The following is a 72,089-nucleotide window of genomic DNA, read 5'->3' as shown; positions in this document are numbered from 1 at the left end:
GTTGGCTGTTTGAGTGTTTTCTTGTGGGATGTCGATTATAACTGCAGTTAGTTCGTCATCACTGTTGCACATGTCTGGTGTGCTTGGTTTGGTTTTGTGCAAATCGACAATGTAATTATTGTCTGTGAATGAGATTGTCAGTGGACTGTTGCATATCAAGTACTCTTCAATGTCTTGACTGTCCATACTACTTATGTTGTTTTTTTGGTTGATGAATTTAGTTAGCAGTGAATTTGTTATGGTTAAGGTTACTTCCTCGTTTTGTTGGTTAATCGTAAGAAATCCATTACATTTAGTAATGTAACTGGTCCCTTTTCTCAATATCTTGCACGTGGTGCATCAATGGAAATTGTCATCTTTTGTCAAGGAATATTGGGCGGTGTGACATTTGGGGCATTGTTTCTTTATGTTAACTGATGCGCCAGTGACATCTGTTGTTAATGTGTGTAGTGTGGGTGGAGGAATTTGGGCGATATCAGTAGTGGTAGGTGTAGCAATTTTTCTGTGGATTGGTGTAAGCACAGGATTCTAGTATTGGATTCTAATATCGTACAGACATGTTTGTTGGCTCGTATGCAATCATGTACCACACCCTAGCATCCGAGCGGCGAGCTTTGCCACTGCAAGCACCACTTCACATTTTCTTCTGGAAATGTACATTCTAGTGTTGTGATTACTATTCACCTAGACAAAGCTTCGGCACGCTACTCCTCCCGCATCTTTTGTCGTAGACCCATGAATGAGGTGTCAAATCGACCGGTTCATTGATGAGAGGTGTGCTATGTCTTTTCTAAGCGATCGGTTGTACGATGTTCGTTTGGCGGGCGAAAAATTAGCCGAAAAAAGTCCCATAGACTTAACATTGTCACAAAATTTGTGAGATCATATCTTTTCACTAGAAGGTCATAGAGACTTGGGGTTGGGCTCTTTTGACTCGACCTATCAAGCAGCCAATAAGTAGTGACATAATAAATTCATATTCCCGCCCTAGCAACCACTTAGGGCAGCCTAGCAACCATAAAACAACATATTCAAGCCATATCTCAGCTCCAGAAAATAGAAGAAACATGGAGTTTGCCTTTTTTGACTCAGATTGTCAACTGGTCTTTAAATATCATCTCATAAACTGTATAAGCACACCATAGCAACCATATAGGGTACCCTAGTAACCATACAAACACATGAATAAGCCATATCTCAGCTCCACAATATCGTACAGACATGTTTGTTGGCTCGTATGCAATCATGTACCACACCCTAGCATCCGAGCGGCGAGCTTTGCCACTGCAAGCACCACTTCACATTTTCTTCTGGAAATGTACATTCTAGTTCTTATTCTTATTCTTATTAGTGGTGCTTGCTGAAAGCAAGGCAACACTATTGTTATCTCACATACTTATTATTATTCTTCTTCTTATTATTATTATTCCACACACATTTTGACGCGCTACTCCTCCCGCAGCTTTTGTCACAGACCCACGAATGAGGCGTCAAATCGTGCGGATTATTCGGGAATGGTGTGCTATGACTTTTCTAAGGGATCGGGGGTACGATGTTCGCCCCAGGGGCGAAAAACCGGCCGAAAAAACCCATAGACTTAACATTGCGTCAAACTTTGACGAGTCGTAGCTCGGAACGAGGATGTCGCAGAAACGTGTAATTTACCACATTTGAAGAGGCTGACAGGCTCTGTAAGAACACACCACACAATGGGGTAAAAGTTGCACCCCTGCGGGGCAGGAGGGGCCCAAAGTTGCCCCATTGACTTACTATGGTGTAGGACGGCCCATGAAATGCATGTGTTTTTCCTACTATGGTAAATTGCATAGGGATTTTGTATTGAACATAACTCTGGATCACAGTGTCATAGAGACAAAGGGGCGGGCTCATTTTACTCAGACAGCCAATCAGTCTCTCAGGATCATTGTGAAGCTATCAAGCCACGCCCTAGCAACCATTTCGAGCTCCTTAGCAACAAGTTCCATAGACTTCCATTGAAACAGATCAAAGGGATATCTCAGGATATAAGTGTCATAGAAACATGAGGGTGGGCTCGTTTCACTCGGGCCAGCAAACAGCCAATCCTGAATCACCTCAACACTTACTGGCCACGCCCTAGCAACCATTGTCGAGCACCTTAGCAACCAAAATCCAAACAGGGATATCTTCCATTCTGAATGTCACAGAGGCATGTGAGTTGGTTTATATCCTTTATACTGACAAGCAGCCTTTGGAGCTTCATGATTGGCAGCTGCCAAGCCACTCCCTAGCAACCAAACAGAGTACCCTAGCAACCATTTTGCAAGACCTATATGTCTGCTTTAAAACATCGTATAGAGATGGGGGTTGGTTTATACATTCACATTCACTTTGGAGCTTCATGATTGGCAGCTGCCAAGCCACTCCCTAGCAACCAAACAGAGTACCCTAGCAACCGTTTTGCAAGACCTATATCTCTGTATCAGAACATCGTATAGAGATGGGGGTTGGCTCTTTTGACTCATGCTAGCAAACAGGACTTGCTACATCCTACACATGCTAGCAGTGAATAGCTACATGCTAATATTGATTAGCTAAGGGCTAAATCATGCCAATAAAATGCTACAAACTCAACAGTAACCATCTTTGACAACTACCAACCACCTAGTAACACCATAGCAACCACCCAGATTACCCTAGCAACACCCTAGCAACTGTCTAGCAACGCCCTAGCAACCACCAGAACACCCTAGCAACCGCCTAGCAACCACCCAGGACACCATAGCAACGCCCTAGCAACCAACCACATTACCTTAGCAACCGCCTAGCAACGCCCTAGCAACCGCATAGCAACCCCCCAGAACACCCTAGCAACTACCTAGCAACGCCCTAGCAACCACCCAAAACACCCTAGCAACCACCCAAAACACCCTAGCAACCACCCAGAATACCCTAGCAACCGCCTAGCAACACCATAGCAACCACCCAGAACACCATAGCAACCGCCTAGCAACGCCCTAGCAACCACCCATAATACCCTAGCAACCACCTAGTAACACCTTAGCAACCATGCTAGCAACATGCTAAACATGCTAGCATGATGCTAGCAATATGCTAATCATGCTAGCATCTAGCTAAAACATGTTTGCAACATGCTTATTTTTGCTAGCATCATGCTAGCAACATGCTAATCATGCTAGCATGTTGGTAGCATGATGCTAACAACATGCTAATCATGCTAGCATCATGCTAGCAACATGCTAGCAATATGCTAATCATGCTAGCATCATGCTAATCATGCTAGCATGATGCTAGCAACATGCTAATCATGCTAGCAACATGCTAATAATGCTAGCATAATGCTAACAACATGCTAATCATGCTAGCATGATACTAGCAACATGCTAATCATGCTAGCATCTTGGTAAAAACTAGGTCACCGCACCCTAGCAACCGAGCGGCGAGTTTTGCCACTGCAAGCACCACTTCACATTTTCTTCTGGAAATGTACATTCTAGTGTTGTGATTACTATTCACCTAGACAAAAATTCGGCACGCTACTCCTCCCGCACGTTTTCTCGTAGACCCATGAATGAGGTATCAAATCGACCGGTTCATTGATGAGAGGTGTGCTATGTCTTTTCTAAGCGATCGGTTGTACGATGTTCCTTTGGCGGGCGATAAATTAGCTGAAAAAAGTCCCATAGACTTAACATTGGCACAAAATTTGTGAGATCATATCTTTTGACCAGAAGGTCATAGAGACTTGGGGTTGGCCTCTTTTGACTCGGCCTATCAAGCAGCCAATAAGTAGTGACACAATAACTTCATATTCGCGCCCTAGCAACCACTTAGGGCAGCCTAGCAACCATAAAACAACATATTCAAGCCATATCTCAGCTCCAGAAAATAGTAGAAACATGGAGTTTGCCTTTTTTGACTCAGACTGTCAACTAGTCTTTAAATATCATCTCATAAACTTTATAAGCACACCATAGCAACCATATAAGGTACCCTAGTAACCATACAAACACATGAATGAGCCATATCTCAGCACTAGAACATCGCACAGACATGGTTCTTGGCTCGTATGCAATAATGTACCACACTCTAGCAACCGACCTGCGAATTTTGCCACTGCAAGCACCACTTCACATTTTCTTCTGGAAATGTACATTCTAGTTCTTATTCTTATTCTTCTGGCCACTTTTTGACGCGCTACTCCTCCCGCAGTTTTTGTCACAGACCCACGAATGAGGCGTCAAATCGTGCGGATTATTCGGGAATGGTGTGCTATGACTTTTATAAGGGATCGGGGGTACGATGTTCGCCCCAGGGGCGAAAAACCGGCCGAAAAATCCCATAGACTTAACATTGCGTCAAACTTTGACGAGTCGTAGGTCGGAACGAGGATGTCGCAGAAACGTGTAATTTACCACATTTGAAGAGGCTGACAGGCTCTGTAAGAACATACCACACAATGGGGTAAAAGTTGCACCCCTGGGGGGCAGGAGGGGCCCAAAGTTGCCCCATTGACTTACTATGGTGTAGGACGGCCCATGAAATGCATGTGTTTTTCCTACTATGGTAAATTGCATAGGGATTTTGTATTGAACATAGCTGTGGATCACAGTGTCATAGAGACAAGGGGGCGGGCTCATTTTACTCAGACAACCAATCAGTCTCTCAGGATCATTGTGAAGCTATCAAGCCACGCCCTAGCAACCATTTAGAGCACCTTAGCAACAACTCCCATAGACTTCCATTGAAAGAGATCGAAGGGATATCTCTGGACTGAATTGTCATAAAAACATGAGGGTGGGCTCGTTTGACTCGGGGCAGCAAACAGCCAATCATGAATCACCTCAACACTTCCTAGCCCAGCCCTAGCAACCATTGTCGAGCACCTTAGCAACCAAAATCCAAACAGGAATATCTTCCATTCTGAATGTCACAGAGGCATGGGAGTTGGTTTATATAATTTATACTGACAAGCAGCCTTTGGAGTTTCATGATTGGCAGCTGCCAAGCCACTCCCTAGCAACCAAACAGAGTACCCTAGCAACCATTTTGCAAGACCTATATCTCTGCATCAAAACATCGTATAGAGATGGGGGTTGGTTTATACATTCACATTGACTTTGGAGCTTCATGATTGGCAGCTGCCAAGCCACTCCCTAGCAACCAAACAGAGTACCCTAGCAACCGTTTTGCAAGACCTATATCTCTGTATCAGAACATCGTATAGAGATGGGGGTTGGCTCTTTTGACTCATGCTAGCAAACAGGACTTGCTACATGCTACACATGCTAGCAGTGAATAGCTACATGCTAATATCGATTAGCTAAGCGCTAAATCATGCCAATAAAATGCTACAAACTCAACAGTAACCATCTGTGACAACTACCAACCACCTAGTAACACCATAGCAACCACCCAGATTACCCTAGCAATGCCCTAGCAACCACCCAGAACACCCTAGCAACTGCCTAGCAACGCCCTAGCAACCACCCAGAACACCCTTGCAACCGCCTAGCAACCACCCAGGACACCCTAGCAACCACCTAGCAACGCCCTAGCAACCACCCAGATTACCCTAGCAACCGCCTAGCAACGCCCTAGCAACCACCCCGAATACCATAGCAACCGACTAGTGACACCCTAGCAACCACTTAGAACACCCTAGCAACCGCCTAGCAACCACCCAGAACACCATAGCAACCACCCACAATACCCTAGCAACCAACCAGAACACCCTAGCAACCGCCTAGCAACACCCTAGCAAACACCAAGAACACCCTAGCAACCGCCTAGCAACCACCCAAAACACCCTAGCAACCACCCAGAATACCCTAGCAACCGCCTAGCAACGCCCTAGCATGATGCTAGCATGATGCTAGAAACATGCTAATCATGCTAGCAACTAGCTACAAACATGCTAGCAACAGGCCAATCATGCTAGCATCAAGCTAGCAACATGCTAATCATGCTAGTAACATGCTAGCAACATGCTAATCATGTTAGCATGATGCTAGAAACATGCTAATCATGCTAGGAACTAGCTACAAACATACTAGCAACAGGCTAATCATGCTAGCTTCATGCTAGCAACATGCTAATAATGCTAGCAACATGCTAATCATGCTAGTAACATTCTAGCAACATGCTAATCATACTAGCAAAATGCTAGCAACATGCTAATCATGCTAGCATCATGCTAGCAACATGCTAATCATGCTAGCAACATGCTAGCAATATGCTAGCAACATGCTAATCATGCTAGCATCATGTTAGCAACATGCTAATCATGCTAGCATCATGCTAGCATCATGCTAACAACATGCTAAACGTGCTAGCATCATGTTAGCAACATGCTAAACATGCTAGCATGATGCTAGCAATATGCTAATCATGCTAGCATGATGCTAGCAATATGCTAATAATGCTATTATGATGCAAATAATGCTAGCATCTAGCTAAAACATGTTTGCAACATGCTTATTTTTGCTAGCATCATGCTAGCAACATGCTAGCATAATGGGAGAATCTAACTAAAACATGCTAGTAACATGCTTATAATGCTGGCATGATGCTAGCAACATGCTTATAATGCTAGCATGATGCTAGCAACATGCTAATCATGCTAGCATTATGCTAGCAACATGCTAATCATGTTAATCATGCTAATCATGCTAGCATCTTGGTAAAAACTAGCTAACCGCACGCTAGCAACCGAGCGGCGAGTTTTGCCACTGCAAGCACCACTTCACATTTTCTTCTGGAAATGTACATTCTAGTTAGTGGTGCTTGCCTATGGCAAAGCAACACTAGTGTTATTGTGCATACTTATTATTCTTATTCTTATTCTTATTCTTATTCTTATTCTTCTGGCCACTTTTTGACGCGCTACTCCTCCCGCAGTTTTTGTCACAGACCCACGAATGAGGCGTCAAATCGTGCGGATTATTCGGGAATGGTGTGCTATGACTTTTATAAGGGATCGGGGGTACGATGTTCGCCCCAGGGGCGAAAAACCGGCCGAAAAATCCCATAGACTTAACATTGCGTCAAACTTTGACGAGTCGTAGCTCGGAACGAGGATGTCGCAGAAACATGTAATTTACCACATTTGAAGAGGCTGACAGGCTCTGTAAGAACATACCACACAATGGGGTAAAAGTTGCACCCCTGGGGTGCAGGAGGGGCCCAAAGTTGCCCCATTGACTTACTATGCCGGTCGGAGGATATTAAGGCCCGGGTATTTTATTCCGTGCTCCCCTCCGTCTTTCAAACTATAGCCTTTCAAACTACTCCGTGAGCGCGGAAAGACGCGTTCGGCGCGTGCGCGTGCATGCACTATTGTGTATTGGATTTTGTTTTCAAGCGCTCAAGTCACTACTTTGGGCAGATTATAGCCCTCGTTTGCACATGGCCAGACATTGAAAATACGGCTAATAATTTCTGGATATCTGGATTCTGGACAAGTTAACTGAACAAAACAAACGAACGAAAACAGGTAAGGGAGGGGGCCCCCTACTGGGCGGGGCCCATGGGCTGCAGCCCAGTCAAGCCCAATGGTAAGTCCGGCCTTGTCAATAAGTATGTGTGTGTGTGTTGTTTAAAGCCTAGTTCACACTGCATGATTTTAAGCCCGATTTAAGCCCGATTTGCAAATCGTTGAGCTCGCCGACAGGTCAGGGTGTGATCGCGTGCAAATCGCGGGAGATTAGCGGACGATGAACGCTCGCCAATCTGTTAGTTTAAAAGAGCCAACAACGCATCAAAGCAACGCATCATAGCGTGCTAGATATCCAGAGCTGTCGCGCGACTCAATCTCAGTGATGTCATGAGCTACAGCCAATCAGAGCACGGCATGGGTTGAGGTCACCGGGTAAATACAAAAATATTATTCCATTCAATTTTATTTTTTTATAGTAGTGCAGTACTTGATATTTAAACTTGTTTGTATTGTGTTCCTTTTTTCTTTAATGTAAACATCCTTTTTTTATTAATAAATACACATTCTAAAACAGGCTGGCTGTCCATTTCTGAAAGCTTTTATATTCTAAAGTGAAGTGATTTAATTGACTGTTCAATGCTCAAATTGTCGATGAATGAATTACAGAGTATCCTTCCCATTATAATATAATTAATAAAAATTAAAAAAAAAATAAAGTAATAAAATGAAAAATAACTATTTACAACGTGAAGACCTGTTTTTTTGTATGTACACTCTTATGGGTTATGGTGTATATCTATATATTTAACATATATATTTTAGCTTATTGTTAGAACACGTATTGCTGTGCACAAACACAATCATTGAGAAGCTGCCTATTAAGTGCTGGGCGATACACAAAGTATCATAATATAATAGTGTGCGATTGGGTGTTAGATTAATCCATATTGAATAAAAATAGCCAGTGCTTCTCATCGTAATCGACAATTATCACAATGACTTTGCAACATATAGATTGCCTTTAATTGTTACATACCTGCACCGTTGGATTTGTATGCAATTGAAATAACAAATTGAATAATAACACTACAAACAATCATATCAAAACAATATTCTTTATTAATACAGGACTTTTGACCACACAAAAGATTAAAAAAATGTCCTAAACTGACTTTAACCTGCTGTTTGCAGGGATAACTCTATGGCAGTTCCTTTTTAAATGTGTTGATCCTGCCAAGAAACACTTCCTGCACACCGTTTGGACCACTAGCTTTTGTCTAACGTCCATACTTGTGTGTTGTGTTATTCTTCGTCTTCTTCGCTGGGTATTGTCGCGCATGCTGTTTCGCGTCATTTCCGGTTCGTTTTATCGCGTGATTTTTCGTGACAAAACGTGGTTTGTAGACGAGATAGAATCGTTGGGTGACAGAGTTGTTGTCAACTCCTGTAGTGAGTTACCTCCAGTTGCGGATCAATCAAGTTGTGTCGTGTGGTGTGAACAGCTCAACAGCTGGAACACTCCTGATTTCACAGAGAGCAAGTCATGTAGTGTGAACCACACAGTTCAGCCCAACGTTTTACAATCATGTAGTGTGAACTAGGCTTAAGTTACGCTCAGCGCACCTTCTAGGTCTAACTTAGGTCTCTAGGTGCAGCTTCTAGGTCTTTCTAGGTCTCTCTAGGTCTCAGCTTCTATCTGTAATATGTGAAATGTTTGTCGTTGTTATTGGAGTTGTCATAAAGAATAGAGCAATACATCGTAGTACTGCAGTGCTTTATCAATATGTTTATGCGTTGGGCTAACGCAAACAATAACTGACTGAGTCATCTGACCAATCACCGTTATTTGCGTCACGTAAAGGAGGGGTTTGTCGGTGAGCAAATCAGGTAAAAATAAATGCATATTATAAGACAACAAAAGTGTTTTTTGTCATTGCATGCATGTAAAACTGTTGTTGGGGACTCCCAGAACAATATTAGGAACATTTTAAATGCCATAATAGGTGCCCTTTAAGGCCTTAATTTAGGAACATGAAATTTAAGACCTTTTTAGAAATTTAAGAGGGATACTCCACCGGTTTTTCATATTAAACTATGTTATTCCCTTAAATAAAACGAGTTGATGCATACCTCACTCGTCTCAGGCGCGCGAGACACTTTGATCGCACTTAATGATCGCAGTTCATTCAATACGGGCCAAGCAGAGAAGCGACCAAACACCTCCATATTTTCCCTATTTAAATACAGTTACACGAGTAGTGTAACTCGACCTAGGACGGTGACAACATAAAACGTTGCACTTTTCTAAGCGTGTAAAGTGGATAACTAATGTATGGCGGAATACCACAGCAAGTGCTTGGGAGAACTTCGACTCGGCGCATATATATATGGACTCTTCACGAGTGATGATATTACTGCGCAAAGTCCTCTCCCCTCTCACTCTCCGGAGTGATGATATTACTGTGCCGAGTCCATATATATATATATATATATATATATATATATATATATATATATATGCACCGAGTCGAAGTGCTTCCAAGCACTTGCTGTGGTATTCCACCATACATTATAGTTATCCCCTTTACACGCTTAGAAAAGTGCAACGTTTTATTTTGTGTCACTGTCCTAGGTCAAGTTACTCTACTTGTGTAACTGTATTTAAATGGTGAAAACGTGGAGGTGTTTGGTCGCTTCTCTTCTTGGCCCGTATTGAATGAACTGGGCTAGTTAAGTGCGATCAAAGTGTCTCGCATGCCGCGCACGCACAGACGAGACGAGAGAGGTGTGTATCAACTCGTCTTAGTTAAGGAAATAACATAGTTTAATATGAAAAACCGGTGGAGTATCCCTTTAAGACTTTTAAGATCCCGCAGCTACCCTGTTTGTAGCTGTAAAAACAATGGAAAATTCACCTCAGATCTTGAAATTAAACAAATGGAAACAAGAACCTTCAAACTGTGAACAAACAAGTCTATTCTTTGACAAAGATTGTTTTAGTTACTCAGCCTATGTATTTTTAATAATGTTTAAATTGTGAATTTGATTATGTTGCCGCAAGTTCTGTCAAGATTACTCCCTGGTGCTGTGCACTTGCCGTGGCTATGCGTGGGCTGACAAACGCGGTCTTTTCACGCAAGATAATTGTGTTAAATAAGCATGTGCAATTACAAGCTGAGGTCTTGCTTTTGAGGGTTCAAATTATAGGCTATAAGACATTTGCAATACAATTGGGAGTCTGCAGAGGGTGTTTATTTTGAAATTGACGTTTACTCTTATTTATACGGTGTGGTGTGGCTTGGACGCGGTGTCCGTCGAAAATAGACTAGGCTCCTATCTTTAGGGAAGCGGCGTGGAGAGACACTTCTGAAACGCGCCGCGTCATGGCTGATGTAAACACATTAATTGACTTGATTGGGCGCAATCCGCTCCGGTAGCCGAGCGTCGCAGCTGTTACGCCCCGCAGAGTGTAAATATTTGGTTACAGTCAATAGCCAACGAATTGAATGTTATTATGCGTCAAGGAACATTGCAACAACTCTCGAAAGGTCGGATTTGCTCAATCTTTTGATAAGTTTTGTGTAGAAAACTTTGAATCCATGTAAGACACAGTCATTAGACACAGTCCATGTCATTAGACAACATTAACGCGTGTAAAGGCCAAAGTTTTTTTTTTTTTTTTTTTTTTTTTTTTTTTTGCGGTGATGACGGTGACGAGCTCAGACCTGTGGTAGGCATCATGTGACGTCATGATCAAAGTGAAAATTATATGTACAAAAAGGAAATAGTTCTCTTTGTAGTTTGTTTCAGAAAGATGAGTGATAAATATGGACAATTGATAACAGTCAGTAAATCAAAACAGACATCACCGACTAGTCGTTTCTTTTGGGATGAAAGATTCAACAGCCTAAAAGCTTCAATTCAATTTGGTGAAGTTCTGCTGCTTTCATACAATTTGTGAAAAAACAACAACTCTCAAACCCAATACTGCGTTGCGTCTGTATCTTTCACCTTGACTCAAATAACTTTCAATAATAAAACAAAATACACATTCTATAACACAAATGTACGAAAAGAAATGTAATCAGATATTGGATTTGACTCAAAACACAATGATTCAGAATTCCTTCAAATAAACCACCTTTACTTTCAATAGTAAACAGTATGTTCAACAATATGAACTGGAAAAGCTGTAAAGATGAATAGATTCAGTTGAACAAAGTTCATGAATAAAACGACTCAGATAATCAAAGTTTGTGAATCAAAGGATTCAGTTTAAAGAGTTGTTCAAACTTCTCTCGAACAGTTCAAATACAAAAAATTCAGAAGCAAAAAAATAAAAATCAATCAATCAATCAGTTAACTTAATCCCATGAATCAAACAAAAGAAAATTGGAAACATCCTACCAGTTGATAGTTTCAAATGGGAAACTGGTCCATGGGTCAGCTCGGCATTTGTGCACATTTAATAGCATCCACTAGGCAGATGATTCATCTCCAATGGATTATTTATGGCACAAAACAGGATAGGCTACACTTGCGGATCACGCAAAACCCAGCCTCGCAAAACACAAGACAAAAGTACAAGAATTAATTATGCGCATCTCAAATTACACATTAAACCAACTTTCGACATTTATAGAACACATCAACACTCACAAATCACTCATTGTTTCAACTAATGATACAATAAGCATTCGTTACACGTGGTAGCTTTAGCTTTGGCTAACTAGTTCAGCACGCGCTGTGAGTGCGGCCTAGCTAACTTACTCAATTTAACTCATATCAAATCATTTTTAAAATCTCTTTCACATTTTTTTTTTTTTATATTCAGATTTTTTTTTATCACTTACCAAAACGAGATTGCATCACATTCACTTAAAGAACATTAACGTTATTTAATACAGATTTTCACTCTGGGATGCTTCGATTTCCACTCCACTTTTCTCTCTCTGACAACACACCAGCCTGACGCATCCAAAGTTCCCTTTCGTTGTCACTACGAGTTCCGTCGTGGCGACGAATGGGATTTTCGCTTAGAAAGCCTATCAGCTTCAAACAATACAAAACGAGCCAATGGCAAAGAAATGCCATGGGTCTGCGGAATTTGCATTGCGTATCTCCGCCTCACCTGTGAGTATAAAAGGAGGACGCTGGCAGCAAATCAGGCATGTTTTCGCTTCGGAGCCAAGAGCATCTCTTCACTCCACAGCCATTTCTGACTTCACTCTACGAGACGAGCCACTCTCTCCGGTGTTGGTGTGACGGCGATCTGCAGCGAGTTCACATTGCCTGCTGATCTGTGCCGTGATCTGCCAATGAGTGTGTTTCTCCCTGCTCGCTTCAACATCGCAGAGTTTTCTCTCCTCTCACAAAAGAGCTCGCACGCGGCATGTCTTTTTAAAGACGGCTCGCCCGTGCATTTCTGGTTGTGGTCGACTTATTTTCGATTTTGATGGGCACATTCACTGCTCTGCGTGCTTGGGCTTGATCACGCTAGAGCAGCGTTTGTGGATACTCACGTTCTCCCCGCGGGAACGTGAGGATCGCGTCAATCCGGTCGAGACTCAATGATCTCGTTAGAGAGAGAGTCCCCTCATCCACACCCCGATCTAACACTCTCCACGTGAGGTGCTACTTCGGCTGGTGGCCAGGGTGACCTGAGAGTGTGAGTGTGGTACTAACCGCCCGGGTCTATTTTCGGATGGCCCGCGGGTTTCCCTTGACGCTCCAGAATCTGTTGTCCATCGCAGCATCACAGGGTGGGCTAGAATCTTCAGGAAGTGAAGATTTGACAGTGCTGCCACTTTCGGGTGTGCTTATGGCATTTGTCGAGTCAGATCCTGAGATGATGGCCATGCTTTCCCGGGCCACTGCGAGCATCAGACTAGAGTGGAGCCTTTCACCCTGTCCTGGGCGCTCGCTGTTGGATGATTGGTTCTTGGGGTGGCTCTGACTCCTGTCAGCATCCACTCCAATACCTTTTTTCCTGGATGTGCATCAGGAGATCTTGATATCCTCGAAGACCCCGTGTCTTCCTGTGATCACTCTTTGATCTTCTCCACCCTTCCTTCCCTCGATGGGGCCGCTGCCCACGGGTACACTGGGGTCCCCCTGGTTGAACGCTCTGTTGTGATGCTACTGTGTCCTCAGAGTGCTTCTTCTTGGCGCGATCCTAAGCACCCGTCCAGAGCCTGTAGTTTTTCGTCTACACTTGTGGCGAGATCCTATAGCGCTTCAGGACAGGCAGCCACCTCACTGCATGCCATGACCATTCTGCTGGTCTTCCAGACCCAGGTGCTCACGGACATGCACGGGGGCGGGACTGACCCGGGGCTCTTCAATGAGCTGCGCGCCGCCACTGACCTTGCTCTCCGGGCAACGAAAGTGGCCGTACGCTCCCTGGGTCAGGTGATGTTCACCATTCTGTGGCTGAACCTGGCTGATGTGTGGGATGTCAGGCGGTTCCATCTGCTTGACACCCCCATATCCCAGGTCGGCTTTTTCGGCGGTGCGGTTGAGGGCTTTTGCCCAACAGTTCTCAACCGCCCACGGGCAGACTGACGCTTTCTGCCCCGACGGCCCTCCGTCCGCTCAGATCCCTCAGTCTGCCCACTGCCGAAGGCGCCCTCCTGCGCTTCCCACCCCGCCCGTTCACACGGGCTGGCTCTGGAGGCCGCAGGGGGGCGCCACAGCCCTCTCTGAGCCCCGCCCCCGCTATACGCCAGGTTAAGCGGCACTCTTGAGTTGGGCTGCTCAGAGATGGGACTTTCTAGGAGCTGGTAGCAGGGCCACTCCTTCCCCTGGTGGAGGGCCAGGGGAGAATCCTAATTTTCCGAAAGAACTGACTCTCCCGTCTCTGAGCACACAGAGTTCTTGGACGACACGGTGCGCCGCCCCCGAGCCGTGCATTCCTCGTCCTCCTCTGTTCCAGAGTCGGATGACAGTGCGTGCCGTCCCCGGACCACACCACTCTCGTCCCCCTCTCGCCCCCCGCGGAACGCTGGTCCTTCCCTGGTCTCCTCTGTCAGGACGCGGAGTATGACCGCGCACACGCACAGGGCCGCTTTGCCACCCGTGCCTGAGCCGGTCACTCCGCTTCGCTGCCCCTCCGGGGGGACGTCTGTGGTTCGGATGATTCCTCTGGATCGGTTTCTGGGAGCCTGGCTAGAGCTCCCCGGACTGTCCCGCTGGGTCGCCCGAACTATCAGACTCGGCTATGCGATTCAGTTCGCACGGTCTCCTCCCCGTTTCAGGGGAGTCCGCTTACTATGGTCGGTGGCAATGGCCCGATCATGAGAGCGGAGGTTGCCACCCTGCTGGCGAAGGGTGCAATCGAGACAGTCCCTCCAGCCGAGATGAGGTCCGGGTTTTACAGCCCCTACTTCATTGTCCCCAAGAAAACCGGTGGGTTACGGCCAATCCTGGACCTTCGCGTTTTGAACCGCACCCTTCACAGGCTGCCGTTCGAGATGCTCACGGCCAAGCGCATTTTCGAATGTGTTCGGCCCCAGGATTGGTTTGCAGCGATAGACCTGAAGGACGCCTACTTTCATGTCTCCATTTTACCTCGACACAGACCGTTCTGCGGTTTGCTTTCGAGGGGAAGGCATATCAGTATGCGGTTCTCCCATTCGGGCTGGCTCTTTCTCCTCGCGTCTTTACGAAGGTCGTCGAGGCAGCCCTTGTTCCCATACACAAACAAGGGGTTCGCATCCTGAATCACCTCGACGACTGGCTAATATTAGCTCACTCTCGAGATCAGGTTTGCGAACACAGAGACCTAGTGCTTCTGCACCTAGCCCGTCTGGGCCTTCGGGTCAACTGGGAGAAGAGCAAACTTTGCCCAGTGCAGAGGATCTCTTTTCTCGGTATGGAGATAGACTCGGTCGCCATGTCCGCGCAGCTTACGAGCGAGCGCGCACACTCACTGCTGACTTGTCTTCGAAAGTTCGAGGGCAAGAGTGCGGTTCCACTGAATTATTTCAGAGGCTCCTGGGGCATATGGCATCCGCAGCTGCGGCAACGCCACTCGGATTGCTTCATATGAGACCGCTTCAGCTGTGGCTTCGCGATCGAGTCCCGAGGTGGGCATGGCATCATGGCACGTTCCGAGTTCCAGTAACTCCGACCTGCCGTCAGACCTCCACCCCGTGGCGGAACCTCAGTTTTCTATGGGCCGGAGTTCCCCTAGAACGAGTTTCCAGGCATGTTGTTGTCTCCACGGATGCCTCTGCCGCGGGCTGGGGCGCCATGTGCAATGGTCATGCTGCCGTGGGCTCCTGGACAGGACCCCAGCGCCTTCTGCATGTCAATTGCCTCGAGTTGCTGGCAGTACGCCTTGCCCTGCACCATTTCCGAACATTGCTCACGGGTCAACACGTACTAGTCCGATCAGACAATACCGCGACTGTAGCGTACATCAACCGACAAGGTGGTCTATGCTCCCGCCGTATGTCGCAACTCGCACGCCACCTCCTCTTATGGAGTCAGAAGCACCTGAGGTCCCTTCGTGCTATTTACATTCCGGGAGTTCGGAACTTTGCAGCCGACGAGCTGTCACGGTTTCGGCCCATCTCCGGCGAATGGCGACTCCAACCCCAGTCGGTCCAGCTGATTTGGGACCAGTTCGGGGACGCACAGGTAGACCTGTTTGCCTCCCACAACTCATCCCACTGCGCCCTGTATTACTCCCTGTCCGAGGGCACGCTCGGCACGGATGCACTGGCGCACAGCTGGCACCTCCGCTTATATGCGTTTCCCCCAGTGAGCCTTCTCGCACGAACCCTGTGCAAGATCAAGGAGGACGAGGAGCAGGTCATTCAGGTTGCGCCGTATTGGCCCACCCGGACCTGGTTCTCCGAACTGATACTCCTCGCGACAGCACCTCCTTGGCCGATTCCTCTGTGGAAGGACCTCCTTTCTCAGAGACGGGGCACCCTATGGCACCCTCGTCCCGATCTTTGGAACCTCCACGTGTGGCTCCTGGACGGGACGAGGCTTCGTCAACTGGTGCTCTTCTCGCCGAGAAGACCTCAGGAGTTGCCCGATCAGTGTCGTGCTTTCCTTCCTGCAAGACGGGTTGGAGCGAAGGCTGTCTCCCTCCACCCTGAAGGTGTATGTGGCCGCTATCGCCGCATATCACGAAGCAGTTGAAGGTAAGTCTCTGGGAAAGCACGACCTGATCATCAGGTTCCTGAGAGGAGCGAGGAGACTACATCCTCCTCGCCCTCCTCTCGTTCCCTCTAGGGACCTCTCAGTGGTCTTAAATGCCCTGCAGATGGCTCCCTTTGAGCCTCTGCAATCAGTTGAGCTTAAGTTTCTGTCTCTTAAGACGGCGCTCCTGGTTGCACTGGCCTCCATCAAGAGGGTAGGGGACCTGCAGGCATTCCTCCGTTGACGAAGCGTGCCTGGAATTCGGGACGGCCTACTCTCACGTGATCCTGAGACCCCGGCCTGGATATGTGCCCAAGGTTCCTACCACTCCCTTTCGGGACCAGGTGGTGAACCTGCAAGCGCTGCCCCTGGAGGAGGCAGACCCAGCCTTGGCACTGTTCTGTCCAGTACGCGCACTCCGTGCTTACGTAGACAGAACGCGGTGTTTCAGGACCTCAGACCAGCTCTTTGTCTGTTATGGTGGGAGACTGAAGGGAAAGGCTCTCTCAAAGCAGAGGTTGTCCCACTGGATAGTGGACGCCATTGCTTTGGCTTACCAACAGCAAGGCCGACCATGCCCCCTTGGGGTGACAGCACACTCCACCCGGAGTGTGGCTTCCTCTTGGGCTCTAGCGCATGGCGCCTCGCTGGCAGACATCTGTAGAGCTGCAGGCTGGGCGACACCCAACACATTCGCCAGATTCTATAATCTCAGAGTGGAGCCGGTTTCCTCTCATGTACTCGCTTCTACGGCAGCTAGTACTGGAACCGCTCAGGTGTCTTCGCTTGCTCGCCATTCCACTCCACGGACTGGATAAGTGCGATATTTCCTCAGGTGAGCCTTCCTCTTAGAAGCCCTGAGTTCCTCCAGTACTGTTGACGCTGACGCCAGTGTCTATTGCCTGGGCGTCGGCTAGGTGCCTCCGTGTGCATGGTTCCTCCTCTGAGCAACCCCCACATGTGTATTTCCACTGTAAGCCTCTCTGAGCATGTGTCTTTCCCTCGGCAAGCCACCTTGCCACCCCTGGGGTTGAAATATTCCACCTGCGGCTGGACACCCCAGTGATTCCCCATATGCATCTTTTGGGTCATATGTGCATTCTCTAAGTCCCCCCCCCTCCCCCCCCCCCCCCCCCCCCCTCTGGGTTGGCAATAATTGCATATCTACCTCTAAAACTAGTGGATATGCTCCCCAGTGTACTTTGGTATTCCTGTGCTAAATTGGAGTCCTTCGTCCGTCCTAAGTCGACAGGGATCTCAGATTTACGCAGGGCACTGGAAGACAGCTGTGAAGGTGGCGTGATTAGACTGGTAATCCCATTCGTCGTCACGACGGAACTCGTAGTGACAACGAAAGGGAACGTCTCGGTTACGTATGTAACCCTCGTTCCCTGAGTAGGGAACGGAGACGTTCCGTCTTCCTGCCACCTTCCGCTGTGCCGCGGGGATCGCCTGAGCTCAGTCTTGACTCCTCAGCGTAGAAACATGCCTGATTTGCTGCCAGCGTCCTCCTTTTATACTCACAGGTGAGGCGGAGATACGCAATGCAAATTCCGCAGACCCATGGCATTTCTTTGCCATTGGCTCGTTTTGTATTGTTTGAAGCTGATAGGCTTTCTAAGTGAAAATCCCATTCGTCGTCACGACGGAACGTCTCCGTTCCCTACTCAGGGAACGAGGGTTACTCTGAAAAATACATTTGCAGATTCACTGGAAGTCCGTAAGCACCCACAGTCCGTAAGCGGTTCCTCTAACCAAGTCCGTCTTGCACCGAACAGCGGCGTTTACGCAGCAGCCCACCTGTCACTCACTCGTGCACATCAACACATCACTCACACAAACAGAAAAAGAGCCACCAGTATCTCCACAGTAGATAAACACACAGCATAACAGTGTCAGGTTAGATGGTGATCCAATCAGCCTGATTGGATCCCCATACCTTCACATTATCATAGTGACAAAGGCCCAGCTAGGGGACGTGACAAAAGGTTAATGTCCAACACCTAGAATGCTTGACTTAATCTTCTTGGCCTCAAAATGGTAAGCAATGTGTGCACTTTCTCAGTTAAAATACTGTTGAAACTAAACTTAAATTAAACATTTAATAAATTTGTAATCCTTCATTTGCCTCATCGCAGGCGTCGAGTCGTCTCATCGCAGGTGTTTGGGACTCTGAAGTCTCCGTGAGAGGCTGGATACAAACTGGAGCTGACGAACGCCATTTACCTCGAGACTAGCGTCCCGAGATAACAGCAGAAAAGCAAATGGGAAATAATTAGCATAGCTGCTGTTCATAAAATTAATGCATTCGATCTGATTCAACAGTGGTATAAAAGGTAAGCATTATGTGAATGCTTGGCTAAAGAGATGCGTCTTTAATCTAGTTTTAAACTGGGACAGCGAGTCTGAACCTCGAACAATATCAGGAAGGCTATTCCAGAGTTTAGGAGCTAAATGCGAGAACGCCCTCCCTCCTTTAGTGGACTTGGATATCCTAGGAATGACCAGAAGCCTCGAATTTAGTGATCTTAAAGAACGCGATGGACTGTAGGGCGATATAAGGTCCATTAAATACACAGGAGCTAGACCATTTAGGGCTTTATAGGTCAGTAGTAGTACTTTGTAATTTATACGGAACTTAATAGGTAACCAGTGTAGAGATGATAAAATTGGTGTTATATGATCATATTTTCTTGACCTAGTAAGAACTGTAGCAGCTGCATTTTGCACTAACTGTAGCTTGTTTATTGAGGATGCAGGACAACCAGCTAATAAAGCATTACAGTAATCTAGTCTTGAGGTCATGAATGCATGAACTGACTTTTCTGCATCAGAAACAGATAGCATGTTACGTAGCTTAGCAATGTTTCTAAGGTGGAAAAAGGCTGTTCTTGTAACACATGAAATATGATGTTCGAAAGACAAGTTGCGGTCTAGTATAACACCCAGGTCTTTTACTGTAGTGGATAAAGTTACAGGACATCCTTCTATATTAAAGTTGTATTGTCAGAGGTTTTGTGGGTAGGTTTTTGGACCAATAAGTAATACCTCCATTTTATCTGAATTTAATAGCAGGAAATTACTAGGGATGCACCGAATATTCGGCCACCGAAAATTTTCGGCCGAAAATGGCCAAAAAGTGCATTTTCGGTTTTCGGCCGAAATACTTTTATCACCGAAACAATGCGGCCGAAATGTTGTGATGACGCAAACAGAAACCGCGACCCGCACGTGCTTGTCTGAAGCAACATGTCTGCTGTGTGGACGTATTTCACTGTATCTGACAAAGACCCACGGACAGCGATTTGTAAAACGTGTAACGCCGAAATTTCCAGAGGGGGTGCATCTGCAAAGACGTTCTCCACGTCGGGTTTAATTTATCACCTGAGATCGAAACATTTCGATCGCTACAGTGAATTTGAGAGGAACGCGGCACAGAAAAGAAAAACTCCTCTGAGCACACCCGGAGTGAGTGTGTCTGTGGCGGACGTTTTTGAAAAGGCTAGGAAGTTTCCCAGTGATGGTGGCAAGGCAAAGGGCATTACACAAAAGCTTATGGAATTTATTGCCTTAGATGATCAGCCATTCTCTGTCGTAGAAGAAGAAGGATTTCGTAGGCTGATCGAGCACATTGAGCCCCGTTATGTCATGCCGAACAGACGACATTTCTCAGAGGTGTGTTTACCTGAGCTGTTTAATGTGGTTGCAACTCACGTCCGTGAGCATATAGCTGCAGATAATTCAGTAATCAGTTTCACGACATATGGAGCTCAGACGTCAGCATTACCAGTATGCTCAGTCTAATTGCACAATGGATCAATGCTGATTTCCAGCTGCAAAAGATTCTGCTCCATTCACAAGAGTTTCGAGGGTCACATACAGCAGCAGCCATTTCTGATGCATTCGCCAATATGTTCGACACCTGGCATATTGACCAAGCTAAAGTGCATGTCATTGTCAGTGACAATGCAAGAAATATGACAAAAGCGATAGAAGACAGCCAGTTGAAGGGAATACGGTGCATGGCCCACACACTACATCTGGCTGTGAATGAGGGAGTGTTGTCTCAACGCAGCGTAAAAGACGTACTGGCTATAGGCAGAAGAATTGTGGGCCACTTTAAACATTCTCAGCTGGCCTATTCCCGCTTGCAGTCTATGCAAGATCAGTTTGGAGCACCAATAAAACGGTTCCAGCAAGACGTGAGTACGCGTTGGAATAGCACTTTTTACATGTTGCAAAGCCTCTTTGCGCAAAAGCGAGTCTTAGCTGCATATAGCGCAGACCACGAGCTCCCCGCGACATTCACTTCACACCAGTGGGTCTTAATAGAGAACATTATCTCTCTACTTGCCCCCTTTGAGCAGCTAACCAAAGAGATCAGCTCCTCTGATGCATCTGTAGCGGACGTCATTCCTCTAATCGCAGCACTAAAGCGTCTCCTAAGCAAAGAGGTTGAGACGGACCACGGAGTGAAAACAATGAAAAGTACACTCTTAGAGTCTGTCAGCACACGTTTCACTGAGATCTATTCGGATCCTCTGCACTTCATCGCGACTGTACTTGATCCGCGTTATAAAGACCATTACTTGGATGTGGAAATAAAGCAGCGCGCACGAGAAATTATCCAGGCAATGATGGATGCGGAGATCCCGCGTGAAGACGGAGCAGCGCACGGAGCGGCGGCCAGCGCAGAAGGCGATCAGAGCGCAGAAAAAAAGACTCGTCTCTCTGCACCAGATGAGGGGCATGCACCCTCGTTGTCTGATATGTTCAGTGAAATCCTGCAAGAAAGTGCCTCAAATAATAATAATATGTAGGTTGTTCTGTTCGTAGGCAAAATATGTGATTGTATATCTGTATCAGATTGTAGCCATATTTTTGCTAGATATTTTTTTTTTATTTGATAAAAAAATATATATTTATGCACTGGCCCCATTTAAATACACTCTTTCAAATCTTTCTCAAATGTCAGGCAGATGACAAGCTCAACCGCTCAACAGCTAGATGGTTATCTGTCTGAAGTCCCCATCCCCAGAAGTGATAACCCTCTTGCCTACTGGAGAAGTAATCACGGCCGCTTTCCTGACCTGGCAAAGATGGCACGCAAGTACTTGTCTGCTCCGTGCACAAGCACTGACAGCGAGAGACTGTTCAGTGCAGCAGCTCATGTTCTCGATGAGAAGAGGAACAGACTTCACTGTGATAAAGCAGAGAAGCTACTCTTCATCAAGAAAAACCTTCATCAAGAAAAAATCTGCAGTTCTTGGTGCATTTGTTGTTGTTAAATTTCTACAGATAACATATTGGCTATGGCAGTCTTTGTTTTGATACACTATTATGTTGAGAAAATGTTGTATCTTTAAGCAGTTGCACTTGTTCTGAATGCACTTTCTTGTAGTAGTCCTATAGAGAAAAAATGTAAATGCACTTTACCTAAATGCACTTTGTTTTTTTTATGAGAACATTTAATTTTAAAACCTTTTTGCAGGCCAGTAGGCCTGTGCATTATCATTTAATGTACACATAAGTGGGGTCAAAAATATAAACATTTTACTTCGAGTTTTATTTTATACCGTGCATTGTTGCAATGTTCTAAATAAACACATAATTTGTTATTGATTTATTCTTTGAAACTTTAATATTAATTTATGCAATTGCAATGCCTTGGTTTTAGTAAAGTTAGTACACAGTCATAGCCATAAATGCAATGGTACTAATAATTGGCATAATTTCTTTCGGTGTTTCGGTTTTCGGCCTTGGTTTCCTCTTTTTCGGTTTTCGGTTTCGGCCAAGAATTTTCATTTCGGTGCATCCCTAGAAATTACATGTCATCCAGCATTTTATATCTTTGAGACACTCTGTCAATTTAAATGAGTTAGTGTTTTCATCTGGTCGTGATGAAATATATAATTGAGTGTCATCAGCATAACAGTGGAAATTAATTCCATGTTTTCTTATAATATTACCAGTGGTAAGCATGTGGCAGCATATATATTGAGAATAGCAGAGGGCCTAACACAGATCCTTGCGGCACTCCATAGTCTACTGACGTTATCTTTGATTCTTCCCCATTTAAACAGACAAAATGGTAACGGTCCGATAAGTACACTTATTCTCCATTCATCATAATGACCCAGGCCTTTTTTGTTCAGTGTTACACTTACTACAGACAGTACATAAGTGTGTTGTAAAATATTTGAGAATATTATTTTTATACCCAGAACACACAAATACACGGCAACAAATACATTTTATTTTTCCCACAAAAACAATGGGAGATAGTTCGCACATTTCGTTCATCCCAACCAACACAAAGTTGCACATACAGTGGTCAACATACAAAACAACAGAAAAATGTACTGTATGCAGTTAAAGTAAAAAAATAAAAAATAAATAACTATGCTGCATCTTCTCTTCTGCTTCGGTCTTTTATGCTAAATCTCTGATTGCTAATTGCAAAACTGTGTCGTGTTTGCCCATGTGACAAGTCTGTGTGCAGATCTGAATGGCAGTGTGTTCCCTGTGAAAACAAGAGATTATGTGCATGAAAATTGTGCCAAATGCAGAGAATTGTGTGTAGTGCTTTGAAAAACGTGTGTTTGAGAACTGCAATTTGAGTGTAAAGCAGGAATTGTGCTTGTAGTTTAGGAGAATTGGTTCAGGGGGTTGGTGAATGAGTTACATGTTGTGGTCATTGTGTCTCAAGTACCATATTTTGTGTGTAAACAATTGAGAAAAACTGTAATTCACGTTTATGAAAAACACCCCTGAAAAACGGTCGGATCTCCACACAATACCGACTGTGACGCAATAGTCGGGATCATTAATATGTATGCCTCCACAAATTTGCATATGCCAGCCCATGTTCAATGACAAGCGGAACTGCGCAGTCGAAGCATATTAGGAAGTTTTGCAGGGGAAGATACAATCGAGACTCATAGGGAAAATGGCAGACCATGGCAATAAATGTTATGTCCCAGGCTGTGCAGGGAATGTGTCTACTTTTTATACCCTTCCTTCAGAAAAGACATGTCAACAGGCGTGTTTGATGTTTATTTACAATCGAATACCGCAACACTTTAATTATAAACTGTTAGTTTGCTCCGCGCATTTCACCTCGGACTCATTTACAAATCTGGGACAATTTCAAGCAGGCTTCTCTAAGCGTCTTTTACTGAAGAAGGGCCAACTCTAATCACGCAAGCGGTAAGTAGTGATCTTATTAACGATGATTTACACTGTTATCTAGATCCAGCGCAACACCATAGTACAGTAACATAATACTCCAAGTAACGAGTCAACATATAACTAGTGTGACAAAGTGTTTATGCTGAGGATTAATATTTATTGCCTGTGTTGTTATATAATTCTAAAAAATAATACAGTAGAAACAGATGCAAATTCCCTTTTGTGAAATAATTTAACTTCGGTTTCATCAACAGCACGTCAGGGGCTAACTACGTTACTTTATTTGCTCATGGATAATGTTAGCTCACTGGATCCTTCTAGCTAACGTCACAATCTCCACCACCATAAACTGAAGCTAGATTAATTTGACAAGGCATTTAACATTAGTCCATTTGTTAATCTTTTACATTTGTGTGAACTGACGTTGAATTATTTTGCATGCGCTGGACATCAGGAACCTATTTGCTGACGCTCTGAGCTACTGTAATGAGCCCGCAGTGAAACAGCCAATCAGTGCAGAGCTCTCATGACCCTTCCAAAATAAGGTAAAAACAGACCATTTCATTCTAGGGGCAATTTCTAGAGTTGAACATGGACCTGTAAAACCATTTCTGGACATTTTAAATGACCTAAAATATGAAATACCCTCTATGTAGATATCAAAGACCAAATTAAAATATTATTTCAAATCATTATAGGGCACCTTTAAAATCCTGACTAGCACTAATATACAAAAATTGAGAGTACAGGAAATTAGGAATTCTAACAGGAATATTTCTTATAAAACAAAGCAGAGACAACCTTCCACCAGTACATTTTTATTCTTACTTTTTTTTTTTGTCTTTATGCACTCGACCAAACCACTGGGCAATAATCGAATCTAGAACCATTGTTTTAGAAATACAGTTGTAACCCGGGTAACCCAGGCCACCAGTAAATTACGTGAGAGTTGGAAAAAGTTAAGAAAAAGAAAGAATCTATAATTACAAGGATCTGATGGGTCTTTCCCTGGTTTAAGAACTGGTACTATTATTGCTTCTTTCCATACCAAAGGGAGTTGTCCAGTATCCCAAATTTGGTTAAACAGTTTTAATACCATTTCCAGTGTTTTCTATGTCATTTGTGCTAACATTTTATAACACACTCCATCTTTCCCCAGAGTAGTCTGTCTAGTACTAATGATATCTCTTCTCAACTCAAACATATTTAAAGATAAGTCTAAAGGATTTTCCGACATCTTATTTTTCTTTCACATATTAGGGAATTCCTTTAAAGCCACACTGTGGAACTTTTGGCCACTAGTGGCGCTCGACCTGTAACTTTCACGTCTAGCGTCCCTAGAGGCCACAAGTTCCGCAGCACTGTCGTAAATTAAAGTCAACAAACAGTCAACCGGTCAGCCTCCCGTGTCTTTAGATTGTGCGTGCTTGCAGTGCTTGAGCCGGGCAGCCTTGCCGCGCTCGATTGCCACATAGCAGTCTACTGAGAAAGAGAGCGAGTGGGGCTTATCATGTCTGTGAGTGAATGTGGGCGCGGGACAGCGGGCACATTTACTGCACTGAAAACACCGTCGGCCTGAGCTAACTGGATGTGTGTTGGTTTCGTTTTACAGAAACCGTGGCCGTTTATGAACCCACATGTGGTGTGTAACGTTAGTGTTTGTGGGTACTACTGAGTCGTGGGCACGTTCACTACATTTAATGTACATTTGACACAAGTCGATTTTATTTGTGCGAGCCCTGCACTGAGGCGGGCTGTGTTTGTGTGTAGAAATGAACACTGGGCTGTGGGCATTATATTACACCCATAACACCATCGGCTGTGACCGGAATACCAGAAAATACTACACTGCTTACATGATTTATCTGGGTCACCGTGGAAACGGCATTTGTGTCCAGGCAAGCATCAGCATCGGTCGGGCACCCCTCCTCCTCGTTTAGCTCACGCCAGCGAGCGAAAGCTGGACCAATGTTGATCCTTGTCCTGGCTTTTAATTTATCGCTCACCCTTTTTCTTTTTTTAGTGTCCTCTGACAAAACCTTTGCCTTCCTTGTAGTAGCTGTTGGTTCGGCCATGATGAAAAAATACAGACGGGAATCAAACGCGAGTTGAGCACTCACATCAGAATCTGAGGAAGTTGGGGGTTGTGGGGGAAGTGACGTATGCCATAAAGCGTTCAAATTTTGTAGTTCTTTGGAAATTTTATATACTTAACACATTCTTTGTTAATTGCTAATTATGTGTTTCTTGGTTCTTCATTACTATTTGTATGAATAAACAACTTAATATAAATAAATTGTCATGTATGCCAGCTGGAGTGTCCGCGTGAGCCACTGAAGGGCACTCTCTCCTTGTGTTATGTTTTCACCATGGACTCATTATGTTGAATTATTTTTCAGTTGTGTTTGAATACCGGTTATTGAGTTCCTTATTTAAGCCTGAGTGATCCCTGTGTCTGGTGCGAAGTCTTGTTACATTGTAAGCGTACATCTCGGAGCATTATTCCCTGTTTTGTTATACCGTGTTTCCCTGGACTCTTGACCCTTGCCTGTCTTGTGGACTGTTTATGAACCTGTGCTGCCTGCCTCGACCTAAGCCTGTTATCACCAGGAGTTACTGGATTGCCCCTTGTTTAACTGTATGCCTGGGTTTATGTCTGCTTGTGTTTAAGTTGAAATAAAGTGCTGCACATGGATCCGACCGCCTCTGTCCGTGCGTTACAGAAGACTTCGCCTCCAGAGGATCCAGCAAACTTTCAGCCTTTATCCACCGTGGTCAAGACCCAAGCTTTCATGCTAGCCTCTCATCATTTACAGCTGATGAGATTTACATCTCTCCTCGAGGAACTCAGACTGATCTCATGAAATGGCGTATGTATGACACGCCAATTCGTATTTCCATTTTTGGCGTGCTATCAACACGCATAATCGCTTTTCAGCGTGTTTATCAACGCCTTTGACTTAACGTTATATTACTGTATTATGCATATATAAATATATGACCTACCCCAACCCCGTCCCTAAACCTACCCGTCACTGGGGTTAATATCATTTATGAGTCTTCTCCTACCATCCTAGGAAAAGAAATATCGCTCCACAGATGTAGATATAGATTTTGCTTCGTTTCGCTCGGACATTTAACGGCGTAGACATACACGCGGAATCACTCGGACATTTAATGGCGTAGACATACACGCAAAAGATTTCGGCGTGGACATACACGCGGATATTTCAAAATGCGTATAGATAACACGCCACTTGAATTGAAAGTGGCGTGTATGTTTACGCAAAGTCATGATGTCATGTTGAGGAACTAGCAAGCTCTATGCAATCGTTTTCTTCGCAAAGCTCAAGCACAGCCGCTAATCAAACCCGAGCTCCCGCTGCACCTGTTCCACCCCAACCCAGTGTGAGTACTGCACCTAGCTATCCCAGTCTGTCACTTCCTGAAAAGTTTAATGGCTCACCTGTGGCGTGTGAAGGATTTCTTCAGCAGTGCAGCTTGTATATGAATCATCAGCCCAAGTTTTACACCTCGGATGACGACCGCGTTTCCTTTATCTGCTCACTGTAAAGGCTCTAGAGTGGGCAAGTGTGTTCTGGGAACAAGGTCGGATGTCGTTATCTTATGAGGTGTTTATTGCCCTATTCAGAGAGGCTTTTGAACTCCCCGCAGGAGAAGAGGATCCTGAGGAACTGCTCTTGTCCCTGCGTCAGGGAGGTTCATATGCAGCGGATTTCTCTCACTCATTCCACATGCCGCTAAAGCCTCATCTCGCCAAACTGTTCGATCCTCCCTTGATGACCGTCAGAGGAGCTTTCAAGTATACCGTTTCTGCCAAACCCACTCATCGTGTCGGACCCCTCGAGCCCGTATTCCGCGCTGGTCCTGTTGAACATGCTAATCCAGAGACAGCGGAGGTTTCGCCGGCCGAACTGGAGTTTGAGCGCATGCCAGCCGACTCGAAATAATCAAGTACTGAGTCGAGTGCATCAAGTGGGTTAAGCGAGTCAAGTGAGCCGAATCCCGAGTCAGGTCCTGAGTCAAGTGAATCTAGCCCTGAGTCAAGTAGATCAAGTCCCGAATCAAGTGAATCCAGTGAGGAAAGTGAGTCAAGTTCGGCTGAATCTATGGAGTCAGGTCCAGTTAAGCGAAACAAGTCTGTTCCCCTGGATCCAGAGTTACCAGTTCCAACAGCACGCCGTCGCAGGAGGAGGACTCGCTCGGCTCGCCAGGCTCTGGTGAGCGTACCCAGATTCCTCGCCCTGCCGGCCCCGCCTCTGCACCTCGCTCTGCCAGCCCCGCCTCTGCACCTCGCCTGCGCCCTTCAAGCTCCGGTAGGTAGTAGGTACCCTGAGAGGGCCATGGAGGTGGCGCTGACCTTGTCTGTGCTATCTCCTCTAGAGCCTCCCATGCCTCTAGTCCCGTCTGGTCTTATGCTTTTCATGCCACTGGTCACGTCCAGTCCTGAGTCTGCTCCGCCCTTGTCTCCGTCTAAGTGTGCTCTGTCCTGGTACCCTTCCAAGTGTGTTCAACCCTGGTATCATTTCAAGTGTGTTCCACCCTGGTCTCCTGTCAAGTGTGTTCCACCCTGGTTGCCTACGACGCGTGCTTCCCCATGGTCTCTTGCCCTGCTCTAGTCTCCAGGCCCCAGGTCTCTCCATGGGCCTGGCCTCCTGCCTCTCCATGGGCCTAGCCCTCCATCCCAGCCCCCGTTGACCTCCCCCCGGAATTCTTAAGAGCGTCTGGAAGCCGCTCCTTTGAGGAGGGGCTATGTCATGTATGCCAGCTGGAGTGCCCATGTGAGCCACTGGAGGGCACTCTCTCCTTGTGTTATGTTTTCACAATGGACTCATTATGTTTAATTATGTTTCAGTTGTGTTTGATTACCGGTTATTGAGTTCCTTATTTAAGCCTGAGTGATCCCTGTGTCTGGTGCGAAGTCTTGTTACATTGTAAGCGTACATCTCGGAGCATTATTCCCTGTTTTGTTATACCGTGTTTCCCTGGACTCTTGACCCTTGCCTGTCTTGTGGACTGTTTATGAACCTGTGCTGCCTGCCTCGACCTAAGCCTGTTATCACCAGGAGTTACTGGATTGCCCCTTGTTTAACTGTATGCCTGGGTTTATGTCTGCTTGTGTTTAAGTTGAAATAAAGTGCTGCACATGGATCCGACCACCTCTGTCCGCACGTTACATAAATACATTAATAAATACATCAAAAACATTTATCAAAATACAATTGGACATAAAAAAACCCAAATCATTTAACAAATAGTTTATTAGAATATAATTGAATAGAAATCACAAAAATAAATCAAAACAACAACAATTAAACAAAATCTATAAACTTATTTGGTGGCTTCCTTGGTCGCTCGGCAAGGCGAAGTTTCAGTGACAACCTTACGTTTTTTTCTTTTGCCCCGGGAGCTAGTGGTTGGGCCATCTGATCTCCATCAGGGGCATCTTCCTAAAAAAATACAGTAGAAAAGTTTACCAAGAAATGCTTGATTAAATTAACTATGACTGAGCAATGAGATGATTTTGAATAGTAAAGTCTGATGGTATGTTTAATAAAGGTGAGGGACAAATTCAAAACCACTGTAAGAAATTATAGTCTGCTCCGATCCAACTTCCACTCCAATATAGATATATTGAAATGTTCCTTCACTTAAAAGAGCTTATTTATCATAGAATTAATTCCTTACAACCTTAAAAGTATCATAGAGTCACGTTTATTACCTATAGCGTGGGAATGACAGCGGGTATTCAAGAACCATCTTGATTACAGGGACTTAATCGGTATAGAATGTTTGAGCTGAGATTATTTCGGGGTTCATTCTGACGCCGGTGAACCCAAGGTGCTTCGCAAGGGCGTAGGTTTAGGGGGGGACGCTAGGTACTAGTCCCAATCAATATTTTGAGATGACAAATTTGTCCCCACCAATATTTAGCAAGCTCCTTTGAACTGCTATTTTGATATTTGCGCTGCTATTTGGATCGATTCCAACGGCCAGGACGACGACAGTACAAGATACGCCGTAATTTGATTGGCGGCGGGGTATCTGACAGGCTACACGCGCGGGCCGGGACTACTTTTTGTGCTTGCACTCACTGGCAGCGAGCGGGTGGTGTGCGTGTGTGTGTGTGCGCGCGACGGTAAGTTCCCAGGGCTGTCTCTCTGCATGCACATATCCATGCATATACAAAGGCCAGGGTAAAACATTTTAATATTCCGTTTTTTGCCCCTTTTTGTACTTTGTAGTAGATCAGCTATATATGTCACCCAAGAAGAAGAAAGGGGACATACGAAGCTTTTTCATAAAGCAGAGTGTAAGTAGGCAAAAATAACTAGCCACACAAATAACTAGCAGTAGTAGTGACTGACCATGCTTTCAAATGAATATTCTACTGTGAAAATAGTATTAACTGGTGATCCTGGTTACCCAGGATATTGTTACAGTTAAACCTAGCTTCTGCAATCTTTCAAGGTTAGGAGCATTAATTAGGGGTGTGCAGCACGGATAGACTCATAGAAGTCGCGCTATCATGATAGACGTTAGCAAGTCACTGAATGTTAATTAGCCTACCTTAACTTAGAATCTTGCAGTCATAAACAGTGGATCATCTGAGATATTTTTCGTTTCTACATTCTGTTTATGTATTGTATTTGTGAGTGTAGCCTACTTGCTAGACACATGTCTGGAAAAACATATTGGCAATGTTAAAAAGGCAAAAGTAAACACTGTTGGTTATTCAAATATAATGAATCATTATTTGTTTGATAATATCCAAATAACAATATCTGGTAGGAGGGTTAAACTTGCTTTTTTTTAAGGATATAATATATCAATAGAATTTGATATAGAATAGAAGATAGATACATAATAATTTATGTTAAATAAAATGTTTGGTTGTTCAGCATTACAGTCTCAGGTTTTTATTTTTTGAGAGGGGGGGGGGGGGGGGGGGGGGGAGGTCAGATGGGATGTCCCCACCAAAGCTGAGACCAAAACTACGCCCATGGTGCTTCGTGTCCCTTGCCACTGCTATGCTGTAATAAACTTCATTTTTGAAATCTTCGACATCCACATCATTTTTTCTAACATTGGCGAGCCACCCTTCCAGGAGTTTCCAACAAAAAGTGGGGAAAGTTAAGAAAAAGCTGTTTTCTGTTGCTGTTTTTTGTCAGGAAACACCTTTAAAATTTAAGAACAGAAGAGAATTGTGTTTATTTAGTCTTAGCAGGAGGAGTTGTTAAGCCTATTCTGTACGATTTTGTTTAAGATTATAACGGAATTGAATCAGCCCGAAGTAGTGTGGTGACAGAGTTTTATTGGAATTGTTGTTTCTAAAGTAAGTGAAACAAAGTGCTTAAGTGTAAAGTTTCTAAAGTAACTGAAACTTGGTGTCAGTCTCTTATAATTCTGTTGAAATTCTAAAGTGAGTGAATCAACCCGAAGTAGTGTGGTGGCAGAATTATATTGGATCAGTTGTTTCTAAAGTAACTGAAACAAATGTGTATGTTTCTAACGTATTTGAAACTGCTGGTGAAGTTGTTATAATTCTGAGGTAATTCTAAAGTAATTGAATAGATCCGACGCAGTGTGGTCACAGAATTATTTCACAACGATTGTGTTTTATAGTGTAGTAGATTAGTAAATCTAACACTGTAGCTCTGTGAAATTTAAAACAAGAACCTGAAGCAGTGTGGTTTTGGCCGACGTACTGTGGCAGTGTTTTGAATTGAATAAATATTGTTAAGCCCGAAGTACTGTGGATAAGTAAACTGTTTTAAAGGGTACCTATTATGGATTTTTGAAAATTGCCCTTCATGTAGTGTGTAACATAGATCTAAGTGAACAAAAACATCCTGCAAAGTTTTAAACATGAAAGTTCACCGTATACAAAGTTATTGTCTCTCAAAAGTAAGAGTCGACTCTGAGTCGCTTATATGAATCGTTCGACAAACGATGCTTTTTCTCTAACTTTGTGACGTCAGTTGTACAAGTTATTTGAATAAGATACGCCCACTTATTGCGTTCAGAGACGCCAGGGAAAACTAACATCATGTCGACGAGACGCTGTGTTTTAAAGTGCGACGCAAAAGCAAACTTTTTTCATCTGCCCAGTGAGGAGTGAAGACTAAGTGGCTACAGTTCATATACCACAGAAGGACTTTGACCTTGTTCTGTGTCCACATCATTTTGAAGATGATTGCTTCACAAACCTAAATGCTATAAAGTATGGATTTGCGAGCTGGCTGATACTGAATGAAGGTTCAGTACCGAGTTTATTTGGATCAGCTTCCTTCTCCGAATCACAACCTGTAAGTATTGTTAATATTAATTGTTGCTTTTATGGGTTTTGTAGAGTCGGGGGCGCGATGAGGGAAGGCGCAGTAAGTGTGTGTGTGTATGTGTGAGTGAGTGAGTGAGTGAGTGTGTGTGTGTGTGTGTGTGTGTGTGTGTGTGTGTGTGTGTGTGTGTGTGTGTGTGTGTGTGTGTGTGTGTGTGTGTGTGTGTGTAAGTTACGCTCAGCACAGCTTGTAGGTCTCCAATGTCAATTTTTTTTAAATATGTGAAATGTTTGTCGCTGTTATTGGAGTTATCATAAAGAATAGAGCAATACCTTGCAGTACTGCATTGCTTTATCAATATGTTTATGCGTTGGGCTAACACAAACAATAACTGACTGGGTCATATCATATGATCTGACCAATCACCGCAGATTAGCGTCACGCAAAGGAGGGGTTTGAAAAATGAGTTGAAAAACGAATCATTAGGGAGTCGGTGAGCAAATCAGGTAAAAATAAATGCATATTATAAGACAACAAAAGTGTTTTTTGTCATTGTATGCATGTAAAACTGTTGTTGGGGACTCCCAGAACAATATTAGGAACATTTTAAATGCCATAATAGGTACCCTTTAAGAAAATAACATAAAACCCGATGTAGTGTGGTTTTGTCCGACGTAATGTGACCATGTTATTATTTTTTTTTACTGGTTTGTGTAGTGAAATTTAAGGTCCAAAGGACTGTGGCCATGGTTAAGTTAAGCCTCAGGTAGTGTGGCTAATTTATTCATTTGCGCCTGAAGTACTGGAGCTGTGAATAATTAGACTAACGGATACCTTAAAGGAACTAGATAAGTGTAGTTATTTAAAATCAGACTTTGTGAATAACAATTAGATCACGAGATACTCTAAAGCCCGATAAGACTTTTGAAAATGGAAGAAATTATTGTTAAATACATCGCTAAACACGGTTCTCAGGGAATGTTTGATGGAATAGAGAATATTGTTGATAAACCGTACAAGTGGGCTATCTCTAAGTTTGAAAATGATCCCAAAATGCCTAAGAACAAAAAATGGGAAAATTGCTAATGTGCTTCAAGCACTTTTTGTTTCATACAAAGTAACTAGGAGGAGAGTAGATGAGTTAGAGGCTGAAAATGAGCGACTCAGTGTTGGGGTAATTTCTAAAAAAAATGACCTGGCTAGTGAAACGATATGGAAAGAAGCAAAGGTCAAGATGCAGAATGAGATCGCACTTCTGAGAACTAACAATAGTATGCTTAAATCATCTGTGGAAACATTGTCCAACAATTTGGAGGAAGCGAAGGCGGCTTGTCAGTTTATGATAAAGAGTGGCACAACTGAGAAAAACTGTAGTAAGACATTATTAGGTGTCACATTGTGTAACCCAGTTCCAGAAATGCCAGATTTGCAGGAAGACAGAGCTGAGGGTTGGGAAAAAGATTCTCAGTCATTTAGTAGCCAAAACTCAGACTGTAGAGTATACGTGCTAGTGAAGGAAGAGAAGAACCAATAACCTCTACCATAGTCCGAGGATTTAATCCAACTGAACTAGAAACTGTGATCAAGAATATTGGTAGATTTGATCCTGCCAAACAAGATCCACTAGATTTTCTGAAAAACTTGGAGGAATATGCTGAAGTGTACAATTTAACAGATGGTGATGTGTGCGTTGTGTTAAGAATGTGCTTGCCTGACACTTTGTCTGGAGCCTTAACTCAGAAAGTAAAGGACTGAAAGGCTAATAAGTCAGAGAGGAAAAAGGCACTGTTTGAAGTCTTAGGTGTGATGTCAGTTAATTGGGATAGAATATCTGAGATGCACATGAGGAAAGGGGAGCATCCAGCAGCATTTTCAGAACGATTATTGGAGATGTTTAAAACTTTCAGTGGCAATCCTGATATTACTAAGAATGATGTCAGTTTCAAGTCTGCCTTGATTAACAAATGTGACCCACTCACCCGGTCTGCTGTGACAATGCTTGTGACACCACTCTCTGAATACAATGACATTATTGGTAAAATGACAGTTTTACAACAATAATGCTAATGCAAATAGTCAAATGAAAACTGTCAAATCTAGACATCCAGTTGCTGCCGTTGGCGGGAGAGAATGTTCTACTACATGGTCTAATGGTTTCCATCATAGACCAAGGAGATTTGCAAGAATAAATTCAGAAGGTGTTATTATTTGCTATGCCTGTGGAAAAGCTGGTCACATTGCTAGACATTGCCAAGACAATGAGAGACCTCTTCAAAGCTTTGTCTGTCATGCATGTGAAAAGGATGGTCACATTGCAAGGCACTGTTTGGAGAAAAGAAAGGAAGATCAGGAAGTTGTTTGTTTTGCTTGTGGACTGATGGGGCACAAGGCAAGACATTGTCACTTTTCACACAAAAGAAAGATGGGGTATCATGGTTTGCTTAAGATAATAGGCAATTTAGAAACCCAGTTGGAACTGTTGAAAGGAAATAAAGAAGCAATTCACACCTTGTCCAACATATCACCGCATGAGCAACATGACTGTAGCTCAGTCACAAGCAGATGCTGATTCAAATTAGAATTAGTTTATGATAGTAACACATTTTAGAAAAGGGTTTACTATCAAAAAAGGGGGGGGGTGGGGGGGGGGTGATTCTTTATGATTTATGGAACATGTTTTATTAGCATTTCTATGTAGTTGTAATTTATAATAAATGTTTTGATGGCATTATGTTTAGAAATAATTTTTAAAAACATTACCGATGTTTGATGTTTTGAGATTAAACTTCTGTAACTTTGATGTTTGAATGTGAAAAGATGATTGTGGGGGAAAGGGGGGGCAACCTCTTCTTTTGATAATTGTTTCAGATAAGCATGGAGATGTTTGTCTGAAACATGTAACCTCCTGGAGAAAGATGACATGGTCGTTTGAAGGACGAGAAGGAAGTAGAACCAGTGGAGCCAGGGGATTCTCTCAAGAAAAGAACAGAGTACAGAGATTTTCAGACCTGCAGGATCCAGAACTCCAGGGATAAAAGACTTAGAAATCCTGAGACCCACCATGAGATGGATGGAACTGATGAAGAGACACAGACTCGAACAACACCAGTGACTGCTTCTTCTAGAAGGACTTACAGTATGGTCCATGTGAAAAAGAATGGACAATGAGAAAAGAAACAAGAAGAGATCAAACCATTTCAGAGACTACGGACAGCAGTCTTTGCACATAGATGGAAAACAAGTGGGCAGAAGACATACCCACTCTAAGAAATGCACAAAGACACAGACTTACTGCACATGAAGAGACAAATATATACATACTCATTCGCATTAGATATATTATTGTCTATTGGATGCACACATGTGGATAAAGGATGTCCACACTGAGAAAATGGACACAAAACACATAACAAAATGAAAACACACACACACACACACACACACACACACACACACACACACACACACACACACACACACACACACACACACACACACACACACACACACACACAAACACATTATATTGTCTATTGATTGTTTGAATTGATCAAAACTAAAACAATATGCTAACATCACTGATACACATTGTGAGCCCAACAAGGCCTTGAAGGAAAAGACAAAGATTTTGGCAAAACAAATGCATGATGCAGACTTAGATATTGCCTTTGCTGGTTTAATTTGGAATGTAACCTTTAAAACAGCTGTATGTGTATGTTTGCATTCTTATTATCGGTCAGTGCATTATGTTATGCTGTATGTCTTCCATGTTGAAACGTTTGATTGAAGATAATTCTATGATCAATATTGGACATTCCCGTTGGATGTGATGGTTCTTGTGTTATGTAACACCAACTATGATAATTCTGCTCAAGTGAAGTAGAGCTGTAACCAGTGTGCAGGAGGTGTCATTCCTATGACGGGTAAGATTCTCCGATGGCCATAGGGGGACAACCTAAGCCAGGTCTTAGGGAAGGGAGGTGTTATTTAGGAAAAGGGAGTGGATGTGATGCTACTTTTGGGCCAAGAGCATCAAAGGGGTAGTCTGGGTTTCCCCATGCTGCCTTCCCGCAGCGCGATTTTATTCACGCTGAAAGGCAGTATGGATACCATGGTCCAGATTTTCGCCTCATTTAGGGAACCAATCACAGAACGGGGAGGGAGCAGCAAGACGATGACGACCTCTATGCGACACACCGAAGCAGTTTGTTTATACTTATGGATCCAACATGGCAGCAGACGCAAAGTTACCTTTCGATGCAGCCTGGTCGTTTCACACCGCAAGCGTGAGCGGCACTTGAGCAGCGCGTCAGCGTAACTACATCGTCACTGCAGCTGCGCGAGAGTATTCACACTGGAAGCGTTTGTACAGTGTCACAGCAGCGGCTCCAAAGCTACATAATATAAGCGAGCAATTCTTTACAATAGCCACGTTTCCACCGCAATTACCAGGAACTATTTGTCCCAGGAACTTTTTTCATAGGAACTTTTTTTTCCCCAGACCAGTTGCTTACTGCGTTTACACCGCGGTCTAAAGTACTGGGAAGATTATGTAAATTAGCCTGGTGACGTTGAACTGCGTGCGACTGATCCTCCCAGTCTGCGCGTTTGTTTTGAGTTTTAAGTATGGAGGAGAAGCAAGCTGTGCTGCTTTTGTGTGCGATCTATTGGTTTACCAACGAGGTAATTAACAATAGGCAGAAAAGGGACGAGCACTAATACTAAAGCGCATTCAGAAAGCTCGTAATGCTAGATTTAAAAGTAGACAACGTTTGTTATCCGCTATAGTGGACCGTGAGATGGATGGGACGAACGCGTGCCATCGGGCAGAAAGAACAAGATTGGTAAGAAATGAATCCACCAAAATTAACATGAGTTGTGAATAATGTTATTATCGATTAATGTCAAATGTGACGTGAGCTCAACCAATCAGCATGTTCAGCGCACAAGTCCCACCCCGAAAGTTCCTGAACTCTGAAAAAGTACCACCTCGCCAGCAGGGACTTTCTGGGGGGGAAATCTTTACCCGGAACTTCATTTAGACCCTGGTTCCTGCGGTATAAACACACCGAGTACCACCCCAATGTTCCTAGTTCCTGGGGAAAGTTCCTGCGGTGGAAATGCGGCTAAAGACGTTTGTTTTTAGAAACTCCGCGGATAAAAAACAAAACACACAAATAAACCACACACTCGGGTTTGATTTGGGTTGTGCTAGCCTGTAGCTGTCTGTGTGTTACATAAACTAAAAGAACGCTTATATATAATATTTTCTGCCTAGTTTACTTTATTTTTTAAAAAATTTTATAGGGCTATATATAGGCCTACACAACCTTCACCCAAACTGAATAATTAAAAACAAGTTTTTACCGGGTAGCCTAAATCTTCTATAAATATTTTAGTCTTTGTTTTATTTTATTTGCCTACTCAAGTTTTTGTTAAAACTCACTAGACATGCTTACTCTGTGCATTTTGGCCACTTTTTGTGTTAAATCATATTTATTTTTGCCCATCAAAAGTGTGCTTTCACTTTAATTGAGCGTGGAGAAGTGCAGCAAAAACAGATTCGACGCCGAAACCCCCGCTTCACTGCTGCTCACGTGCTCCTCCTGCTCCCGGTGTGAATGCACTCATTGATTAACATACGCGCCGCTCACGGATGCGGTGTGAAAAGGCCGTTAGATACCATCGTGTACACATAAATCTCTGACCCATCGGCCATCGTCTTCTTCCTCGTCTAATTTCTGTCGCTCTGCATACGTCATCTGGTATAACTGAAACGATTGGCTATGAGCTACGTACAGGCACATTTGATAGCCATTCTTAGCACCCAATAAACGGCGCCGGGCATTCGTAAACCACACCTCAAATACGAGAAAATGTACATGTGGTTCCCAGACCCAAGTCTCAACGAGAATTCATGCGAGAATTGGGTCTGGCGTTAGCCAGGCTATCAAAGGGGGGTCTGTAAGAAATTATAGTCTGCTCCGATCCAACTTCCACTCCAATATAGATATATTGAAATGTTCCTTCACTTAAAAGAGCTTATTTATCATAGAATCAATTCCTTACAATCTTAAAAGTATCATAGAGTCACGTTTATTACCTATAGCTTGGGAATGACAGCGGGTATTCAAGAACCATCTTGATTACAGGGACTTCAAATAAATGTTATCACCTTAACATTTGACCGTTCTACATTGAAGTGATGTACATTGTGTTTTGCACTTTGGAGTTGTGATGATGATGATGATGTCACCTGTTAAGCATGAGAGTTCTGCCAGTCCTGTTCTCTCTATTGTAAGTTAAATGAATCAGTTGGGTTGATTGGATTATCATCAAGATGTGAATGAGACTGTTATGCTGATGAGATCAGGACTGGGGAAATGGGCTAACTCCTGTACTTCAGTTACATGCGGAGGGGGAAGACGAATGGGATACAGTATAAAATGTTTGAGCTGAGATTATTTCGGGGTTCATTCTGACGCCAGTAAACCCAAGGTGCTTTGTGTCCCTTGCCACTGCTATGCTGTAATAAACTTCATTTTTGAGATCTTCGACATCCACATCATTTTTTTCTTACACCACTTTGTGTCCTTCACATCATGACAGCATAATCTGAGAAAGAAGGGGCGGTGCATTTTTAATTCACTGCAAAATATTAACCCTAAATGGACTAAAATAAAAATTGCTTACTGCAATGTAAGCAGTGGGTTACAACAATTGGGTTAGGATTAGTTCTATAAACTAAGAGTTTATACACATCCTTGACTTTTCCATGTTTTCTTTTAAGCTCTTTGTGAATCTATATATTTTATTAGCTAAATAAACCCAGTTGATTCAATTGCATTGATATAGATAGGCTTTCTCAAATTTTCTTCTTGTAAATGCTTTAATTATTTGTTTCATAAAGGCTTCTTAATCTTCAGCAGAGAAGTGAACACAACTATGCCAATTTTTATTGGGTGGAGCACTACATAAATTATGTAACTTTTAAAATATTAACTTTTCTCTTCAGAAAAACAGTGCACAGCAGGAACATGCAATTAACCCTTTGGTAGTCTTGTTTTTCAGTTACAGCAATTAAAGGGTTACTCTAGAATAGCACGAGTGTGAAATAGAGACATATATTTATATATATATTTTTAATGATCTATAAAAAATTGTTTAATGATATTAAAGATCTATAAGCATTTGTAAAATAATAATATACAACTATAATGTACATTTCCAGAAGAAAATGTGAAGTGGTGCTTGCAGTGGCAAAACTCGCCGCTCGGTTGCTAGGGTGTGGTACATGATTGCATACGAGCCAACAAACATGTCTGTACGATGTTCTGGTGCTGAGATGTGGCTTATTTATGTTGTTCAGGTGGGTTGCTAGGGTGTTCTGAGTGGTTGCTAGGTGGTTGCTAGGGTGTTTTGGGTGGTTGCTAGGGTGTTCTGGGTGGTTGCCAGGTTGTTCTGGGTGGTTGCTAGGCGGTTGCTAGAGTATTCTGGATGGTTGCTAGCGTGTTGATAGGTGGTTGCTAGGGTGTTCTGGGTGGTTGCTACGGTGTTGCTAGGGTATTCTGGGTGGTTGCTAGGCAGTTGCTAGGGTGTTCTGGGTGGTTGCTATGGTGTTGCTAGGGTATTCTGGGTGGTTGCTAGGCAGTTGCTAGGGTGTTCTGTGTGGTTGCTATGGTGTTGCAAGGCGGTTGCTAGGGTATTTTGGATGGTTGCTAGGTGGTTGCTAGGTGGTTGCTAGGGTGTTCTGGTTGGTTGCTATGATGTTGCTAGGCAGTTGCCAGGGTATTTTGGGTGGTTGCTAGGGTGTTCTGGGCGGTTGCTATGGCATTCTGGGTGGTTGCTATGGTGTTACTAGGTGGTTGGTAGTTGTCACAGATGGTTACTATTGGAGTTCTTAACATTTTCTTGGCATGATTTAGCACTTACCTAATCACTATTAGCATGTAGCTATTCACAGCTAGCATGTGTAGCATGTTGGAAGTCCTGTTTGATAGCATCAGTCAAAAGGGCCAACCTCCATCTCTGTACGATGTTCTGATGCAGAGATATAGGTCTTGCAAAATGATTGCTAGGGTACTCTATTTTGTTGCTAGGGAGTGGCTTGGCAGCTGCCAATCATGAAGCTCCAAAGGCTGCTTGTCAGTATGAATGATATAAACCAACTCCCATGCCTCTGTGACATTCAGAATGGAAGATATCCAACCCTGGATTTTGGTTGCTGAGGTGCTCGACAATGGTTGCTAGGGAGGGGCTAGGAAGAGTTGAGGTGATTCATGATTGGCTGTTTGCTGCCCCGAGTCAAACAAGACCACCCTCTTGTTTCAATGACAATTCAGTCTGGTGATATCCCTTTGATCTCTTTCAATGGAAGTGGATGGAACGTGTTGCTGAGGTGCTCTAAATGGTTGCTAGGGCGTGGCTTGATAGCTTCACAATGATCCTGAGAGACTGATTGGTCGTCTGAGTAAAATGAGCCTGCCCCCTTGTCTCTATGACACTGTGATCCAGAGCTATGTTTAATACAAAATCCCAATGCAATGTAATAGTAATAGTAAGTCACCATAGTAAGTCAATGGGGCAACTTTGAGCAGCTCCTGCCCCCCAAGAGTGCAACTTTTACCCCATTGTGAGGTATGTTCTTACAGAGCCTGCAAATCTCTTTAAATGTGGTAAATTACACGTTCCTGCGAAATCCTCGCTCAGTGCTACGAGTCTTCAAATTTCATCGCAATGTTAAAGGAACACTTCACCCATTTCAACATTAATCTTTATTGAAAGTGGGTCATATATGTAGTCGAAATGTAAAAGAATTTTTGAATTTGGTGCCCTCTTGACCGAGAAAAGACAGAAAATAACTTTAGGGCGCATTTGTATGTAAGACAACAACTCCCACAATGCACCACATTGCACAGCTCCGCAAGCCACTTCCCACTAATCCAGAACAGCGCAAACATCAGAGAAATCACTCTTTCGTCTACAAGGCTAACGTTAGCTGCCACCAGAGTTAGAAATTCATTTCACACAAAATTTATATTTAGTTGGCTGTGGCGAGCAGGACGAGGGCGAGTGACGTGAGAGGACGGCGCGAGGCCGGTGGCGTGAGTGATAATGAACGACACCTGTGAGACGCACCGGTCTCTCTCGCATCTCTCACGGAGGAGCGGACGCATAAAACGAGGAGCGACGACAGGGCAGATCGAGAGAGGAACAGGCCTGATGATTTTATGTTGTGTTGTGTTTCTGTTGTGTGTGGCTGCTGGCTTATACTTTTGTATTTGTTTATTTTACTATTAAAATGTTTAAATGTTCGCCGGTTCCCGCCTCCTTCTTCCCACAACAACGAACCCCGTTACATTGGCAAACTCATTAGTGAATTACTCCTCGCTTGTATATCTTTCTATATGGTGAATTATTGCATGATACCTGGATGTTCAGTCAGAACATGTGCGGTGCGACACTAGGATGGTTCACATCACAACATCACATCCTCCAGCAGCCTCAGCTGCTCTTCACTATATTGCGGCTCGTAAAGATAGCCACGAACATCGGATTCGAGCAGCAGAATTTCAAAATCCTCTTCTTCCATGTTTAGTTTCTTCCGTCATGGTCGTAACTTCCTATCTCCACAGCGCTTGTTAGCTTAGCTTCCAAACAAGATGGCTGATATTGCTGTCTGTATCTGCAGGTGAAGTCCCACCCACTGATCTGTAATAGGTCTGTAGCGTGAGTGGGTTCCACACCCTGAATAAATGATGAGCTTGTGTTTGTAGTCTCTACACTTTTCAATGAAATGTGACTTCCTGCTTTTTATGACGCAAAATGACGATTTTTACGTCACAAAAAGCAGGAAGTGGAACACTTAAATCCTTATTTCTCCCATCTCAGGGGAAAATAAGGGAACAAACCATGACCATTCAAAAATATGACTGGGTTTCTAAAGATACAAAGCTTAATGCAAATGGGTGAAGTGTTCCTTTAAGTCTATGTAATTTTTTTACCCAATTTTTTGCCCCTGAGTTAAAAATCGTACCCCCGATCTCTTTCGAAAAAATATAGCACACCTCTCCTAAATAGGCCACACGATTTGACGCCTCACTCAGGGGGCTGTGATGTCAGTATGTATTTATTATAACATAGTAACAGATAGTCACTATAGAGTTAATATACGCACAACCGCCACATCCGGGAACTTAACTTTCAGTTTCGTCCCCGCCCCTTTTTGGGGGAAAACAAACTAGACTCCCATAGACTTCAATACAAAATAATGCCAAAAACCAACGTCCGTACACAGCCGACAGGCGTAACCTGGGGTTGGGTTATACACATTATAAAATATATTATAATGTATATTATTAGGGCTGCAACAACTAATCGAAAAAAAAGATAATAATCGGTTATGAAAATCGTTGTCAACGAATGTCATTATCGATTAGTTGGTCTGCTTACGTCACAGGGAGCGCTTACTGGTGATTGGTTGAAACGGGCCAATCAGGATGCTCTCTGTCTTACACGCGCTTCAAGAGGCACACACGCAAGGTCTCTCTCCCTCCGTTGCTCTGCCGCGCGCTCGCGCTACACGGTTTGGAGTAGGTGTGGAATGGTACATGTATTCGTATTGAACCGAAACGGTACGGGCGTCACGGTTCGGTGCACGAATTTGCACGGAGAATACACGGTACAAATAAAAAAAACCTCTTAAATAGCGATACATTTCGCTCTATTCGCTTTTGGTGTGACTGTGAACGCAGCAATGGCTGCGATCAAGATTGCAATGCTGGAGTGTGTGTGTGTGTGTGTGTGTGTGTGTGCGTGCGAGAGAGAGAGACAGAGAGAGGCGCGGGTGCGAATCGCGCGATCGAGAAACGCGCGATCGAACAGTATGTGTGTGTGTGTGCGAGAGAGAGAGAGAGAGAGAGAGAGAGAGAGAGGCGCGGGCGCGAATCGCGCGATCGAACAGAGTGTGTTTGTGTGTGTGTGCGTGTGCGTGCGAGAGAGAGAGAGAGAGGCGCGGGCGCGAATCGCGCGATCGAACAGTGTGTGTGTGTGTGTGTGTGTGTGTGTGTGTGTGTGTGTGTGTGTGTGTGTGAGAGAGGCACGGGCGATCGAACAGTGGAAACATAAAAACATACTCCGTCATTTTTTTCATACAGGACATCATTAAAACGGCAAATTGTTTACTTATATTTGTGTACACTCGCAATAAAACACAACATTGTGCTTTTGTCACACTCTAAACTCATGTCAAACTGTAACCTACAACTGTTAACAAAAGTTTTTAATGGTAGTATTATTTTATACGGAAATCAATTATTTATCATTCAGATGAGAATAAAGTTAGGGTTAATTAAAATGAAGGAAAACAAATATATTGATCTGAAATAGCAAATTAATTTTAAATTCATTCAGGTACAATTACCAAACATATCTCATGGTCTTTTCGTCTTTTTAATAATTTAATTAATAAACTAATTATATAAAACTACTGTCAGTGCACTACAAATAAACTTGTTCTATGCCTTTATTAATAAAACGTATATAAAAAATACAAGGCTTAAGACATTTATAAAAAAGCCTTCACACACACACACACACAAACACACTCTGTTCGATCGCGCGATTCGCGCCCGCGCATCTCTCTCTCTCTCTCATTTTTGTTTTGCTATTCACTCCATTGTACCGAAATCGTACCGAACCGTGACGTCTGAACCGAGCTATGAACCGAACCGTGACTTCTGTGTACCGTTCCACCCCTAGTTTGGAGCACAGTCTCTTCTGTCTCGCATGCGCGCTCTTGCTTGCGCGCTCAAATCCCGGGAGTTTGAACTAATTTGCGAGCATCAGGGAGCCGCTATCAATATGCGGGTGACTCCCAGAACTTCCGGGAGACTTGGGATGTCTGTATTTTGCGTCTCGAGCATCAGGTTGCGCAATCAGTTTGCTCGCAACATAAGTGATGGATTAAAATAGTGCTACCGCAGAAATATTAAATTAAAACGGTCTTTACAAAGCGAAGCACTAAATATAAAGGCAGTTAATAACAGCAGCAGTAAATTAGCCTATTGTTTTTTAGTCACTGTACTCAGTGGTTTTCAGCGAATGTTTGTGCACTAATGCGTCATTTTTTCTGTCTTTTTAATCAAGCCTGTTAGCTTGCTGCGTACCTCCATTACGTTCTCTTTATATAGCATTTGTCTAGCCTACTATTAAGTTTTAATTGTTTTTCAAACGCGATCTACTGCGGCTCTATGTTCACACGCTTGTTTTCACTCTTTCTATATTTATTTTTACAAATTATCCTTAATTCAATTAATTTTAAATAAAATTAAATGAATTATATATTTGAGATGTTTTTAGTTTATATCTTCACATCTGAACAACATGTCTGTAAATTTGTTTTAACAAAAATTGTGTTAAAACAATATGTTGGATATAAATGTTTTTTTTTTTTTACATTAATCATGGTTGTCAACTTGCCATCAGCAATTATCATTAAAAACAATGCAAATATTGATATTTGTAAAACTCAATGTGTGGCTTTTGCACTTTTTAAAGTACACTTTTACACATAAATATCCTAATTTAGGGTTTTAGGTAACACTTTATATTACGGTGTCCTTGTTACATATGTTACATGTACTTACTGTAGTAATAACAGTAAATTATGCATAATTACATGCAACTAACCCTCAACCTAATCCTACCCTATTCCTATAGTAAGTACATGTAGTTACTTAATATTACTCTGTACTTAAATATATAATTACACTTTAACAAGGACACCTTAAAATAAAGTGTAACCGGGTTTTATTTAGTCATAATAAACAAAAAATCTAATTGAAATTTTTATCCGATTAATCGATTAATCGAAAAAATAATCGTCCGATTAATCGATTATCAAAATAATCGTTAGTTGCAGCCCTATATATTATAAGACAAAATATATGCATTTAAAGATGTTTCCTTTCAAAAACGAAGTAAAATCATTCACTGGCTTACCATGGTGACTCGATGAGGTACGACTACGAGTAAATGTCCGGGTAAGACCATAGACAGTAAAAGAAAGACACCTCTGGCCACTGGGTGGGGTTGTTACACCAATTTGATGCTGGGAGAATGAAGGGACATGTTTTTAAATTGACCAAATTAAGTTTGTGTATGTATTTTTCACGCTCAATGACAGGCAGGGTGGACATATAATTACTTTAAATGTTTAATCTTAGTGATTTCTTAAGTTATTCACGCCTGTCGGCTGTGTACGGACGTTGTTTTGTGAGGCTATTTTGTATTGAAGTCTATGGGAAGTCTAGTTTATTTTCCCCCAAAAGTGGGCGTGAATCTGTTCAGAGGCATTCTATGACGCAGCGCCGGTTGTGCGTATAGAGTTCTTAAAATCTTTAGTAACGAGTGCCTTCAGTATGGCACGAGGCCTGCGGCTCATTCATATAAGCAGGGGCGGACTTAACCATTAGGCAAAGGTCGGCAATTGCCTTGGGCCCCGAGCTACCTAGGGGCCCCCAAAATGCCCCATTAAATGATGCTTAAGTTTTTTTTTTTTTTTTTACTTTTCGCAAATTATATATTTCTAAAAAACATTTGTGAAAAAAGGCATCAAATCATTAGTTTAGCAGACAGAACGGGCCCCCCACCTCACTACATTGGACTATTCCATTATCTCACTTTCTGCGCGAAAGTGACAAAGCTGTAATGCGCCAAAAAAACTGACGGAGAAAAAGAAGTGATTGACAGATGGTGTACAGAGTGACAGACAGAGTGTACAGAGTAGTAGACAGTAAAAATGAAGCGAAGCTACCAGTGGCGGCTTGTCCATAGGGGGCGCTGGGGCGCCGCCCCCATCAACATTTCAGAAATTAACATGTGTAAAAACATTATATTAAAATGAAATAATAATCAAATTAAAAAATAGTTTACTCATGTGCCGGCTGGTAGTAAGAGCCTCAGAATTTAATAAAAACTGTCTTTAATTGATTAACTATTTACTATGTTTTTCAATACGTTTCATGGGCGAGGGACGCCGAACACATGGGTGTCTATGTGAATACACAAATTCTCGGGTAGCATGTGACCTGAAGCTGGTCTCTGATTGGTTTCTTAAAGATCCTCCTCGGGGCGCAAGTCGTTGCGTCCCTGGCCAATCATAATTGGATACATGTTATTTTATCCAATCTGATTGGTTCTCGTCACCTGTCACGCAAGGTCTCTCGCTCGTTTGCCTCTCAGCAGTCGTGCGCATGCGCGGTTAGGAGCTCTACATCTGTCTCGCATGCACGCTCGCTCTGGATTACAGGATATTTTAACTAATTTGAGGTAAACGTAGTCGAGCACGGGTGGCTCAACAGGTAGATCTATAGATAAACTCATCTTTCAGGCATTTGACCGACCGGGTTGATACTTCAGCGTGAGAAATCGGGGGTGTGGCGTGAGAGCGTGAGATTTGGGTCAATTGCGTGAGTCTCACGCTCAATGCGTGAGAGTTGGCAGCCCTGTGATGTTAGCAATGCCCTGTTTTATATATTATATATTTATGTAATATATTATATAGGCTCATTGCTTGCAAAGTGAGACATTTCAAGCCTTTATTTATTATAATTTTGATGATTATGGCTTACAGCTTACCCACAAAATCTAAATGTCATAAAGCTTTTCTGCTGAAGGAAGCATGAAGTGCTCTAATGTCCTGGAAGTCCAGAGTCAATGCAGCCGTCTATCAGGACATTTAGAGCAATTCATGCTTCCTTCAGCAGAAAAGCTTTATGAAGATGAAGATGATTTTCAGCCGGATTTTCACCTGCCCACACTGCCAAAATAACCAAAACCTGGTTCAATGACCATGGGATTACTGTGTAACTACTACAGTGCGATTTCATGTAATATTTTAATTGTCAAAAATTGATTTTGTGGATTCCATAAGCTGTAAGCCATTATGTAAGCCATAATCATCAAAATGATAACAAATCAAGGCTTAAAATATCTCACTTTGCAAGCAATGAGCCTTTTGTATAAAATTAGTTTCACATTTTAAGATGAATTCCTAAAATAATTGAACTTTTCCATGATATTCAAATTTTTGGAAAGGGTCTGTATATAAAGGAGAGCAACATTATGTTCAACATTATGCCCCCCCCCCCCCCCCATCCCCCATGGCCGTAGCCAGAGCTATGAAGTCACCGAAGTCCGAACATCCGTCATTTTTTTACATTCAAAAATAAAATGTCAAGCTCTCTGAATGATTAATCAGCCGTTTAAACCACCTCATATGAGCGTTTGCAGTTCATGTTGCTGCGAGAAGCTAGCGCAGTGGACGGGGCTGGAGAGCGCGTTGTGAGTGAGGGCGCGGGTGCAGCCTCCCTGTTGCCAGATCCACCTAATGGAAAGGTGCAGTAGTCTCCTGGACCTGTTTTTCTGATTTAAAGTGACACTTTAGGAAGTTATAAAGTTGAAAGTTGCATGTTAGGGTTAGTGATATATTAATATTATTTCCGAAACACAAGCTTTGAACTTATTTCGGATTATTATTATTAATTTGTTTTGTTTTTCGTAGCAATATCTGGCAACATTTTACTGTCGGCATTAATAAAAAAAATGCTTATGGACAAACTGTAATTGCATAAAGCTACCACATTCGGTAAGACAAACGCAATGATCATCGTGATTGTCTGTAAGAAATGTATAACACTATCAAAAACAATAGGAGGATCTTTGTTGACATCTTTGTACGCATGCGCGAGTGGTTGTGTGGCAACAATACAAACAGAATGGCCGGCTGTAATGACGCGACAAGCACTTTTAAGAGAGTTAGCAGGTAAAATCCACAATATATAAGCACTTTAACATCTGAAGACCGGAGGAGGTTTGGAGAGAAGCTAAAAATTTGTATTGGTGACAAAATCGAAGTTGTTCAAAGGCCATATGTGATTTGGGATGTCAAAAAACGTTGCTCCGACTCGCCCATGTCTTGGCCACCAATCTGCTGGGGAGACATTTATTCTTATTTAGAAACCCCTGGACCCTTCACTCATAAAAGATTAAAGGCTTTCAAAAGTCTGGAGGCCTATGATTATTTTGTTTCTCGAAAAGTTGGGCCGATCTTTTCTGCCAAAAAGAAAGCAGTGATAGTGCTAAAAGCAACATGACATCATGACTTTTGCCTAAACATACATGCCACTTTCGAATCAAGTGGTGTGTTATCTATATGCATTTTGAGCTATCCGCGTATGTCTACGCCGTTAAATGTCCGAGTGATTCCGCGTGTATGTAACGTTACACGGCGTTAAATGTCCGAGCGAAACGAAGCAAAATGTAACATCTACATCTGGGGAGGGATATTTTTTTCCTAGGATGGTAGGGGAAGACTCATAAATGGTATTAACCCCAGTGACGGGTAGGTTTAGGGACGGGGTTGGGGTATGTCATATATTTATATATACAGTAATGTAACGTTAAGTCAACGCCGTTCATAAACACGCTGAAAAGCGATTATGCGTGTTGATAGCACGCCAAAAATGGAAATACGAATTGCCGTGTTATACATATGCCATTTCATGAGATCAGTCTGTAAAAGCAGAGGTTAGACCTGGCCAAGCAGAGGCACGGCGAAAAAATCGTTGCTCACTGCGACTGCAAAGCCGGGTAAGTCATCATTGATCAGTGCTCTTTTTAATTTTATTTATTGAAAATGAAATGAAAAACTTTTTATCAGCCCCCCAACGAGCCGTAAAATCGACCACACAGCAAGAGTGAAGCATCCTCTTCTCTAAATCCTCCTCCAAACGTGCAAAACAATCAAATTACAGGTATCTAGCGGTGTTTCTTGCCACACGATTCCCATGATGCAACGCGACAAACATAAACATTGACGTCACAAAAGATCCGCCTATAGCATAATACAGATCTGTATGAATGAAATTTGCCAAATAACTTACTGGCCAGCTGGAAGACGGCTCATGCTGTTTAGTTAACCTTTTTCACAAAGTCATCATAAAAACATTATTTAAAATCAGTGTTTCTCAACTAGCAATCTATTCAGTCAGCATATTTGTGTTTTGATCTGTGTGAATTACAGAAATATAAAGACTTGCTAGACCTAATTTTTTTCTATATTTCTTTGCATAAAACTCTCCAGAAAGTGCCATTTAATGGTTTTTATTTATTTATTTTTACTTTTTTCTTTTCTCTTTTAAAGACCGGATGGGGGGGCCCCATACTACCTTCGCCTTGGGCCCCCAATTTGCTAAATCCGCCACTGCATATGAGACGCGAGCACACACACATAATACCTTAAAGATGTGGAAAAGTCAATCAAAAGTGGGGGTACATTTCTCCAGGCTCTATGCCAACAGCGCGCGATGCAGTATTTGATAAAAGTTGCTCCGTCTTCGACTGGTAAATAAAGAGATACCTTGTTGATCACTCTGACAGTGTTTATATTGCAATAAATAATAACCTACTGAATGTACACTGCCGTTCAAAAATGTTTTGGTTAGTCAGAATTTTTTTTCCAGTAAGTAATAGGATGCATTAAAGTTATCAAAAGTGACATTAAAACATGTGTAATGTTACAAAATATTTCGTTTTTAAATAAATGCTGTTCTTTTGAATGTTTTATTCATCAAAGAATCATGAAAAAATGTATCATAGTTTCCAAAATATTAGGCCTAAGCAGCAAACTGTTTTCATATTTCTGAAGGGTCATGTGACATTGAAGTAATGATTTTGAAAATTCAGCTTTTAATTCAATTAATTTCTATAAATTACATTTTGAAATATATTCAAATAAGATTTTAAATTGTAATACTGTTTTACAATATTACAAGTTTTACTGTATTTTTTATTTAAAAAAAATCAGCTTTGGTAAGCATGAGCTCTTTATAAAACATTTTTTGTTCCTTTGTGCTTTTTTTGTTGTTCCTTTTTGCACTGGCTAGGAGCATGAGTCAAACTGAAAAAATAAAACCAAAGTTATTCTGAGGTAATGTGTTATGGAATCTTGTTCAAATGGATTTCATAAAATTGGTATCGAAAAAAAGTATTGTTAGGAACCGGTATCGAAACTGAGGTATCGAAATTGGCACCAGAACGAAAGATTTTGAACAATACCCAGCCCTATGCATGTATTTCATGTTGAGAGGGAATTCATGTATGTCTGAATTCCCACTGTGTCTTATCCTATGACTCTTTCTAGTGGACAGCTTTAGTATTAGATCCTTCATCTGTCAGTTGAAACGTCTAATAGTTCAATAGTTCATTTGTAAGGTCCCTGAGCATCAGAAATTGATGAAACTAAGCATGTTGTCCTAAGAATTACTTATTTTTAAAACACAATTTGGGATACAAAAAACATTAACAATTTAGGTTTCCCTTTCAAGGGAACTCAAGCTGCATCAAGACACGGTGGGTACGTCCATGCATGATGCGTCTTGAAGTACGTGTATAATCAGTCCAAAAGAAAGACACAACGTCATAGGCGGGTGATGTTGTAACAGACAAAATCTAACTTTTTGTATCGTATTTTAGCTAATCTTGTTGATGCCCTTGTCTGATGTATTTGGGTCACATGCAGTAACAACAGCAGCAGTTAGTGGGCGCTATTGCCTGGAGGTAAACAGGTATATAAACACAGCCACCATAAAGTCAGTTAGTTTGGTAGAGGGAAATCTAATGATTGAATTCATGTTACCTTCTTGCTTCTTTCTGCTCAACTGTGAGTGTGGATTGGGATATATATTTGATGTTGTGTTTGTTTCTTAAGATCACTGATGTTAGTTATTTGATTTCTTTCTAGAAATGACTTTTTATTTCCACATGTTCGTTTGTGAGCACAGTTTGGAAACAAGAGACAGTGAATTCAAGTGCAGTCCACGCGGATAATGAGGCTACAACACATGACCTTGCACATGGCTAGTAACGTGGGGCTGAGGACAACGTTTCACTGAACGCCGTTGACTGAGATCTTTTCTCACATTGTGGATTATAGGATTACAATCATTGCAACGTACTCAAATAGCCTTGTGGATTTATAGCTCATGTCATCTTCATCATCACTTATCAAAGTCATTCAAAGAGATAAGTAACTTTACTTCATCTCATTGTCTCATTATTGAAGAGACAAAGACCTTTGAGATTGTTTTGCAGTTTATTTCTATTGTCTGTTTGGCACATGTATTAAGCACTGGTGAGGAAAATAAAATTGGTTTAAATTATCATTTGTTTTTTGAAGAGACCGATTTATCAGTACATGTCAAAAATCTGTTGAACCCCCTCAAGAGTAACGTCTTTAAAAGAAAGGGGTGTTACAACGTCATAGACCAGGAAACTATGAGGCATCCCTGAAAACAGACCGTGTTAGCTTCTGTGCCTTCAGCAAGCGCTCTCTGTATACTGCCCTTGTCTATTATTTATTTATTTTATTTGTCTGTCACAATATATAGTAGGAAAGCATGGCGAATAAACAAGAGTTCAGGCAGTGTGTTGTCCCTTGCCCTCATTATATCACGGGTAGGGGGGTGGACACACATCAGCTGTGTGTCTCTTCTCTGGGAGTGGAGCATGCCCAGTCAGCCCTCAAGGGGGCTGGCTGTGAGCATTGCGATAAACATTTGCCTGTAATGACACTCCGCTCCCGCCAAGCATTCTTCGAGGAGGACGGTTCGGTGTGCGTTCCCCATGGTGTGGGTCCCGCTGTTGCTGAGGCACAGCGAAGGCTTGGATTTGTCAGCAGGGTTTGAGATGGGCTCTGCCCTATCTCAGCCTTTACCTGAAAGATCGAGTGCCTTATTGCAGGGAGAACCATGTGCTGTGGTTTCTTCTCCCGAAGATGAGGCACTAATGCTGTGGTTATCCAGTTCCGAGGAATTGGATGTCGTAAGCATTGATGCAGTGGATCATGAGTTTTCGCCAGCTCATACGCAGATGAGGAGTTTATGGAGGTTTTGTCTCGTGCTGTAGCCAGATTAATCATTAACTGACCAGCTGAGGATCAGGTTCATGATATAAAAGCTTGGTTGATGACAGATTTTTATCTAATAAACCCCAACCTCCACGCCGGGGACTGAAGTTTTTTCCCTATCTCCACACCGAGGTGTTGAGATCGTGGAAAAAACTGGTCTCATTCAGAATTTTCTATTCTCGAAAACTTCCTGTTTCAGCAATGTTTCTGGTATTGAAAACTATGGTTATTTAACGATGCCTCGTATGGAAGAGATGCTTGCGAGCTATCTCTCCCCCGAGTCGTCATAATTTTTTTTTAAAGTCCCGGCATTACCCACCAAGCCTCTGAAAGGCAGTGGGTCAGGCTGTGTCATGTCTGCACACTATGTCAATTCTGCAGGCATATCAGGCTGATCTGCTGAGGGATAATTGTGAGGAAGTTAGCGCTGACATAATTTAAGAATTGTATCGCGCAACAGATAGTAAAAACTGTCTCTCCATGCCACCAGTGAGACGGCTATATCTATTGGCCATTCTAAACAGCCCTGGTGGCCACGGAACATCACTGTCGTCGACGGATTCAGGAGGCGAAGTAACATTCAGGGGCGTTTCGGAAGTTTCTTCCAAGCCGATTCGATGTCTCGCTGCACAGAAAGTAAAAAAAAAAAGGTATTGCTGCCCAGGCTCCTACACAATCTGGGGGGTGGTCACAATCGAAGCCTGTGAGAGTCAGACAAGATCTGAGGAATGTTCTTGTCTCTAAGAGAGCTTCGGCGAAAAAAAGTCCTGTTCCCTTGACACCCTCTGGGGAGCGACTCACAGAGGAAAGTCGCAGCGCTGTCAGTCCGGTAGTTCCCTGTCGGTTCGCCGCTTCAGGGCACTGAAGTGTCAGTGTTCTCATGCTTCCCTCTGAGAAGTGTCGTAAAGCAGTCAGCTCGGTTGTTCCCTACCGGTTCACCGCTTCAGGGCGCCGAGGGGCCTGCACACTCCAACGATATCCCGAGGGGGTCTGTAGAACAGTCAGTTTGGTTATTCCCTGCCGGTTTGCCGCTTCAGGGGTTTGCCGGTCATGAGTGGCCACTCGGCGAGAGGGCCTCGGCAGGACCATCAACTTTCTTGTGTTTCTGTTTCTTGTCTACAAGTGAAAGGCTTTTATATAGACTACTGAAAAGCTCTCATACATACAAGTGAGGCTGCTTGCAAGCTGTTGGGTAGACATTAGTGTTGCGATCAACACATGAATCGCGCCGTGAATTGCGCATCAACAAGCCCTTCCGGTTTGACTGAAATGGCTTCCGGTTTTACTGAAACACCTCTCACAGTGAAATCCTTTCACACATTATAGTTAAATATTATATACTTGTATGTGTGAGAGCTTTTCGGTTGTATACATAGGAGCATTTCACATGTATGTATGTATGTATGTATGTATGAGAGCTTTTCAGTAGTGTATATAAGAGCGTTTTACTTGTATGTGTGAGTTTTTTTTAGTAGTGTATATACACTAATATTAGTCTCTGTGTTTACCCCGAGGTTTAACGCAGTCCGCCGGATCCAGGCCGTATCCGGATCTGATGAAGGACCTGCGCCTGGACATGTTGAGAATGCAGTCCTGAAGTGTCAGCTAGCCTCTCCCCTGTGAAGGCCTCCTTCCCTTCCCTTTACCTCTCTACTAATAAAGCAGGGATAATTTCGGTTTGCGTGGCTACCCCTGCGCACATATATTCAAACGTTTTCGTAAACGTAACGTAAAGTTTTCTTTTAAAACGGTGTGTTGTTACTGGCCCCTAACTCAGTGGTGTAGTCTACATGATACGCAGGTATACGCCGTATACCCACTAGGAAAGGCCAGGGATTTACGTATACCCACTACAAACAAGTGTTACGATACGTAACAACTTTGTTTTGTGACTGCACACACAGACGGGGTGAATTTATGAAAGAAAGTGTGAAAGTTCAAAGCGGCACGGATTAAATTGCGTAATCCACAAAACAGAATGTCACAGAATTTGGCCATTTTTTTTATGAATAAATCAAAAGTAGGGCTGTACTATGAATTAAATCTCGATTTAGACTAGTGTCTGTGAATATTAAAGCTCAAAGAGACTGCAATTGTTCTATGCGTCTCTGGGAATGAGCGCTTAAATGTGTGATCCACTACACACACACACAAACACACACACACACACACTGAAGCGCGCGTGACGCTCGAGGTGTTTTCAGCGTTTCACTGTATTTAGACATGATAAAGGCAACACACGTCAACTTCATCGCAGAGCTGCTATGAGAGTAACTTTACTAGAAATTCACCATTTTATTTGATAAAACTATCGTCATTCATTTGTATCATATACACACAGACAGAAACTGTAGGCTAATATCTTTACGACAACCTGTCAAACTAAAAGTTCGATAAAACTCGAAGAAATTATAACAGAAATATATTACTATTAGTGGGGAGCAGGGCCTGAAGTTAACTTTTTTGGCCACCAGCCACTGTGGCAGGTGGATATCTAAATTCACCTGCCACAGAGACTTTTTACCAGCCTTTTTTTTTTTTTTGCCTCATTTTCATAGGTGAAAAACGGAATTTCACAATATTGTTCTTTAACTTGTACACATTTAAGTGCTGTCAAGTTATTAACGAAATCAATATAAGTAATAATAACTCTTAGAATATACATTTAAAAAAAATCTTTTTATTCATTGATTTTGACACACACACGCACAACAGATCTATAGACCTACCGCAGCTCGTATGTAACGTTAAACAAATCACCCGTGGCTGTGTTGATGGCTGATTTAGTCACGTAGACAGCTAGGTCCTGACAGCTTTTAGTTACAGCGTTCAGGAACCGTTAAGCAGAACTAAATTAATATTATTACTGGTAAAATTACCGGGTACCGGACATTTTCTCACCGGTTCCCAACTCCCAACATGTACTACAGTTGCACACGCACACATCTGTGCAACTGTCATTGTTCTGGAGCCTACGTCAGCGTTACATTATCTCATCCCATCTCACCAACAGTTCAATACTGGCACATCCAAGCGTAGTCAGAAAAGGGCCTCATCTTCTTTCTGATCGCATGAACGTTACGAAACAACAGTCGCTGTCATAAATCAGCCGCTCACGAACCTTGCCGTTGTCGCCAATTGACCACTTTGTATAAATGTCTTCTTTTACTTTTCTTTGACTCATCCTCATCTTTTTGTTGGTTGCTTGTTTCAGCTGGCCTTTTTACCCCAGTAATGTGCCGCCACATTATAGCTAAGGTCCAACGCAATGAAAATGAAAACGAAAACGTAAAAAAAAAAACCTAATGAATCACTCAATTCTCATTGGCTACCCGCCAATGTGGCAGGTAGATTGACAGTGTTACCCGCCAATAGCAAAATTCACCCGCATTTGGCAGGTGGTCGGGTGTTAATTTCAGGCCCTGGTGGGGAGTAACACAGTATACACACTACAAATAAATAGACTATACCACTGCCCTAACTTAATAACTATTTATGGTTGCGATGGAAGTGAATCAATCAAAACTAACTTTAATTGGACAATAACTTTATTCTAGAGCTGCCGATAACCGATTAATCAACCGATAGTGGATACTGGATAAAAACATAACACTCCCAAGTAAAACATGCTGAACTGAAATGTGCTAAATTAAATAAACATAAATATTAATATATTACGTAAAGCTACAATATGTAAGAATTTTGTAATAAAATATCCCCAAATCACTTGGACAGTGTGATTATATTTCCTGCATTTGTGTACTTACAATATCCCAAAAGTCCCCAAAGATTTTTAATTTCAGAGAAATTCCAATTTTAAATAATTGTCCGTCCTGGAAAAATAAATTCACTTGTCACCTGACGTAATATTGGCGTTCTCCCTGGTTTCTGCTCGTACTGCCATAGTAACCAAGGCGACAGACGTGGACAACTGTGTAGTTCGTAATGTCTATCTGCACGCTGTTGTTGTTTCGTTCAAACATTATGGACCATGCCAAGCAGACTTTGGAGAAAAAATGAGAACCAAAACGAGGATCAATATCAGCATGGCGTTTTCGAGATGCCGAGAGAACAAACTTCGACTCAACGCCGTTCCTACATACTTTATTAGACAGGTGAGCAAATGTACATAAAACCAATCAATGTGATATAGTTCAAAATGATGAAATGTTAGAATATGATCTGTATGTTATTCTAATGTTGATCTAGTTTACTGCTAATCTCAATTAGCCAAACAAACGAACTCACAGAATAACATTATAACTTTCAACACACTCAAATGCAGTTTAGTGTGATAGTGTAGAGCAGTGGTTCTCAACCTTTTTTGGGCCAGCGCCCCCTATCCAATATCCAGGTCCCTGACCGCCCCCCACCCCAACTAATGCCATGTTATGAGCGAGTCAAGCGAGTGAGAGTTAACAGATGAAATAAGTACACAATTGTAATTTATTAATACAATTAAACTATACTCCACAGTGATTAATCCCCCCAAAAAGCTATAAGTTGCATTGGCATAGCAATAGCAGTGTTTCTCACAGGTTGTTTGTTACAGTAAATCTGTGGTGGGTGGTCCTCGGGCCTTAGGGGGGTTTGGGGGCATGCCCCCCTACAAGAAAATTTTGTGCATTTTAATGTTAAATTCATCAATCTGGTGCACTTTGAGAGTTCAAAATTAAAAGCTCCACCCATATTCAGTGTGCAAATTAAACAAAGGAAAATGCAAACCTCTTTTAGTTGTGTTTGTCTATTACACTACTAGCAATAGTTATAATATTAATCCCATGACAGTAAAAGCCATATATTGTAAAACAAATGCACTGAAAAATAAAGGACGGTCATTAAAGCGGTAATGTTTGCACGTAGGTTTTATTACTCATTTAGGAAAGTATTGCAAGAAGCTACTTGCATTAACCTTACTTTCAAAAAATAAATAAATACAATCCTAATTTTTCATGAAAAATTATGTTAGAATTGTAGGCCTAAAATACCTTATCAGCTGGTTTTCATCAATGGTATAATTAAAATGAATTTATATTAATGGTTTGTCGTGATTAATTTGTGTTCATAATCAGTAAAACACATATGAACACATATGATTAATTAAATTAAATTAAATTATTATTGTATTATTAATTATTTTTAACTATCTTGAAACTATCCAAGCAGCGTTTCGCGCTCAAATGTGATTGCGGAATTAATACATTACCAAAATCTGATTCCAGAATATATTTAAATTATCCATCAAATTGTCATTTTTTCAATACTGTCTTGCGCGAGTTAACAAAAAATGCCTAGTAAATTACTTGGTGAACAAATAAAACATTTTGGCATTAGGCAGGCATAGGGATTGATAATGCCTAAAAATGTTTTAAAAAAGTTTTACCTTATAAATTGAATTTAGTGTGAATGGGAACATGATTTATTGAAAATATATAAGTGTTTAAAATTATCAATACTTTTTAATGGCTTGTCAACTTTCCATTCCTCCGCTGCGTGATTCTAGTCAGCGATAGTGGTCAAAATAACTCGTCAAAGCTCCGCGAATCACAACAAGCGTATCGGTGAGAAGTGAACACTCATTTAAACAGTATACATGATACACACACACCCAAACTTGACTGCACATCATATTTTTGACATTGTTGGTTCTGCTTTCAATCGTAATGCAATAGAAATGAATGAACACAAAAAAACTGCCAAGTGCCTGTATACCTACAACACTGACGGCGGACCTGCGGTCAGGAGTAGAGCGGACGAATGTTTTTTTTTTTTTTTTTTTTTTGAGAGGCTGCTGACAAATTTTTTCTACCCGCACCATAGACGCGCACACACAATATGACCTCACGCTCTGCGCATGTTTTACAACATAATTTAACATATACATAGTCCTAACACTTTTTTAATAGCCCACTTAAAGTGTTTATTACAAATAAATTATTAAATGCTTAAAATGAATAAAAGTAAATGAACAAAAATTGCGTTATATTTTAACCATAGATTTTAACTCATAACTCATTTAACCCATTAACACCTGAACGCCCCCCTTTCAAAAATCTTGCTTCTAACGCCCCCCTTGTTCTCTAAACGCCCCCGTTGAGAACCACTAGTGTAGAGCAAGTGAAACAGCGCTGTGTTACCTCACAAGTTTCATTCGTCTGATAAACTGACCTGTGTGAGTAGTAATTCTGCACTTGGGTGTTGTTCGGCAGAATGAAATGACCATATTCCTTTCCTTTCCATTCCTGAATATGTCTCTTATTAGCAATCGCGCCCTGCTTCACACTACAGTCGTGTTAAAAACATCAATGCATTCACTAATCCATAAACATTATTAGATCCATCGGGTTTTGAACCATCATTTCTAGTTGTTTATACTACTACATACATTTTACCCAACATTTCAGATAAACCTTAAACAACTTCCGTTATTTTTAGTACTATACACTTACACAACTTTCGTTATTTTTAGTACTATACACTAACTCGCTAGCCTGTCAACGAGCCCTGTATACCCTGTATGCTAGACCCTATACCGACTAAGCTACTGAAAGAGATGCTTCCAGAGGTCATATATCCTCTTCTTAATATCATTAATTTGTCTTTGTCACTAGGATACGTACCAAAAACATTTAAGCTGGCTATGATAAAACCGCTTGTTAAAAAAACGCAACTTGATCCTACAGAATTAGTCAATTACAGGCCAATCTTGAATCTGCCTTTTCTGTCAAAGATATTAGAAAAAGCAGTATCTTCACAACTGTGTTCCTTTCTAGAAAGAAATGATATCTGCGAGGATTTTCAGTCCGGATTTAGACAGTACCATAGTACTGAGACTGGTCTCATTAGAGTCACAAATGATTTGCTCTTATCATCCGATCGTGGTTGTATCTCTCTATTAGTGTTACTCGATCTTAGTGCTGCATTTGATACTATCGACCACAACATTCTTTTAAATAGACTAGAAAACTATGTTGGCATTTGTGGAATTGCATTAGCATGGTTTAAATCATACTTATCGGACCGTTATCAATTTGTAGCAGTAAATGAAGAGATGTCTTATCGATCACAAGTTCAGTATGGCGTACCACAAGGCTCAGTACTGGGACCACTGCTATTTACTCTGTACATGCTACCCTTGGGAGATATCATTTGGAAACATGGAATTAGCTTTCACTGTTATGCTGATGATACTCAGCTGCATATTTCTTCAAAACCTAATGAAACTTACCAATTCACAAAATTAACGGAATGCATAGCTGATATAAAAAATGGGATGACTAGTAATTTCCTACTACTAAATTCTGAAAAAAACAGAGATTCTAATTATTGGACAAAAAACTTCCACACGTAACAGCCTAGAATACTGTCTAACACTTGATGGCTGTCAGTTCAAATCTAGACTAAAAACACATCTCTTTGGCCTAGCATACACATAACACACTATAGACTTCCTTAACTCAAAATTAGGATATTTTGGTTAGGATAATATCAGCCAGAAGCAGGAACACATCCCGTAAACCATGATGTACTTGGTACATCATAGGAAGGATGGCGTCTACGCTAAAATTAGTGTCTCTGTTTATCCCGAGGGTCTCTCTATGGTGGACCTGTGCCTGGACCCATCCCGACTCATCCTTAGTGCCGGTCTCACCAACACGACAGCCATCGGCACTGATCCTCAACAACTCATCTCCATACCGGCGTGATTACTTTGACTTCCAAACAGATGGAAATGGATAAATACTCTTAATGTTTCTATCCAATTTGTTTTGTAATGCTACCCGAATCACACACTATTCTATCGTTGGCCAGAGGAGACCTGGCCCCTGACTGAGCCTGGTTTCTCCCAAGGTATTTTTCTCCATTCTGTCAGCTGATGGAGTTTTGGTTCCTTGCCACTGTTGCCTTGGCTTTTGGCTTGCTTGGTTGGGGACATTTAATATTAAACAATATTATTGATCTGTGTTGTATTATTTTCATGTTATCACTGTGAAGCTGCTTTGATACAATCTGTATTGTAAAAAGCGCTATACAAATAAAGGTGACTTGACTTGACGACAAGCTCCATAATTCTTAGCAAATTTTGCGTCATCAGCCTACGCCTTTAATGTAAGAGGTTGGCGACACCTAGCGGCGACAAAAGTTACATATTGTACTCTTAAAATGAGAAGTTCTACAGAAAATAGTTGAAACATTAAAATATCACAGGTGAAATGTTTGTTTATTTAGCGATAACCTAGACACATACGTAAGTTTCATAGGTAACACTTTGGTAAAGTTTTTACAGCATGTGTTACCATTTGACCAATACAAATGTACTATGATCATTCATGTTAGTTCACAGTATATTAACCAAGGTTAACAGATAAAATTAAAACTTAATACAAAATGTATTAGTCGAGGACTTCCGGTAGCGCACGAACACTGATGGCAGCGTGAGTGAATTGCTCTCTCGACAGATACTTGTAAAAGCCCCCGAAATATTTAGATATTCAGTTCATTTTTATATAAAACATAATGGAGTGTGGGGCAGGGATGGAAACAAGGGCGAAACAAAAGAAAGTTCCAGGACGTGAAGAAAAGACTGGAGAAGAAAAGGGTGAAAAAGAGCAGACAGCTCGCAGTCATGCTAACGCTGAGGGGGAAATTAACCTGGAAAAGATACTCATTGAGTTAAGAGAATTCAGAAAGGAAAATAATGAAAAACTAGCGGATATCAAGGAGGATTTTTTGAACACTACAAACAAGAGAATCGAAGATGCTGAGAATCGTATCGTGCAAGCCGAGGAACAAATTCAACACACGGGTGAGGTGCTGTCTGCACTGCTGAAACTCCAGGCTCGAAGCGAAGTTAACCGATCAAGAAGGCAGGTCGAGGCGAGACAACATTAGAATATACGGAATTCCAGAGAGCAGCGAAAATGGCTCATCAACTATCAAGTTTATTGAAGACTTGCTGAAGGATGGGTTGGGGCTTGACCCAACGACGGATCTCCATATTCAGTGGGGTCAGAGCTTTATCGTCAAAGCCAACGGACAATACGAGACCAAGCTCCGTAATCGCTAAATTCCTGAGCTCCAAGACGAAAGAAGAGATCTTGGGACAGGTGTGGAAAAAAGGAGAGCTGAAATGGAACAATGCAAGAATTACATGTGACCACGATTACTCCCGATATCCTAAAGAAACGAAAAGAATATGCACAAGCAAAATCAGTGTTGAAGGAAAAAAAGATCAGATTCCAAACTTCATATCCAGCGAAACTCCGGGTGTTCTACGAAGGCGAGACAGTGCTCTATAATTCTGCGGAAGAGGCGACAGAGGCCTTCAGGTGGACATCATCCGACCACAACAGACGCCACTGGAACGCCTTCAGCGCCGAGCTTGGTCAACGAAAAGGGGGCGAGGAGGTAACACCAGACAACGTGGAACGACTGAAAACTTTCAGACGAAAATAATTAGAAGGTGAGCTCGCACACTGACCGGTTCAACGGATGCAACTTAAATTACAGGAAAATGACGGGTCGGCATTAATGCAGGTCAGGGGATGTGTTTATTTGGAATAAACTTTTTGGAATAAACCTTTGCAGAATAAGCTAACTATACTAGAACACATCGGTAGCCCTTTCCAAGTGCTAGTTACTCATAGTTTAATGTTGGGAGACCTAAAATTGATCTCTGATCTCTAAGAAGATCTCTTCTATGGAAGTCCCTTTATATGATACATGTTCTTGTTCATGTTTTTGTTTTACATTGTTCAAAGCCCTGAGGTTCTATTACTAGGTAAATGGAAGTACAGTTGGGTTTATGTGTACGAAGGTGTTAATAATAATTATACATAATACATGGTTGGCATAGAGCAAGGGTTTAAATTAGTTACATATAATATAAATGGAGTCCATAATCCTGTTAAGAGAACTAGAATTATATCAAAATTAAAAAAAGAAAAGGTTCAGGTAGCGTTTAAGAGACCCATTTAGATCAGGCAGAACACTCTAAATTGGCCCGAAATGGATTTAAATATGTATTTTCATCATCACATCCTTCTGGTAGAAGGAGGGGAGTAGCTATTTTAATATCAAACAAGCTTGGGTATGACCAGCAGACTGAAGTTAAGGATAAAGAAGGACGCTATATTTTAATTAAAGGACAAATTGAAGGGGCTCCAGTTACATTTCTCAATGTTTATGTCCCCCCAGGTAGCAAATTTAAGTTCTATCCAAAAATCTTTGAGATGATCACAACTGAGTCACAAGGAACCTTAATTTGCGGTGGAGACTTTAATATAATTTTCAACTCGAAAATGGATACCTCTACAAAAGAGAAACTGATAACTTCTACAGCAAGGAAATTTAAAGCTCTATTAAGAGATGAAGGATTGTTAGACCTTTGGAGGGATTTTTTTCCTAAAGGACGAGATTATACTCACTACTCGTTTGCACACTCCAAATACTTGAGAATAGACTATCTATTTCTGTTCAGAAAAGATAGACATAAGATAAACAAATGTAGCATAGGAGCAATGGACCTGTCTGATCATGCACCATTATATGCCTCAGTGAGTCTAAATAAAATTCATAGAAATACATTATGGAGACTAAACTATAGTATTCTAAATGAGCAGTTCATAGAACAGATGAAAACTGAAATTAAATACTATCTAGAGGAGAATGACAATGGAGAAGTTTCCCCAGCAGTACTGTGGGATGCCTGCAAAGCAGTCTTGAGATGGAAAATAATTGTAGAAACAGCATTAGGTAAGAAATTAAGACAGGAGAAGCTCATTCAACTACAAGTACAACTAAAAGAGCTATAAAGGGAACATAAAAGTACACAAGCGCATAGACCAGGCTTAATGCAAGAGATTAGAAAAGTAAAAGAAGAAATCACTGAGGTATATAATGCAGAAATAGAAAAGAATCTCACATTTCTGAAACAACGAGGCTAGAAGTAAATCATTAAAACTTCTAGGTAGTAAACTCTGTAAACAACAAGCTGACAACACAATTTACAAAATTAGAGATCCTAAAATGAAAAAGTTTTATAAAAAATTATATACAGAAAATATATCTAGTCAAGAAACAGGTATTAATGCATTTTTGAGTTCATTAAAATTACCCAAATTAACAGAAGAACAAAATGAAAGTTTAATAAAGGACATAACTTCACAAGAACTGTCAGCAGAGATCACTAAATAAAAATTTGTTTAATATTGTCAACTTGTCCCTATCCTCCTTCCAGCCTGAAATGCTGCATTTCATGGAAGCGAGATTCCCATTTCATGGAATGAAGCGATTATCTCCCCTATTCCTAAGGAAGGAAAAGATAAAGTAGAATGCGCTTCGTATAGGCCCATCTCAGTTTTGAATGTTGATTATAAGTTATATGCAGCAATATTGAATAGGAGGATAGAAAAATTACTTCCAGAACTGATCCACAATGATCAGACAGGATTCATTCAACAAAGACAAACACAGGACAATGTTATACACACCCTACACATAATGAAACACATTCAAGAGAGTAACATGCCAGCAATGATAGTGAGTCTAGATGCCGAAAAAGCCTTTGATTCTGTCAGATGATTATACCTATATAGAACATTTAAAATATTATGTTTTCATGAAAACATTATTAAAGCCATACAATTAATATATTCGAGACCACGAGACAGAATAAAAGTAAACATGAGTCTATCTAATTTTTTAATCTGGAGAAAGGCACAAGACAGGGGTGCCCTCTCTCCCCCCTCCTTTTTGCCCTCTACATTGAACCCCTTAGTCAATGGATACGGCAAAATCATTATATTAGTGGGATAAAGATGGGTGAAGATGAACATAAAATATTGCTATTCGCACATTTCGCAGACGATGTTATGATATACTTGAGAGACCTGGCAATATCATTTACAACCCTTATGTCAACACTAGATAAATTTAGCACTCTATCAGGATACAGACTAAATGTAAAAAAACACACATTTGCTATAATTTTATTCCATCTGAAGAAATAAGGACCAAATATAGGATCAATTATAATGTAGATGTAATTAAATATTTGGGAATTTACCTGCCAAAAGATACTAACACCCTGCTAGATGTAAATTATAGACATTTAAATAGTAAGCTTAACGCAGATATCCAGAGGTGGAGTGTTTTCCCTTTTTTGAATTTGGGGGAGAGAGTGGATATTATTAAAATGAATATGCTCCCGAGGCTTCTATATCTTTTTCAGACACTTCCAAAAAAGGTCTCAGAAGAACAATTTAAACATTGGGATAAATGGATTATAAGGTTTATTTGGGAAGGTAAAAAATCTAGAATTCGTTATAAAACACTCCAGATACCTAAAGAAAGAGGTGGCTTCGCCCTCCCCTCCTTAAAAGACTATTACATAGCTGCCCAGTTAAGAGCCATAGTTTGCTGGTGCAATCCAAGCTATAAACCTAAATGGAAACAAATTGAACTTTCCTTTTTCTCTGAAGTACCAATCCAAGCAGTAATCACAGATGATAAACTACTAAGAGCCCATATAAGTAAAGAATATCCATGGATTACTATCACACTAGAAATATGGGTCACAATAATTAAAAAATGTGAATTGAAAGACACTGAAAATAATTAGATGGTGTGCGTACGATACAGAATTTACCCCCAATACTTTAGACAAAGTTTCGGGGTCCATTGGACCCTACGGCCAATCTCAACACTTTCTAGATCTACAAAAAAATTTTTTAAATGAAATGTTATCTGTTTTTATTTAGGCGTGACAAAAAATAGTCACACTCGTGGTCTTCGGGGTCCAAAAAATGTAATTGTATTTTATTTTAAAATAACAGAACAAAATTTTATTTTTATTTTACAAAAATACTTTTACTCTGTTTATTAAGGTTTTACTTAACATTTGTGCAGTTTTGGGAGGACTTATGATATATTTTAATATCTATAAATAAATAAATAAATATATATGTATTTATCATTGGACTCAAAATAGACAAAATTCATCATCAAAATCAGAAATAACGCAGAACACAGACAGAAATGACAGAAATAAAGTGGCATACTTCCAACGATGCAAAAAACATCCACAATCCAAAATGATCAAGCTCACACACGCGCACACACACACACGCGCACACACATATAGAGGAATACAATATACAGGAAATACATACGGACTATAAAGAAATTTCTCATAATTTGTAAAATAAAATGATCTAAAATGCAGAACCACCGCAAAAATAAATTGGTAACACTAAGACACATTGAAAATGTCCACACACACACTGCACTGTAAACGAGACTGAGATGAGACCAACTATTTTTCCATTGTTCCAAACAATTTTTCCTAGTTTTTCTTCCTTATTGTTTTTTATAAAAAAAATTTTACAAATATTTAAATTTTTACTGCTTTATTTGCTAATTTGTTATTGCTGCTCAGTTGAAATAAATGATAAAACCTTAACACTCCAACATTTCTCTTTGTAACATGTTGTTCAGGTTTGATTCTAATCATAATGTAACATTATTGAAAAACTGTTGTTTTTTCAGTACAAAAATAATGCTAAACTTTGACAAAGTATTTTATTTTTGTTATAATTGTGATTTTATAATATTTAGATATGAATCCAATTGAATCCAACTTTAGAAACTATATCTTTCAGTAATTCAAATAGTATATAGGATATAGGATAGTATAATGGAGCTCTATGGCCATCTAGTGGTTAAAGTGATTTATTAAAAATTTTAACCTGTATTTTCCAAAAAATTTTGCAAAAATCTTACATTAAACCTTGTAAAATTATCTATGGTATCCCCAGGAATGAGAGTTAGAAATCTGGGTCTTTTATAAAGTTTATTTAACATAAAATGCTGTTTTTTTGTAAAAATCCTATTTAAATAAATATTTATTTATTAATTTATAGAAATTTAATAAAAATCATAAATCCTCCAAAAACTGCACAAAAGTTGAGTAAAAACATTAATAAACAGAGTAAAATTATGTTTGTAAAAAAAAAAAAAAAAATTATGTTACAAAATTCAATTTTATTGTCTGGGGTCCAATAGACCCCGAAGACCACGAGTGTGATTTTGTTTATAAGACCATCAGAGGGTTAAGAAATGGATTAAGAAAGGAGTTACGTCATATTATTCTATCACAAACAACAATATTTTCTTAACATTTCAAGAATTTAAGAATCGGTTTGAAGTGAGTAATCAAGATTTGTACAGATACTTTCAAATAAGACACAACTTCAACACAACAGTAAATAAAACCGGGAATTGGAAACAAAATTATTTTATGAAGATACTCTTGTCTACATTTAAGGCTACTACAATTAGCAAGGTTATTTCTAAACTTTATCATTGTCTCCACAACATAGACCAGAATCCACCTCATATATCAGAATTAAATGGGAGAAAGAAGTAAACATAACTATATCAGAAGAGGCTTGGTTAGAAACATGTAACTACCAATGGAAAACTACATGCTCCCATCAATGGAGGTTATTTGCCTGGAAAAATATAAGTAGATTCTTTATTTCACCTGCTCAAAAGAGCCATAGTGAAGTAGGATCAGGGTGTTGGAGAAACTGTAATTCAGAAGTAGCAAATCACCACCACATATTCTGGGCGTGTCCAGTTATCCACTTATTTTGGAAGGATGTTCACAGGACTGTAGAGGCTATATTAAGGATAAAAATTCCATTCCAATGGTATACCTTCTTTCTGGGAAATCTGGATTTACAAGAAACCGATTATATATACCTATGGAGAATATTCCTGGTGGCAGCTAAAAAGGCTCTCACTCGTAAATGGCTCCAACCTACCTCACCCACTATAGATGACTGGAAAGCAATTGTTAGTGAAATATATAGGATGGAAATCCTTACCTTTTCTTTGAGATTAAAAAAACAAAAAGGGGTTCTGTTGTGGAAGAGATGGAAGGAATTTGTAGGAAATTGAGTAATTATATAACATATGTAATCATAGTCTATTATTGGAAATAAAACACTAATGATGCAAAGGTGTCACTAGACTGCACTGTAACCCATTTTTGTTTAGTTTTTTCTGTTTGCTATTATTTGTTTTTGGGTTCTTTTTTGTTCTGATTTCATATATATATACACTCACCGGCCACTTTATTAGGTACACCTGTCCAACTGCTCGTTAACACTTAATTTCTAAGCAGCCAATCACATGGCGGCAACTCAGTGCATTTAGGCATGTAGACATGGTCAAAACAATCTCCTGCAGTTCAAACCGAGCATCAGTATGGGGAAGAAAGGTGATTTGAGTGACTTTGAACGTGGCATGATTGTTGGTGCCAGAAGGGCTGGTCTGAGTATTTCAGAAACTGCTAATCTACTGGGATTTTCACGCACAACCATCTCTAGGGTTTACAGAGAATGGTCCGAAAAAGAAAAAACATCCAGTGAGCGGCAGTTCTGTGGGCGGAAATGCCTTGTTGATGCCAGAGGTCAGAGGAGAATGGGCCGACTGATTCAAGCTGATAGAAGAGCAACTTTGACTGAAATAACCACTCGTTACAACCGAGGTATGCAGCAAAGCATTTGTGAAGCCACAACACGCACAACCTTGAGGCGGATGGGCTACAACAGCAGAAGACCCCACCGGGTACCACTCATCTCCACTACAAATAGGAAAAAGAGGCTACAATTTGCAAGAGCTCACCAAAATTGGACAGTTGAAGACTGGAAAAATGTTGCCTGGTCTGATGAGTCTCGATTTCTGTTGAGACATTCAGATGGTAGAGTCAGAATTTAGCATAAACAGAATGAGAACATGAATCCATCATGCCTAGTTACCACTGTGCAGGCTGGTGGTGGTGGTGTAATGGTGTGGGGGATGTTTTCTTGGCACACTTTAGGCCCCTTAGTGCCAATTGGGCATCGTTTAAATGCCACGGCCTACCTGAGCATTGTTTCTGACCATGTCCATCCCTTTATGGCCACCATGTACCCAACTTCTGATGGCTACTTCCAGCAGGATAATGCGCCATGTCATAAAGCTGGAATCATCTCAGACTGGTTTCTTGAACATGACAATGAGTTCGCTGTACTCAAATGGCCTCCACAGTCACCAGATCTCAATCCAATAGAGCATCTTTGGGATGTGGTGGAACGGGAGATTCGCATCATGGATGTGCAGCCGACAAATCTGCGGCAACTGTGTGATGCCATCATGTCAATATGGACCAAACTCCCTGAGGAATGCTTCCAGCACCTTGTTGAATCTATGCCATGAAGAATTGAGGCAGTTCTGAAGGCAAAAGGGGGTCCAACCCGTTACTAGCATGGGGTACCTAATAAAGTGGCCGGTGAGTGTATATATATATATATATATATATATATATATATATACAGAAATGGACATTTATGTATGTATATATATATATATATATTCTTTTGTTTGTAATATATATATATATATATATATATTCTTTTGTTTGTAATAAAAAAAAAAAATATATATATATATATATTCTTTTGTTTGTAATAAAAAAAATACACAAAAAAATTTTAAAAAAAAGAAATTATTAGTCAATGTTGAAATTAACAAACTAACAATGAACAATACTTCTACAACATTTATTAACCTTAGTTAATGCTAAAAATGGAGTCTTATTGTAAAGTGTTACCATTTCATATGAATCCAAAGAGTCATGCTTAAAGATGGCCATCTTTAAAAAGGCCAGAGCATTACAATTACATAAATGTAGGCCTATATTACATGAAGAGTCTCTCACTTTATTCTCTGATTTCTTTGTTTCTGTCGGCTACATGAACATATCAATGTTGAGAAAGCAATCACGTCACTAGCTTTAAATATGCAACTTCGCCGGCTAATGAATATATAAAAGTGACCAGCTGGATATAAACTAATGCAAATAGATGGTAACAATTGAGACATTAAACATTTGGGTTTGCGTGTGTTTTTGTCACATTGTTTTAACCGCTTCAGGAAGCCATTACTAATGTTAGTATTGTCACAGCCTCGACGGCAAACATACAGCTTTTCTTTCTCTGCTTATGCAGCATCTAGTCCACAAATTAATGACTTTCTACCGATATGGCAATATGTGCTTTAGTGTTCTACATTCACTCCGTTTCGCTGTCAGTGTTTTAAATGCGCATCTGAAGTGTCAGCGCTCTCCGTACAGCATGCGATCTCCGCACTGCGCGCAAGCCTCGCGTGTTAAAGCAAACGACTCGAGTCACCAGTGATAGTTTGTTATTTGGCCTCTAGAGCCCGCTCTCGCTCTGTATAATGCCTGCAGGCTCTTCCTAGCGCTCTCAAACAGTGTAAGGCAGTGTTTCCCACTTTGAAGGTAGGGAAGGGTTCGTGCCCCACCTGTCCCCATGCAATCGCCCCAACAAAATGTTAATAAACTAGGCTTTAAGTTAAAATGTATTTTATTAACATGACATTTTAAAAACTTAAACATGACAGTAGATAAAAATAATAATGCAATTGTGTTTGTATTTTGCCTCTGATAACATCAAATTCAGAAACGGAGAAAATAAAAGTGTGAACTAGTGTAGTTGTGCTTTGCTTTATATTGTCACTTAGCAAACTGCATGCAAAAAGAACAAAGAAAGTTGAATTTTTTTTTTTTTAATAATCTCAGGGTTTTTCCTGGCTCAAAACGAGGCGGAGGTGGTAAAATCCTAATAATGTTCGTGTTTTAGGTATTTTTATAATAATAATTGTATTTTGTATTTTTTCGAAGACTATCATATAAGCTACTGTTTCCCACAGTATTTTGTGTGTGGTGTGGACCTCTGCACCCCTAGAGGGGTCCAGGGGCATGGTCCCCGGGAAAGAAAAGTGTGTAGCTACGTTTTAAAGATAAATTCATAAATCTGGTGCACTTTGAAAGTTCAAAATAACTAATTCAGTGTCTGCAATGAGCCTGTTATGTAGTAGGCTACACATATTTTCTGAGCCAGAGACGGAGAGCGACTACTCATCACAACTATTCAGTGTTTTCTACCACATAATGTTCATTTTAGGTTTCAGAAATTTGAATTCACGTAAGTTACTAAAAAAAGCAATAGATTTTGAGTTAGTCAAATACACACTTATGTCTATGGAAGCGGCAATAATTATTATTTCCATTATAATTCGACACGTATTATTCATATCAAATACACATTTTGTAAGTAACTTTCAAGTTACCTCTATGCTTCTCCCAGTTCACCGGCCACTTCATGTATTTCGGGAGAAGTGGATAAACTGACGTTTGTTAAATGCAACAGATCCGATTCTCTAAAATGCGGCATAAACTAACGCCCATCGCATCGCGTATAGCCCAACTATGTTTAAACAACAAAACACATCCACTTGCTCATATTTGAGAATCAGAATATCAGATATTTCCTGCTGTAGCCAACAAATTTGAGAAATAAACGCAGATAATCAGTCATTCAGCGCTAGAGTGGCTGCGGCGTGACAAGCAATGACGCGTCACCATGGAAACCATAAAGGGATACGATCTAAATAACGGGGGCCTATATAAACTTTTAAACTTACGTGTGAAAAGGTTAAGTAAGGCTTACATTTAAATGTGTCGTTGTTTTGTTTTGAGTTTATATAAATGAATTAATAAAGGAATTAATAGAGATGGGCACAAAAATTACAACATTTTCTCCCGTTTGTCGCGCCCCACTTGTCACGTTTCTGCTCCCCACCAGTGGGGCGCGCCCCACACTTTGAGAAACGCTGGTGTGAGGACAGCGCACACTTCTCAGCCGCTCCAGCAAAGGACGCAACCTGGAAAAACTATCGGTATGGATTTTTGCCGATAACGATAGTTCCCCCAATCAACTATCGTGCCGATATATCGTCAAAACCGAATCGGTCGACCTCTACAATTTACATTGTTAAAAGCGCTATATAAATGAAGACTAGCTTTGCTGCGCCCAAAACTCACGGTTCAATTTCACAATAAGCTACAGAACACATGGAAGACTGAATCTATGCAGGAGTAGTAGCAATAATCACCAATATCATACATACCGTTGCTGCTAGACGGATTCTCTTTGAAACCACACAAGGTCTTTGTTTAGGTCCTTTCAGGAGCGGTGGTGGTGGTGCCGCAGCTGGAGAAACAGACAGCTCGTCCTCAGACCCCTCAGTCTGCACTGCCACAGCCTCCTTCTCCTTCAAGCATTTCTGCAGGTTTAATGAAGGTAGACGTTTTGAAGAAGTTTTAAGACCACGTCAGGAAAATGTAGGGAATAAATGAAAGGGATTGAAATACACCAATATTCTGTAAATGTCTAGGGAGAACACAATGAGTTACAATAGCAATGCTTATAAGCTTAAAAATAAAGCTTCCAAGTTTCAACAAATCTCCACTTTTTAGTTTACAAAAAAAAAATAGCTTAGAAATAGAAAGTGGGAATTACTAATTTAAAGTGCGATCAGTAGGTACAGTAAACGTTATGTTCTTTGTCAGTGTTGGTGCGATGGTAAGAGGACCCTCTTGAAATTGCTCCATTTGTTATCTTCTTTTCCAAAATGAATCACATTTTTGATGGCCTAAACATGCTCGAAAACTCATTCAACTTTGCACGCATCAGAAGTGGCGAAAACTTTTTAGCTGATATGGGTTTCAAAATTCAGTGAGGCAAAATAGCTACAAAATTAACAATGTGCCCCTTGCACCTCGTTTTATGTACATGTACGAAATTAAATGGATAAATTGCAAAGACCTTGAGTTCCCATCCAGTGACTCACTGGATGGGAACTCAAGGTCTTCGCAATTTATCAATTTAATTTCGTGATTGCTTTTTTTTTAAAGTTATATATTGTAGCTTTAAAATGAGAAGTTCTACAGAAAATAATTGAAACATTAAAATATCACAGGTGAAATGTTTGTTTCTTTAGCGATAACCTAGACACATACGTAAGTTTCATAGGTAACACTTTGGTAACGTTTTTACAGCATGTATTACTATTTGAGCAATACAAATGTACTCTGATCATTCATGTTAGTTCACAGTATATT

General features: G+C 41.4%; 1 long non-coding RNA gene across 1 annotated transcript; it reads right to left on the bottom strand.

The window, feature by feature from the left end:
- Positions 1-29,049: 29,049 nt before the first annotated feature.
- Positions 29,050-71,340, bottom strand: LOC143726096 (uncharacterized). Its single transcript, XR_013198381.1, has 2 exons — positions 71,096-71,340; positions 29,050-29,256 (listed from the first exon to the last, which is right to left on the bottom strand). It is a non-coding gene; the product is annotated as an uncharacterized LOC143726096 (long non-coding RNA).
- Between the last annotated feature and the right edge of the window lie 749 nt (positions 71,341-72,089).

This window comes from Siphateles boraxobius, unplaced genomic scaffold, assembly GCF_051911475.1.
Source record: "Siphateles boraxobius isolate OS27281-9 unplaced genomic scaffold, OSU_SipBor_1 77, whole genome shotgun sequence".
Lineage (NCBI taxonomy): Eukaryota > Metazoa > Chordata > Actinopteri > Cypriniformes > Leuciscidae > Siphateles > Siphateles boraxobius.
The sequence above is the reverse complement of the archived record's forward strand: the minus strand, read 5'-3'. Positions and strand labels throughout refer to the sequence as shown.